Source organism: Antrostomus carolinensis, unplaced genomic scaffold (genome assembly GCF_000700745.2).
Source record: "Antrostomus carolinensis isolate BGI_N321 unplaced genomic scaffold, ASM70074v2 scaffold505, whole genome shotgun sequence".
NCBI lineage: Eukaryota > Metazoa > Chordata > Aves > Caprimulgiformes > Caprimulgidae > Antrostomus > Antrostomus carolinensis.
The window spans coordinates 1-52,649 of NW_010316849.1; the positions used below are offsets into that span (position 1 = coordinate 1).

General features: G+C 37.1%; 1 protein-coding gene across 1 annotated transcript; it reads left to right on the plus strand.

Moving 5' to 3' along the window:
• Positions 1 to 14,575: 14,575 nt before the first annotated feature.
• LOC104525254 (activating signal cointegrator 1 complex subunit 3-like) lies at positions 14,576 to 45,175 on the plus strand (the record flags this gene model as incomplete). Its single annotated transcript, XM_010168357.1, has 7 exons — positions 14,576 to 14,719; positions 15,440 to 15,590; positions 16,188 to 16,771; positions 40,603 to 40,723; positions 43,405 to 43,612; positions 44,352 to 44,493; positions 45,050 to 45,175. Coding segments are annotated over exons 1-7 (1,422 nt in total), but the record flags the coding sequence as incomplete, so codon positions are not given.
• Positions 45,176 to 52,649: the final 7,474 nt, after the last annotated feature.

Genomic DNA, 52,649 nt, shown 5'->3' on the forward strand with positions numbered 1-52,649 from the left:
CCCAACATTCTGTGATTCTGTGATTCTTTATGCTCACCTCGCTGAGGAATTTGATCGCCACTGTTTGCACAGAGCAGTGCGAGTATGTTCTTGTACTGAGCTTAGGAGCTAACTTCCATCATATCTGTAGTGCTTTAGATTTGTGGCTAAAACAGTGTTGATCACACACCAGTGTTTGGGCTTTTGGCTGTTGCTGAGTGGTGTTTGCATGGCATTGACACTTTCTTTTTTTCCACCCTGCTGCCCAGCAAGTAGCTGGGGGGGGGCAAGAGGGTGGGGACACAGCTGAGACAGCTGACTTGAACTGGCCAAAGGGATAGTCCATACTGTGTGTTGTCATGCTCAGAAATAAAAACTGAGGTAGAGGAAGAAGAAAGGGGGCTTTTTGCTGTGATAGTTTAACTTAGCTGGCAGCCAAACAAGACACAGCCTTGCTGCCCACCCCCTTCCCCCCCTAGCCAGGGAATCGGGGAAAGAATTGGAGGGTAAAGGTGGGGAGACTTGTAGGTTGAGATAAGAACAATTTAGAGTAAAAATAAAATTAAAATAATAAAGAGTAATAATGATGACAACTATATATATATATATATATATATATGAGCACTGCAGAGCACAGTTGCTCACCACCCGCTGATAACCATACTGGAGGAGAGAAAAGGAACCCTGAAACCAAAATCGCAATCCTGGAAAAGTGAGCCCGAGCGATTCCTGAGAGAATCCCCCCTTTCCTGTCAGCCCTGGTTAATACACTAAACATGACGTAATATGATATGGAATATCTTACTGGCATATCCAACTGTCAGTTCTGGGTTTTACTAACTGCTGCACTTTTCTTCTCCACTCCCCTCTCTGCTTGGAAACTGCACAAGCACAGCGTCCTTGTAGTTATCAACATTGTTCTCATAACAGTCCTCACTGAAACCAAAGCACAGTGCTTTCGAGCTGCTAAGAACAAAATTAACCCTATCCTAGCAAAAACCAGGACATGAGCTTCCAAGGTGTCTGTTGTTCAGAGATCGGTGGGGCATTGGTTAGACTGTGGGATGCGGTGAGCGATTGCCTGTCCTTCACTTGTGGGTTTTTTTAGCTTTTCTTCCTCTATCACACTGTTTATATTTCAACCCATAAGTTTCCTTACTTTTGTTCTTCCTATTTTCTTCCTTGTCTCACAGTGGTGGGGAGTGAGCAAGTGGCTGTGTGGGTGTCTGGCTGCTGGCCAGGGTCAACGTACCCCAACACTTTGCGCAGACACCTGAAGACGTGGTTGAAGGAAGAAGTAGGAGTGCACTGTGGTTCTGTGGTAACAGCGCTCATTGAATTAACTAGCGGTGTGAAAGATCCCTATGCCCTCTGTTCCTTGAGATTATTCTAGTCACTTGGTACAGAATATTCTTTTTGAAATTGTACACAACTTTGTATAGTTTATTGAAAATACATTAGGCTAGGGAGAAACCAAAAAAGACTTAATTAGACTGTAGTGGCTATGCTGGGCTGTTTGGGTATTTATCAGTTTGTCCTCACTGAAAGGGCAGTGGGTGTTTTCTTAGTTTTATTCAGTACATTAATGCATGGAGTGGAATTCAGTTTCCAGCCTCTAGCTGAGCACATCCCTCAGATGCAAATTAAAACTTGTGGATTTTTTCTGGCTTCCTGAATCTGGCTGATACTAGAGAAGAACATCTTATAACAGGGAGGTGAAGAATGTTTTACGTAACTGATGTTTTAGTAAGGGAAAAGTTGCTAACTCTCCTCTTTCATTGTACACTGAGTTTAGGATTATAGCTTAGGGATATGGATTTGTGTTGGTTTTGGCTGGGATGTAGTTAATTTTCATCATAGTAGCTAGATACAGGGCTATGCTTTGGATTTGTGGTGGAAACAGTGTTGATAATGCAGAGATGTTTTTGTTATTGCTGAGCAGCGCTTACACCGAGTCAAGGCCTTTTCTGCTTCTCACACCACCCCACCAGCGAGGAGGCTGGGGGTGCGTCCTTCTCGATGCCCAACACGGGGCTTGAAGGGTTTGAGATAATGGCAGATTTGATTGGAATGTGCTCAATCAAATTTATAGCTGTTACTGCTGTTTAGCCAGTAATAGGCAGGCTCCTGTGCTTGCCATGACGCTTTCTTGCTTTGCTGTAAATTAAAGTCTTGTGGACCTTGTTTCCTTTTCCTTTATGTCAACCAATAATAGTAATATTATGCTCTGATTTTTGTTCTCCTCCCCATTTTTCTCATGGAATAAGGACACATTTTGATGTTTATAAGCTTTGTGAAAAGATGGTTAGGGATCTCCTCATTGTAGGAAACCATACAGGTGTCTTTCTCAAAGTATCCTCTTGCATGTATTGCCAACACTAGGCAGTCAGCCCAGGACGGGTGAGCAGCAGCTGTTAGTTTTGGTTCTAGTTTGCACACATTGTATTATTACAGGAATGCAGCACTATTTTTTTTTTTCCCTTTAGGTTCTAATTCTAAACTGTAATAATAATAATTGGGAAGCTGCCATTTGCTGGTCATCAAATAGCTGGTGTGCTGTTTGAAGTGCCTATGTGGCATGTTACCTCTGAAGAGAAGACAAAGGACTCTTGTCTCTAATAGTATTACTTCATGGGAATATGTGTCTATTCAATAGTTGAGCATTGTTCAAATGTATTTGTAATTATCTTTTCCTCTTGGTAGAAGGGCCTACCTGAAAAGGAGGTATGCATGTTTTCAGGCTATGGGGGTATAGTTAAAAAAGTGCTCCTTGCATTTTTTCATAAATTTTTAGGCTGAAGTTTTGGGCAGTTTTTCCCTATCAATGTTAAAGAACAGATTAGGATGATTTATATTTCAGCCAAATCAAAAGTGGACAGTTGTCTGCCTTGGGACAGCTTCTGATATTTCTGTTGCAACCTTGTGTTTCTTTACAACTCTCTTTGCAGCTGTGGTGGGTTGACCCTGGCTGGACACCAGGTTCCCACCAAAGCAGCTCTGTCACTCACCTCCTCAGCTGGACAGGGGAGAGAAAATATAACGAAGGGCTTGTGGGTCAAGATAAGGACAGGGAGAGATCACTCACCAATTATAGTCGTGGGCAAAACAGACTTGACTTGGGGAAAACAGATTAATTTAATTTATTGCTAGTCAAATCAGAGTGGGATAATGAGAAATTAAAAAAAAAAAAATCTTAAAACACCTTCCCCCAGCCCCTCCCCTCTTCCCAGGTCTAACTTTACTCCAGAGTTCTCTACCCCTTCCCCTGCAGCAGTACAGGGGGATGGGAGTTACAGTCAGTTCATCACATGTTGTTTCTGCCGCTCCTTCCTCCCCAGGGGGAGGAATCCTCACACTCTTTACCAGCTTCCGGAAGGAGTCCCCTCCAGCATGAGTCCTTCCCATGAACAACAGTTCTTCATGAACTGTTTCAGCATGGGTCCTTCCCATGGTGTTCAGTCTTTCAGAAAGGGACTGCTCCAGCGTGAGTCCATTCCATGGGGTCACAAGTCCTGCCAGCAAACCTGCTCCAGCATGGGCTCTTTCTCTCCATGGGTCCACAGGTCCTGCCAGGAGCCTGCTTCAGCACCAGCTTCCCATGGCGTCACAGCCTCCTTTGGGCACATCCACCTGTTCTGGCGTGGGGTCCTCCACAGGCTGCAAGGGGATATTTGCCCCACTGTGGACTTCCATGGGCTGCAGGGGGACAGCCTGCCTCTGGTCTTCACCATGGGCTGCAGGTTTATATCTGCTCCGTCACCTGGAGCACTTCTTTCCCCTCCTTCACTGACCTTGGTGTCTGCAGAGTTGTTTCTCTCACATATTCTCACTCCTTTCTTTGGCTGCACTTGCACCATTTTTAGGTTTTCCCCCCTTTCTTAAATATGTTACCTGAGAGGCACTATCACTGATGGGCTCAGCCTTGGCCAGTGGTGGGTCCATCTTGGAGCTGGCTGGCATTGACTCTTGTCAGACATGGGGGAAGCTTCTGACAGCTTCTTACAGAACCCCCTGGCCCGTAGCCTTCTCACTACCAAAACCTTTCCACCCAAACCCAGTACAGCAGGGGAGGACATAGTATTACTTCTGGGCAGTAGGAGGAAGGTCTGAAGAGGGAGGTGCCCCAAAAGGTACCTGGAAACTGGGGTAGTTTGGACTGTACTTTCAACTCTTCCTCAGCTTGAAAAGCTTGTCTTGTTAGGTTGATGTTTTGGGAACCTGTATGCATCTTCCCTGCACTTCACCATTTGACCACGTTATGTCAGGCAGTGAGCTCTGTGTTGAATGTGGCTCTGTTTGCTCTTCTGATAGGAAAAAAAAACGTTCACTTTTTTAACCCCTGAGCTGAACTGAACCTTCAGTATGCCATGACATGGATCCAATAAGAGAGGGCTGCTAGACTGTGAAAAGGGTTAATTCATGTAGACATACCTTTGGAGAAGTATTTAAATAAGCTGACAGAGACCTTTAGGAGGAATGTTGGAAAGACTGAGGGGTAGTATAGTGCTAACAAATAAATAGTTGTCTTATGGAAGACGGTCATTGGCAGAGATGAACAGTAAGTCATCTGACTTAAAAGACTAACTAGAAATCACTTTGAAAGAGAAGTCACATCAGGATTTCTTGTTAAGTGTTTTATGCAGAAAGCGGGAATAAGCTATCTGGTAATTGACACCCCCTCAAAATGCCAAAGCATGGTCAGAAGACAAAATTGGTAGAATTTCTGTTTTGTGTGGTGTAGATCTGTGTTTTGTGTGTTGCCTTACAGTTTGGAGATCTGGGAAAAGTGATCTTGGCTGTTTTGTGTTCCTGGAGAGTTTTGTTAAAAAGCATGAAGTTCTGTGTATTCTTAAATAATTCTGTTTCTCAGGAAATTAGGAGTTACTGGGGACTGAGATTCTTTGGTAGTTTGGTACCACCACATTGGTAAGAAAAGCTGATGGAGACTTCTAGGAATAATGTTAGAAAGATTGAGGAGTAGCAGTGCTAAAATCTACTCAAACTTACCAAAGTTTAAATATGTGTATTTAATGTATTGATATAGGACTAAAATGCAGCAGCCTAGTAAATAATATTGAGGGGATGCTTATCTGTGACATTTTATTAGAGTCCTCTTAATATACTCAGAATTAAAAAACTTTTGAGAGAGATGGATTTTGGATACAATGCACAGCTTTCAGCTCCCAATTGCTGTGTGTTATTGGGAAGATATTTACTATGTCTTTGCAATGGAGTGTGCACAGCATCATAATGTCCTGATGAGAGTTTGCACTGATGTGGCTCAGAAGGCTTGCCCTACTTAAATTATCTAAATTTTCTTGAGGTCGTGGAAGTTATTAACTATAGAGTTTTCCTCAAACTCTGTCATGACTTTCTGACTCCTTCCTGACTGAAAAACTTTGGCAGGTTTCAAACAAGATGCTGAATGGTAGAAAAAGCATAAGGACATTTTTTAGAAAATATTACAAACATTATTATGAAAATTAAATTAATGCAATAAACCCAAGTGTTGGTAAATATAGCAGACACTTAAAGTTACACAATACACTTGCATTATTTTGATGAAATTGGTGCATTTGTGTGGACAATGGCAACTGGTTATTCTTATTTCTATGTAATGGGTCATTTTCTACATACTTCTGTATTTTTTTATTGTAACTGTTGATAAAAATTCTGACTCTCATGAAATTTGCTAGAAATAGGGTGAGCTTATTTATAGCTGATAGTTTTGGGAACTTTTCATTTGATGATAGCCAAATTTGGCCAGAACCCTTGTTTCTTTCAAAGGGCAGGTCCATATTTTTAATACATGACAATTACATTAGGTTTTTTGTATGTTACTACAAGTATTGTAGAATCTACAGCTTCTGTCTTAAGTGGTCTAAAACTCTTCCTATTTCAGTTCTGAAAAATAATTCTGTAGTTTATTTTTAAGTACTTTCAGATTTTTTGTTTCAGATTGCCAGCTTTACCTGTATTATTACGAGTTTTATTGATGAAATCGCTGAACACAAAAATATTTAATATTTTCTTTAAGTGAGGAATCTTGCTTCAGTGCTTTCATAGAACAGTTGTTCTTTAAGAGTAAATGTGAATCTTGGCCTCGGCTGTATTGTGCTTATACAGCCACTGTGTGTTGTCTGCTAGATGCAATGATTTTATTGACTGTAACTAATTACTAAAAAAGCTCTCAAGGAGGACTCTTGATGTTTGGTAAGACATTAATTCAGAGCTGTCATCCTGTCTTTCCAGATGACATAAATGTTGACAGTGACTTTTCTGTGAAGAAAAGAGTTAATTTTACACCATGCTGAATAAAGCATGAGTTTTATAATTCACTACTGATTACATTGATGACATCCACTGCTTTACTTACAAGTCAGTACAATTCTTGGACACGGTTTTTGATGATGAGTTCAGCAGAGTATAAAATAGTAATGACATAAATTACCAGAGACAGTGTTATTTAACCAGTTAATGAGTCCTTGATTCTGATTTTGGCAGTGCTAATAGCAACATAAGTCACCCAGTGAGTATTAACAATTTCAAAAAGACATTCTCCCATGGTTAACTTGGCTGTTATCAAATTAATCTTTCAAAGTCTGTAAGAGTGTTGCCAGTGATATAGCTGGACTTATCCATATAGACAGAAGACTTCATTTTCTTTTATTTCAGATCAGTTTGTAAAAATTGCTTGTGATACCATACATACCCGTGCAACAGTGTGGTTGACCAGAGGTGCTATAGTGTTTGCTGCTTTGGGATCCTAAAGCTACTGATACTGCCTCCCTCCCATATTTATACAGGGCTGTGGCCACGCAGTCCCAAGGTCTGGGAGGAGGCTTTGTGCTTCAGGGACACTTACATTAGATGTTACAGAATCACAGAATCAGTTCTGCTGATTGCTTCTTATGAACCTAGTAGTCTTAAAATTAATGGCAATTGATATATAACAGATGGTTATATGCCTCTTAAAAACTATTTTCTAGACTTTGCCATAATACTTTTTTATTTTGCCCCTACTCTGTTTCAAAAACTTCCCCTAAGTTATTTTGGGAATCTTACAGGATGGGTTATTGAGACGTAAGAGTAAGAGAGCACTTGTACAACCTCTCCTTTGTAACTTGAGTAGTAGTGTACAGGGAGTCTTGAGGACTAGTGTGCCTGGCTTAGTCTTTTGTTTTATTGCATTCGACATCCTTCTGAAATGCTAAAATAGGTTGTGTTTTTTCTCAAAAGGGATGGATTGTGCTTCCTTTTAAAGCATTTGGGGAAGATGCTTCAGATTTAGACTGATTCATTTCTAGCCTTGAAGGTCTATTGAAAACATATTTTGACGGAAAGAAGTTAATTATGAAGGATAATAATGGTATTGAGTGGATAACAAGCATCCAGTTATTTAGAACTGGGAAATAATACAGTATTTGGGGTGTTTGTTTAGTTCTCTGCAAATCTGGTAAGTGATTCAGGTACTTGAACACGCACCTGTTGCCAGTTTAAAAACCTCACAGAATCACACCTTGTATCCAGCTACTGTTTCAGAGGATGTGGACGTTTCACAGGTCCTGTGGCATATCTGCTGGTCCGTGCAAATGTATTTGATATTATAAAGGTTCCACTACATGCTATGCTTAGGGACTAAATCCCACTCAGATGCCTGCCATAAGGGAAGCTTGAATCATCCTGTGTGATTCAGGCACAGGTCTGAAAAATATTCTGTTTCTTGAGCACAGTTTTCAATCTGTCTCACTGATAATGAACAGCAGCTGTCTCCATATGGCATCTTTACTGTTTCTGTAGCATCTACTGAAAGTTTATTACTTACGAAGGCTGTGCTGCCATTCAGCGAGACCTGGACACTCTGGAGAGCTGGACAGAAAGGAACCTGCTGAGGCTCAATAAGAGCAAGTGTAGAGTCCTTCACCTGGGGAGGAATAACCACATGCACGAGTACAGGTTAGGGGCTGACCTGCTACAGAGGAGCACTGAGGAAAAGGACCTAGGTGTGCTGGTGGACAGCAGATGGCCATGAGCCAGCACTGTGCCCTTGTGGCCAGGAAGGCCTGCAGTATCCTGGGGTGCATTAAAAAGAGCGTGGCCAGCAGGTCGAGGGAGGTTCTCCTCCCCCTCTACTCTGCGCTGATGAGGCCACATCTGGAGTACTGTGTCCAGTTCTGGGCTCCTCAGTTCAAGAGGGACAGGGATCTTCTGGAGAGAGTCCAGCGGAGGTCCGCAAAGATGATTAGGGGCCTGGAGCATCTCCTACATGAGGAAAGGCTGAGAGAGCTGGGACTCTTCAGCCTGGAGAAGACTGAGAGGGGATCTTATCAATGTCTATAAATACCTGAAGTGCTGGGACGAAATGGATGGGACCAGGCTTTTTCAGTAGCACCCTGTGACAGGACAAGGGGCTGTGGGCAAAAACTGGGACACTGGAAGTTCCACACAAACTTAAGGAAAAACTTCTTTACTGTGAGGGTGTCAGAGCACTGGAACAGGCTGCCCAGAGAGGTTGTGGAGTCTCCATCTCTGGAGATGTTCAAAACCCACCTGGATGCTTTTCTGTGAAACCTGCTGTAGGGAACCTGCTTCGATGGGGGGGCTGGACTAGGTGATCTCCTGAGGTCCCTTCCAACCCCTACCATTCTGTGATTCTGTGAATGAATTTACATTTGTCCCCTCTCTTAAGCAAACTCATCCTAGTCAAGCTTGATTTGAAATATATATATAAAATTAGTTAGTTATTTCCTTCTATGGAGAATTCCAAAGCAGAATTAACTAAATTATTACTAAGATGTACCTACCATGAACAGTATGACTTAGGTATCCTAATTGTAGTACTTGGATACACAGTTAAATAATGTTATCTGATAAATAAATGTCTCCTTTTGATCTTACTCATTTTATGCTGCTGAAGCAGCTGGAAGGTGAAGTAGAATTTCTTTCCTCCTGGTAGTCCCTTGAAGAGTCCTTCGGACTTTGTTTTCTTCTGTGTACCAAACATAAGAAAAAATTCTTAAAAGAAAATAAAAAGCAGAACTTGATCTTAGTTGTACACCGAGCTCATGAGCCAAGTGTAATTCATCTTGTCTTTTGAAAGCTAATTATTCAATTAACTTTACTTGCTTCCTGAGCTTTGGCTATCCCAACAGTAAGCTTCTATTATATGCATTGGCATTTCAGTTAAAGATATTTTGTATTATCCAGAAGTGAATTTCTTACTTTAGCTTTATTACTAAAAAAAAGGTTAATAAAAATAAGTAAAGTAATATTGTTGCCCTGTCAAAGTAGAGGTCAAATTTATTAACTTCAGTGGTATTAATCTATGGGATGTTAGTAATTCCAAAAAGATGTTTGGATTTTCACCTTATATCATAGTTGTCTGTGTCTGGGCAGAGCTGTGTGTTTTGCATGAGAGATGTACCTGACTGCACACTGAAGCTGTTACTGTTCTTGATAATTCCTCGCGTTAATCTGCCTTGGTTGTATAAAGGTGCTCACACAGGTTTGTAGGGAGAGTATTTAACAAATCTTTATAGAAGAGCTGTGGTGTGATGATTTTTAGCTCTTGCCCAGTTTTTTGTTGTTGTTGTTTGCTGAAGAATTTTGGCACGTAGATGCATCCATTCTATCCCTTTATGTAATGTAAAGTCAGTTCAGCCTCCCAGATCAATTTTGCTTATGTTTTGAAGTATTATGGAAGACCACCTTCTGATGTGGCCTAATGTACCTGTAAAATGTTCTCCTGGGAGAAGACAAGGGGATGGACGACCAAGAAACAACTCCCTGGCATGATTTAGTACAGGTGCTAGAATGGGAAATCTTGTTTTGGGAAGCTTTTCTTGAGGCCTCCCTCAGACCTTATATGGTCTTCGATACAGTAATAAACTGTGGGAAGTACAATTAAGCCCCGGTTGCGGCAAGGTTACTTGTTATTACAGGTTGTGTAGTGTTTAAAGGTTTGACTTGATCTGTGCAGAATATTGTTTTTTAAAGCAGACTGTGCACATCAGAGAAATACTGATTCTTTCTATACTTGCCCTCCCATCAGAGCTCAGAAGAAAGATAAAAGCTTTTCTTATTGGTTTTCTGCTACAGTAAGCCTATTATGCTTGCTGATTAGTACTTGTACTAATTTTCATTCACAGGTAGTTGCTCAGTTGTACTTCTGTGCTGTAACCTCAAGTTTTTTATTCTGTTAATATTTTATTGTGAATCTTTAGCAACTGTTATAAGCAATTCTTTTACCTCATAAAGCTGAGCTGCAAAGAACCTGGCAATGCCATCTCTGTGGCTGGTAGTTAGCATTGGAGGCTCTATCCTTGTGTGTCCTTGTAGACTCAAACTTGGGCTGCTCTTCACTACAGGAATGTAATATAAAGTCTTTCTTACTACCATCTGAACGAGTGCTTTAGCATGATTTTATTACAGCAGTTATGCAATTATATTTTATATATGTATTATTACAGCAGTTATTTTTGCTGCAGTGCATCCCATGTCTGCTTAGCTGTCCTTGGTGAGATGCAACATGCCTTACTTAGCTGCTGTCATTACCTCAAAGGTGTTTTCTTTCTCTCACTTACCTGTTGTTTTTCATCCTCCCTTTCCTTCTTTTGGATATGTACATCCATATTTACCTTTCATACAGCTCCTTCTTTTTCTTTAGTGACAAACTTTTCTGAAATGGGGTAAGATGAACCCCCTGAGATTGTTTTCAACCTCTGTTGATGGCATGGTGTGAAAGAGAGAGGCATAGAGAGCCCCCTGTTAAGCTAAAGCAAAACCAAACACCCATCCCCATTAATTTTTTATTTGTGGCTCGTGCTTAGTGTTTAAATGAACATACACATTATGTATGTTGAAGCTGGAGATTTACTTGTAGTATATCTCCACATTCAGGGCAAGTCTTTAAGTTTCTGTTGCTTGGGATACAGTTTGTCTCTCGCTGCAGGGAAAGAAAAAGTTAAGGTAATTGGGTGTAAAAATGCAGACATTTCTCTGTCTAACAATTGAATTTCTTATGTTCTTGGAAAAGAAAGATGAGTTATTCTGAATAAAAGGGGTTTTTTTAAATGGCAGGTTGTTGGGGTTTTTTTGTTCTTTTGGGTTTTTTAAGAAATGACACCTATGCTTAATAATGATCTCAAAGTACATCTAAAATGAACACATTATTGGGCCAAGCCACATGTTTGCTGCCTTCACACCGGAGCAGTATTGGGCACAATCAAAGGAAACGCCTCTCCAGCTGACGCAAGCAGGAGCAGAGTTGGGCAGCTGGCGTTTAATCCTGTGTGCATGGCTAAGATAGTGAGAGAGAGAGAATCTGGAAAGGGTTAATACTGTATTGAATGCATGGCTTGCAATTCCATTGTTTGGTTTTTAGTGGTTTTTTTCTTTGTTTAGTGACTTAGATAATTAAAATGCTGAAATTGTCTCTAATATGAATGATGGCACACGCAGGCACTGTTGTGCCTCCTCATTATACTGAAGCATTTGTTTGAATTCTGGTGTTCACTGAGATGAATGCTGTGTATCAGGCAGCCACTATTTCTTCCTGAGTACATATTCCTTAATCTTGACATCTCGCTTTCAAAGATTAACCAGGAATTGACTGGAGATAAGCAATATTCGACCCAGACAAAAAAAGATATTGCCTCTCATCTTCACAAGGCTTTAGGAAGGTGGATATTGCTCTTTCTGCTTTACAGACAGAAGCTTAGTGGAAGGTTAAGGCTTTCTTAAAAGAGGAAGTCGGAGATAGTGCTAGAAATCATCAAACTTCAGTTCCTTTTCCTAAAAAACATTAGCAGAATGGGCCCAAATTCTCCTTACTTAATGGAAGGTGAGGGGGGAATAGATACTTTTACCATGTAAAGTTGCACTGATCTTAAGGTTGAATTCCCATTTCACTTGTCCCTCTCAAACATATAAGATGCTGCCTATTCTCACACCTCTTTCTTGAGGGAGAATGGGCAGAAGAATGGCAAAAGTCCACATGTGGGCCATAGTAAATAGGATTTAATCGCTGCTGTCTTTTGGGTCATTGCTCTAAAACCAGAAGACCTTAGCAGGATCATTTGGTAGTACAGATGTTTCAGATCAAGCTGCGGGCAAACAGATATATTTCTGTCAAATCAGAAGGAATCTGTTACCCTTGTAGCGGCTGTGGGAAGACAAGCAGTAGCTGTCTTCATGGCAGTGTGATGCAGGCAAGTATCTACATCAGCAGGCTTCATGGGAAAGCAGGTAACTAATTATTTTTTTAAACAAATATAAATTTATGCTTCATTTCATAGGGCCACAGCATTTTTGAATCTGCATTTACAGCTGGCTCTACTATGTTGCAGAATAAGAGTGTAAATTCCTAATCTTTATCTTGGTTTTCACGTTAACAATAGAGTAATTGCACCCGTCCCCTGCCTTCTAATTGATGCCTATTTTTGTTTTCTTGTGGTGCCCTGGTGAGGGTGGGTGTTACAGACCCGAAGTGAAGGGCACACAGAGTTTGCCTATAAATGAGAAGCAGAAGCCTTGGGCGGCTGCTCTGCCAAACCAGCCGCCTCCTGGACCAGCAAGTTCTGAAAGCGCGTAGGTGCGTGTGGGACACCATCTATTGCTGTGAGCTCAACTGTAGGGCTTCGGGGCTGGATTTGCCTCCTTGGCAGAGCCTGTGGTCAGGGCAGCGTGCACTTACTTGTCCTCTGGGGTTCCAGGTTTTTTAGTTTAAGAAAGTGTTAATAAGTTGATTAATAAAGGAGGAAGAAACACTCCTGTAAAACTCAATGTCCTTACAAATGGACCTGCTGGAGATGCTTTAAAATCCTTTGTGTGTGAAAAGTGAACTTTTAAAAAGTGGGCTTGAACTTCCATAAATTACTGTGCATGTTATTTCAGAAAGGACAATTAAGATAACATTGTAATTATGTTGTTATATGCTACTGTAAAGGACCATAATTCTATAGAAAAAGGTATTTGAGTGGATATATAAAATAAATAGGCAAAATGGAGTGATCTTTAATAGCTAATGGCAATGCTGTCATTGGAGCAGTACGAGAGTGATTTACTGGTTTTTTGTTGGGCTCAAACAAAAAAGGTTGGGTTAGATTCCCTCATATTTTAGACATTTTACTTCTATAATGGTGGCTATAGTATTCACAGGCTATTTTAACTAGGAGCTATGCTGGTATAAGTTACACATTATACATCCACTGAACACCTCAGAAGCTGCACTGTTGCTTGGCTCTGCTTCTAGGCTTGAATTTGAACATGTCCTCTCTATCTCCTTCACAGTTAAAGATTTTATATTTCCACATGTTGTACCTTCATCATTATAACATTTGTCTTCAAAATATCAGCTGTTGTGATAGCTTTTCTCAAAAAGCATCTTAATGTGAGGTGGGAAAATAAGCAGACCTGGCAACTCGGTGACATTTCTCTGTCTGTGACTGGAATGCTGCATCTGGGTTTGCTTTTGTGCTGTATTGCAGAGCTGATAGTGAAAATGCAAATGTGGTCATTAAATTAAGAAAAATGTTAAGCATAATTGGATTAAAGCAGGGACTTCTGTACAGTATATGACTGGAGGGGGGAAGTCATTTTATTAACTCTGTTTTAAGTTATTTAAATTCTGGATGGTCGATGATCTCAGAATGATGCAGATCATTAGGTTTGTAATGGTATCATTAATTGTTTCAAAAATAATCTAAATCTCTATCTATCTGCTACCATCAGAAACTGTAGCTGTGCGATAGAGTTCATTAAACAATTCAGCTGTGGGCACCTTTCAAATTAAGTAACTTTGAGAATAGTTTCAGTAAAAGGCTTGGAACGAGTACAAGTTCAGATGGAGAACAGCTGTGTTTTGCTGTATTGATATGAGCCTGTTTCAGAGAGGAAATAAGACTGCGCAGAAATAGACTGTAGTCCTGTGTAACTGTGTGTGTGTACGCTCCCAGTTGAGATGAAAACATCCTGCAGCGTACTTTTTTTCAATTTTCTGGTAGCCCTTTTATTCCCTTTATCTCTTATAGCAGTTCAGTGCTCTGTGTGTTGGGGGTTTTTTTGTTGTTTGTTTTTTTTTTCCCTGTCGTAATTTTCTTTGCCTGTTTTGCTGGTTAAAAATGGCTAAGCGGTTGGCAAGAAGGATGTGCCTGCATCAGCACTGGAGGCTGTTCATGACCTGAAAGCTCCCAGTGTGGGCTGATTCAGAGAAAATCTTGCCCTAGGTTGTAATCACTTACTGCTGTTGGGAGCTGAAGTTCAGTTGCATAGATTTCACTATAATACTCTTGTGTTAGTGGTGCTAAAGGAATAATTGCCACTTTTTCTCATTGCTGGTAACTTTTCTTTAGGGAGGAGAGAGAGAAGAACCCTCTGAGTGACCTTTGCATGTTACCATGTCTTGCCTACTGTCTGTGCCTTTTACCTCATGTCTATTGAATCTTTGATTATCAGTAGTTTGAGAGAGACATTTTTAACTTGTGTAATTGAAGTATCAGCCAAATTCTGCTTGCTTAACAAGGTCTTTCAAGTTTGTGATGCACATTTGTACTTACAGCATTACCAAAGCCATATTATTTGTTTTGTTCTCATCTAGGTGCTCGAACTGGGATTTAATTTCTCGTCCTATGGATCACTGAATGAGTAACAGATGGCCTTGCCTCGTCTTACAGGCGCTTTACGCTCCTTTTCAAATGTCACTAAACATGAGGATTACAGTGAAGAATTAGCTGACTTAACGGTAAAGATTTTTTCCTTTTCCAAAGTATTAGTGTGTGTATACTAAGAATTGTGTACTTAATTTGCATTCCTATTTTATAAGAGTAGGCAAGCAAGACTGGGCAGAGTGTGTATAGTTTCCTGTGCATTCCTTCATAGTGTCCTCACTCAGATTTCCTACAGCTTTGGTTTAGAAGGACATTTACAGTCATGATATGCTATATGGATAGAGTTGCATGGCTGTGTTAGTACAGCCCTGTTATTTCATCTTTCAGGAAGTTATTTAAGTTGGACTGGACTGGTATTTTTTTAGCTCCAAGCTTATGCAGAGCTGGGGAACCAAACATTTCCCTTTGAATATTAAGTTCACCTCAGACTCTTAGGTCCCCCCCCTGCACCCCACCATAAATAATTCATTCAAGCATTAGATACGTAGTGGCAACCTGTAATGTGAAATGAATTTAGAATCTTGGGAGCTGCAAATCTATTGAAGTTGCAAGAGTTTGCCTTTACAGAGAATTCTGCCTTGGAAAGAGTAGTGAGGAAGAGTGTGTGTGTGCATCCTTCTCCTTCCTTATGCACAGGAAGGAGCGTAAAGAACAGGTAATGGGGAAACTTCTTGCAGTTGTTACTGCATACGGACTGAATGTAATTGGAAAGATATTTTTTTAATCTGGTGTTTTAATTTTAAAGGAATTTTCCATGTGCTAATTTGAAAAACCCAAATATTTTTAATTTTCAGACTAAAAGATCAAAACTACATGAACAGTTGCTGAGGTCTGATCTTACTTGGAAGAAGATAATAAAGTTTGTTGATGACAATCTAGACAAAAAAGAACACCAAACTGTAAATGGTGATTTAAAAACTATATTACAAGCTGCAAAACAAATAGGTATGTTTTCATTCTCTAGTAGTCTAATAATAGACTGTTTTGTTTGTGGTTTTTTATATGTGTTTATTTGCATAATATGATATTTTGTAGATATAAATCTAAATTAATGCGTTTATTTGCTTTAATTTCTTTGGGCAGTTTCTCTAACTAACGTACATTCTTGTAGTAATTTTACAGGGAATTACTACATTTTTGTAGTAATTCCCAGCTGAGTTCTGTACATTTAGTCTGTTATGAATATTCAGATTAGGCAATGAATAAACATTGATACAAAGTGGAAATTTGTTACCTTTAAAAAGCTCATAAATATGCTATTGTGAGTTTAAGACCTCAGGCAAGTTTTTCCACTTACTTGGAAAAATAAGAAAGCATTAGTAATCCTTAATATGAATTCCTAGTAAGTAGAAGAATAATGAAGACAGATGCTTTATTATTATATACCTTTTACAATTCAGTACCTTGCGACAATTGCTACTTGTTGTTATGGTCTTCATATCTCTGTCAATAGCAAGAAATTGAATACAGTTATGTTATAGGCAAGGAAGAGAATTAGTTTGAAGTGTATAAAGTTACATTTGCTTTTGGTTTTGTTAACAGTTGGAGCTGAAAATGGACAAGAAGCAATTGAAAGCGGAGCTGTTTTTCTCTTCAAGACATTTCACAGGAAAGAATGTGTTGGCCATGATGAGACAAAGGCAATCAAGCAGATGTTTGGGCCATTTCCATCATCATCTGCTACTGCAGCTTGTAATGCCACATGTCGGATTGCTTCTCACTTCACTGAAGAACAGCTTACAGCCCTCATACAGATGGCTGAAGAGCAAAATGGTGATAACAGAGTGTTCTTCGGTAAAAATATAGTGTTTTCATTTGACATGCATGATTTGGATCACTCAGAGGAGCTGCCTGTGAATGGTGAGGCTGATGTGCAGAAAATTATAAGCTTAGATTATAACAAATTTCTGAATAACCAGCTAAATCACTTACAGAATTACTGTGATGAGAAATCTGATCTCAAGTCTTTGGACAAAGTAGACGATTCTTTTTTATGGTATGAAGTTGGAAAGTATCTGAATGAATCTCAAGGGGGTAGCCCTGGAGGGCCAACAACAGAAGACCTCTGCTGTACTTTGTACGAGATGCTTGCTTCCACCAAAAGTGGCGATGAACTTCAAAATGAGGTACAGTAGCATATTACTCATACTGTGTGTATTTGAATGTTGCACAAATATACAGTTGTTTTATATTGGATTATGCCAACATACTTTATCCAAGTGTTGTCTATGGTTTTTCTTTTTCTTTTTAGTCTTGAGAAAAATTACATGGCAGCATCTTAATGTACCAGGCAGAAGATGGATACAGTATTAATTTTATGTGAATAGTCTCCTTTCCCCCGTAACAGATAGGCTATTCTTTTTTTTTCTTTCTTTTTTTTTTTGGCGCTGTTTTCTCAGGTTCTCCATACTTTCTTTTTAAGCAGTAGCCAATGTAAGCTACCGTATAAAAGTGTGAGAACTTGCAAAGCCAAACCAGAGTTAACTTCCTTGGGCAGATTCAGTCTCCAGTTTCAGAGCCTTCCTGTTACTGGAAGGAAAGTTGCAGGACTGTGCAGCTGGTGCTACTTTAAAACTTCATCATATCACTTCTGTTTCTTTTGATAAAGAAAGGAGGAGGGTTTATCGCAAGAAGGGCAGAGAAAGCTTGTGAGAGAGTGAACAATTGTTGGGAGGCTGGAGCTGAAGGATAAGCATAGTGGTAGAAAGGGGAAAAGCATGATTAAAGACTGGTGAAGAAGCTTTAAAGGTGTGTGCAGGAGAGATGATTGGAATAATCTAGGCAAGAGAGAACTGGTTTTGAATGAGGTTGGAAAATAATTTCTGCAATTTGATAATAGCTTCTTCCTGTGCACTTTTCCGTTATTTTTTACTTTATTTTTCCTAACTTCTGCTTTACTCCCTACTTAATGCCTAATTAATTTGTAAAATGTGGAAGGAAATGCTTGAAAACTTTCACTTGAAGCAAGAAGAAATAATTTTCTTTTTATTTTGCAACTTTATGATCATAATGGATTGATAAATCAATTTGCAGAAAGTGCAAGCTGTCAGGTTTTATGTAGATCACCAATAAAGACTTATTTTCCTTTGTTTTTGGAACAAAGACTTTATGGCAAAATTTCTGTTTTCATGGCTTTACAGGAGTTTTAATTTGTTAATGTGAAAAACATTGTTTGCTCTGTCAATTTACAAATACCTTTCTGAAGATTATTTAGCAAGATAAATCCTTTTCTTTGTGTTATTAGAGAGAAAAAGGATTCTTTCTCTTGAGTATCTGAAACCTGGATCTTACTTGGGATTTTTAAGAACTCTCAGTAATTAAAAAAAAAAAAAAAAAAAAAATCTCCCCATTCTGCTCATTTCTGCCCTCATGTTGCTTTTCCTTGCAACAATCTCATTCATTGTTCATTGCACAGTATGGGGGCAGAGGAGGGGGTAAGGCTAATTTGAACCTGATCACTTTTTGTTAAAAGTGAGCTGTATTGTTTTCTCTGTAAGAGTAGTCATGCCTGGAAAGTTTCTTCTGGGTTTTGGATTTTGCCATCACTTAAGGTTTTTTTTTCTTTAATTTTTTTTATTACACCAATTTTGCTAGTGTCATCATTAAGAGCAGGTGGTGCTTTTAAACCTGAAGATAACCCATTTCTAGAACTACGTCGTAGATTTGCCATATGAGATAGTGTAACAAGTATGTGTTTGATCATGCATACCAAAAACCTTATATTAACTGAGGTGATGCATATGTGCAAAAGTCTCTATGTTGTACAAAATTCTTTTTTTCTTTATAAGCCAACAAAAAAGAACTATTGGTACGAAAGGATGATAATTCTTTTTAAGTAAAAATCCAGATCTGTAAATACATTTTGAAGTTTTAAAACAGTGACCATATTTATTCTTCTGTTTGGGATGATATCACTGCCTGTTTATTATTAAGCAAGAAAAAACGTGCTGGTGATGAGGATATTAGCAAATGGACTTCTCTAGGACAGTTTTATTTGATCCTTAAGTTTATTAAGGTACCAGATCAGATTAAGAAGAGAAGCATTTTTAGATCCTTTCAGGGGTAACATCCTCAGGTTTTTTTGTAGTATATGTATAGGCACACACATATGTATACCGTTTAGGTTTATATCTAATGAACTCTGTAACCCATCACTGTATAGCTTACATTTAAAATGGTTGACAAGATACAAGAAAGACTTTGTTCTGTGTTTTCACTATTTAAGAACATTCCACACTTCCTTTGGGACAGTTTGTCTGGCACATCACTGGTGATTCTTAATTAGAGGAAAATTGGTTCTTACGCTTGGCGTGATATGGGAGTTATAACTTATTTTCTAAGTGCTTTTCATTGGGGACATAAAGTCTAGTAAAGCTAAATGACAGCTAGTGGAGCATGCTTTTCACTGTGTGTCAGATTTTGTTGATGGGTATGAAATAATAATGATGTGGTAACAAGACAATTCTTTTTTTTTAAAAAAAAGGAAGAAAAAGCTGATGACAAACTGTATAGAGCTTTGCTCAATAACCATCATGCTTTTTAATCATTATTTTTTATTAAAACTTAGTATGCAGTGCATTCCTCAATTTGAGTACTCAGTTTCTAGTATATGATGCTTTCAGAATGAAGAGTTGAGGCATCTGAGAGCATTTTACCAATTTTGCCACCTAACCCTTCCCAGAATAATTAACAAAAAGTTGGAGGAGTTTTATCCCTCTTTGGTTAGTGTACTGTTCTCAGAGAGTGTTTCTCTTTCTTCTGTTAACGCTTGTCATAATTTATCTGCAAAATTTTTCTGCATTTTATTTGGGCGATACCTATCTCTCTCTTTTTATACTAATGCAGAGATGCATTATCCCCTTATCATAACAAAACAGGAAGAAATTTGCTATAGAGATAAAATAACTAGAGGAAAAAAAGGAAATGCAATCAGAATTCTGTTAAGATCTAGTTTATACTACATAGATTATGAAAAATTGTGCAATTTATTCATCTCAGGCCAAGGAAAGAACTTTGCCCAAATAAAATTAAGAAACATTAACATCATTCAGCATATTAGATTAGATGGTGTTTCCTGGACAAAATCATATTAAATGCTGTATAAATAACTAGAAGAACCCTAGGCTATGATGTGAAACAGCAGAACTGTTTCAAGAAAATTACATTGTAAGTAGTAGTTTGCAATATTATGTGAGTAGTACATATGTTTACTTGTCATATACTTTCCTCATACTTTATCATGTACATATAAATAAATATTATACATTTATTTACCTATAAAATAAGACACAAGAAGTTTACTGCCTAGGCTTCTTTTGTCTGCTTTATAGTTATGATATAGCTCTCTTCATTAAAAGGTAATGTATACACATACTTGAACTATAGCATATAGGGCTCCCATCAGTTAAATACAATCCAGCCGTATTGAAAACTGTCATAGTGGGAAACATTGCTCTCTGTTTAATTTCTAATTTATTATTCATCATTACTACAGAAAAAAATTAAGATACGGCTTCTTCCTTGTTGTCGTAAGCACCTGAGAACATCCAGGTGATGAAAACTATAGTAAAAGACCAAAGGGTAGTAACTTGAAGTTTGAAGGTGCTGAATCCTTCCTTCAAGGGTCAAAACCAGTCCTTTAAAATCAAAGTAGACCTGAAATCAGTAAAGTACAAGTTGTGGAATATAGATTTTATATGATGGGCAAAAAAAGAGGTGAAGAGTTGGGCAGCACCTCTTCCTCTATGTATTCCTGAATAGATCCATCCAGTAATATACTCCTCATTAGAGCCAAAAGGTTACAGCTTTATTACTGAAATTCAGTTCTTTTCATGCTTATTTCAGAATGGAAGTTAATAGGTTATTTTGTTGTTTCATTAAGTAGGATTTTTTTTTTTTTCCAGTGTGGTGTTTCTGTGTCTCTGAATGTTTGATGTAGCAACAGGCTTTTAGACAGTTTTCCCCAGGCTCTGCGATGTCGAAGTCTGTTGTCTCTTGGGCTTCTGCCTGCAACTTTTCTTCAGCTGCCTTTGTCACTGCTGGCAATATAATGATTTTTATTTTTTTCTGCTTGAGTTCATCTACATTGTTTCTGTTGCCCTATCCTAATCCCACCACAAATGTCTGCCAATATGCTGTGTTGGTTGAATCTGTAAATGCTCTTGGGATCAAGAACAAGAGGAACTTAACTAATTTGTCAATTCAACAAACTGTCTGGAAGCTCCTCTGTGTCTGCCACCAGCCTTTCTGCAAAAGTAGTACAGAGAGTAAAGGAAAGCAAAATGTGTTTAATAAACTTTCACAGAATCTGGAAGGGACCTTTTCTGTCAGTGGTATAGTATCTTAAGTTAAAAAAGACTCATTAGTAAAAGAATGTGGAAAGTTTGCCCCAACTTCTCCCCTCAAGATTGCTCCAAGTGTCTTGTTGCCTGGGTGCTTAAATGAACCCTTGTTATCTGCTTTCTAGCTTTATTCCAGGCTGGTTTGATGATCACTTTTCCTGTGCTACAGTTCTCCTCTTTTTTAAAACCAATTTAGAAAATGAGCCTCAAAGAACTGCGGTTGTAACTTTTTTCCAGATGATGCTATATCTTTGCAACACTTCCTTTCCTTTCATTTACCCTTCAGGCATTTCCTTGCCAACTTTTAATTTTTCTATTAATGCTTGTCTTCACAAACTTAACAAGTCCTCATGTGGAAAATTGCAATTTTTTAACTGAAGTCCAGATGTGAGACAATTGCTATTTATTAATTTCTAGATTGAGTGTTATACCGAGTGATCTATCATTAGCAAGCCCATGCTACGTTTATGCCATTTTCCATTTACCAGCATGTCTTTTTGATTTTTCCATAATACATCCTTTTAAATCTTCTCCAACCATATTTATATTTTTCTTATCCACAGTGTTATTGCACTTGTAGATGTGTGCTCCTTGACCTACAATTTCATGTGTCAGTCTTTGAAGATTTATGAAAGATTATCTTGCACTGAAGCTGCAAAAACAAGCTGAATTTTGTTTCTAGCTTTGATGTGATCATTTTTATATCCATACTTTCTTTTTAACCACCTTATCCTTATAGCCAAAACAAAATATATTTCTTTAACCAGAGACAAATTTCAATTTAAATTTTAAAATTGAAATTAAATAAAGTAATAGGTCAGTAATTAACACTTAATTATTAAGAATCAAAATTTCCCTTTGAAAAGGGAAATTTGTGCTACAGTAAGGGACTTAGATAGTGAAGTCTATCTAGCAAAGTTCCATTCCATGGAACTCGGAATGGACAACAGGCCTGTATACTCTCAAAGCAATAGACACTAAAATTATTCCATGATGTAGGGATATGAGCCAATAAATAAAAGGAACACATAGCAGGAGATGAGGTTTTTTGGTTTGTTTTCTTTTTCCTCTGTAGTCATCTTTTAACAAGTCTTCCCAATTTACCTAGTCAAATCTAGTAGCATCACCACCTTCTGGAAACATATATGGTTCCTTATAAGTAGGAAATTCGCATATAAAATTCTTATTAAATTATGGTTGCAGTTAAATGAGGAAAGAAATGTATTCACAAATTATAAAATCTTACCTCAGTTAGGCAAACTTGGATTTCAATGTGTTTTCTTGATATTTGAAAACTGAGTTGTATTTCTAAAACTTTGTATCCTTCAGCCTGCAGCGATAACTCATTTTTTTTTAGAATTTCTTTGTCTAAACCAAAACACAATGGACAGTTGGCAACAGAAGCAGTAGCCTCACACTGCAGCATGCAAGTCACAAAGCACGTCATTCATGGTAAACCAGGACTTGTCAGTATTGTTAATTCTGATCAGAATGGAAACTGTAGAGCACAGCAGTCAACAGATAATTTGGTTTTTTTTCCTTAACTCTTCAATTACAGTTGGATTTTTGGTTGGTTTTTTTTTTTTTTTTACTTTTCCCCCAGAAGGCTTCTTATCATCTATCTCATGGATACTATAGAAAGATGCGTATTTTTTTTTATAACATAGAAAGCTGCTGTGTTTTGTTGTTGGATTTTTTAAAATATTGGTTGCTGAATTAATTTCTCATATCCATATTAATATCGGGTAATATGTTACTCTATGAACTGATGGGTTGATAAAGGAGATAAGACATCTTAAATTTTCCTGAATAATGTTCACAGTTGTGTTTGGATTTTTTGAGGGGAAAACCCCATTTGGTTTTTTACAGTGCTACAAGGAAAGAATATTTTGCGAGGCTGGGTAGATATTGTCATCATATATCCCAATTATCTTTCAAAAAGCCCCACAGTTCTTGGATTACCATCGCTTACTTTAACTGATGATGTCCCTTCTTGTTTGAACAAAGCTTCCTCCCCGCCACCCCACCTGAAGTTGTAAAAGTTATAATTAAAAAATGGTGATACTGCTTTTCATGTGATAGTCTGATCATAGCAAAAGGTGTAACTTTGATCAGTACTCACCTCTTATTCTGGAAATACATATCGTCAACTAAATTTCTTTTAACTCTGTTGTTAACACTGTTTTATTGATAGGTGTACTTGTTTCATTTTGCTTATAAAACGGAGAGGAAGGAAAACAGCACAGAGCAAAAGCTGTGAAAACTATCTGAAGTTAGTATTTAAATGTTAGATTTTCCTAATTAACATCACACCCATGCATTCTATTGCTCTACTTTGAGCAGTAGGATGAACAAATAAAATCTGAAAGGTGTAGAGTAGTCTCCTGTATGGGCATACTGGACTGAGTCCAGCGAAGGGCCACAGAGATGCTGAAGGGACTGGAACATCTAACGTACAAGAAGAGACTGAGAGAGCTGTGGTGGTTCAGCCTGAGGAAGGAGGGCTCAGGGGAATCTGATCTGGGCAGATCTGATGGTGAGGGAGTGAAAAAGATGGAGCCAGACTGCTGTTGGTGACATCCAATGACAAGATTAGAGGCAATGGGCATAAACTGAAATTATGATATATTCCATGTAAATTTTAAAAAATTTTGTCACTGTGAGGGTGGTCAACATGAGCAGTTTGTTCAAAAGGTTGTGGAGTCTCCAGCTCTGCAGACTAGACAATCTCTAGAGGTTCCTTCCAACCTCAACCGTTCTGTGATTCTGTCATTTCAATTGAATATATAGAAGTAACTGGAGAAAATTCTTCTGTTATATTCTCTTCTCCCAGGCAACCAACAATAGGACAAGGGGGCATGGGCTCAAGCTCTGCCAGGGGAGGTTTAGGTTAGATGTTAGGAAGAAATTCTTTACAGAAAGGGTAATCAGGCACTGGAACGGCCTACCCAGAGAGGTGGTGGATTCACCATCCCTGGAGGTTTTTAAAAAGAGATTGGACGTGGCCCTTAGTGCCATGATATAGTAATTGGAGTTGGATCAGGGGTTGGACTTGATGATCTTGGAGGTCTTTTCCAACCCAGTCTATTCTATGATTCTATGATTCTATGATTTACTCCTAATTCTGTATTAACTGAAGTCTTCATTTTTCCTGATTGATTTCTTGCATTAAAATCAAGCACAAACAATCCCTTACCCTAATATATTCTTTTTTAAAGTTAAAAAGCTTCTTATTTTGTAACAAGAACCTTGTTAGTAGAATCTCATAATAAATAAGTGGAGTGGGCCTCTAAAGTACTTTTTAACCTTATGTGTAACTTAATTAGTGAATTACAGTATACGGGAAATAAATAGTCCTTGTGTTGCAAGTAATTTCAGTTAGGTTTTGATTTCAAATGTGTTAAATTGGTCTCCTAAATTAAGTATCTATAAGTAATGGACATTTGTTGTTCCGAGTAATAATTTTGTTTCCTGCATTAAACAGGAATCTGTAATGGTCATTATTCTCAAGGTAAAATACATACAGTCTTAATTTACATGACCAAATTTCTAATACCCTTTAAAAGCCTAACATTATTTATGTGAACATTTAAATTTTTTTTCAAGTGTAAGCTAAGACAAATGTAACATTGTGGAAAGACATTGAAATACAGTTCAACAGGAAAGAGTGTACTTTAGAGCTTATAATGCAAATCATCTACAAAAGGATTTTTGATTTCCTACAGGTTGCACACACTTGCTCACTACTTCATAGATCGTAGAATGGTTTGGGTAGGAAGGGACCTTAAAGATCATCTAGTTCTAAGCCCCCTGCCATGAGCAGGGACGCTTTTCACTAGACCATGTTGCTCAGAGACTCATCCAACCTGGTCTTGAACACTTCCAGGGAGGGGGCATCCACAGCTTCTCTAGGCAACCTGTTCCAGTGTCTGATCACCCTCACAGTAAAGAATTTCTTCCTAATATCTGATCTAAATCTACCCTCTTCCAGTTTATAGCCATCACCCCTTGTTCTATCACTACCTGCCCTTGTAAAAAGTCCCTCCCCAGCCTTCCTATAGGCCCCTCCAGGTACTGGAAGGCCGCTAGAAGGTCTGGACTTCAGGTAAGCAAGTGGAAGAGCATGCACAGCACTGTACAAAATCACATTACTTCAAAATAAGACTAAGCAAGTGTGTGTAGATTTTGTTTCCCACTAAGCGATGTAGTGTGCTGCAGCATGCACACACTGCAGACACTCTTCTCTGTATTTACTTACTTCTTGCTCATTGCTTTCAAGAGTAGTCAGAACTCGTGTTACATTTTACAAATAAAAACTAGCTATTATTATCAAAAAATTTGATGACCTGAGGAAAATTTAATGGTTATTTCTAAACTGAATTCAGTTTGAATAATTCTTAGGTCTGTGTTGAGAGTGATTCCCTGAGGAGTCTGAATATGTAATTTATATTAAGAGCTCTGAACTTTTCATAGTTCACATTATAATACTGACTGTGAAAAGTGCTTTGACATTTCATTTTTTGCAGACTTGCGTGGTGCTCAGGTGCTAGTTTTGAGATCATTCTTCTGACCTACTGTGCAGCCTCCAAGAGAGATGCTTTAGAAAAGCAGGCTACGTTATCTGGGCACAGTGCAATCAGCTCTGGCTCAATATTTGGCTAATACTTTTGCTTGGCTTAGAGAGCAAGTGGAGCTTGTTTGCATATGCTGCACAGCCATTCCCGAGTTACAAGCTGACCTTCTCAATCAGAAAAGTGCAGTGTGCAGGTGTGAAAGTAGACGCATACTTTTCTTTCCTTAAGCAAAATGTGACATGAAGCGTCAGCTTTTTGTTGCTTTGTAGAATACCAGATATTTGACTTTGCAAATGCAAACTCCCATGAATATCAAACATGAATGTTCTGCTATTGGAAATTCAGTTTTACTTGCCATCAGTCTAATTGTTTGTGCTTCAGTGCTCCCAGAAGGTTCTCTGTTCCTTGTCAAAGCCAAAGTTTGGCTTTTCTATATAAGCTCTTGCTGCTCTTCTCTTCAGGCACAGGACTCCCAGCTGCAGCTTTTCTAACTTGTCTGAAGCAGAACCAAAGGTGCTTTGAGTGCCCCAGCACAAAGCTGCTGTTTTCCCTGAACAGTTTTCCTCAAGCATCAAGTTTTCATCATTATTTGGTGGAGAAAGACAACTTTGGTGTCAAAATGCAATTTGGCAGAACTTGAGGCCAATAGAAGTAGTTTTAGTAGGTAAAATGGAAAATTGGAAAATGTAGTGGGAAACCCTATTTGAAATATAATAAATAGTATGAGTACTGAGACGTAAGTAAACAGTACAGCTTGTTAATGAATGAGAAAATTAAATTGGCCAGAAACTGAAATCAGTGTTGAAATGGCTGATGTGATTGTCCAAAGTGAAAGAAAGAAGAAAATTTAATATATTTTGAAATAATAATTAAACAGTGTGTAAGTGCAGAGTCAAAACCTCTAGGATAAAATACAAGCATCGTTAGAATCAGTTGGAGATTCGTCCTTGGTTTCCAAAGGGTTTTATTTTTAATACTTGTTTTAGTCTGTACATATGTTTTTAAGTTTTTACAGAGGTCATTTCTGAACTGTGTATATGTATAGCTGGTATTTTATATGCTAGCAAAATAACATAATTATAAAACAGGATTACATAACATGTATCTCTACATGGCTTGGGAAATTTTTGTGACTTAGAAGAGCTTCAATGTTATGTTGCTATTGCATTTTTATGAGACTTTCCCACAGAGGAACTGGATATCTGGTTACACACTCACTGGTTAACTACTCTTTACTGATTTTAACTAGTTTAATCCGAAGAGTTTTACACTGTTAATAAATAGTCTTGAACAACTGATATAAGCACATGTAGTAATAACTACGTAAAACATTTGGCAAAAACTGAATGCTCGTGTGAGCAGAGGGTAGTCATACTGCAACTTTTTTTGTTCAAAATGGAAAATAGAGTTGGATTACTTTATGGGCTTTTTGTCATAAAAACATTTACTAAACAGCTTGTTTTAGGGCACAACCTATTTTTTAATGAGGTATCATATTTATTCCTTAGTTATTTATCATAAGAGAGAAGAGATGTTGTGAAACAGCTTTTAAAAATGCATTAACAAAGGAGAAATCTTGGATATTTGATCTTCAAACTGATTGGTTTTGGATTATATTTCTGTTGTGCTGCAGAAGTTCTCCAGACCTCTAAACTTAGCATGCTAATGCCATGCTGGAGCTAGGCATGAACTCTGCAGAAAAGCAACAAAAGCATTCTGTGATTTAGCATCTTGTATTACTCTGTTAAATACAGTATAAATGTAGTATATTATGTAAATAGTTATATATTGCTAGCTTTTATTACCGAGCAATGTTTATTGAAGCCCTAAGTTTGTGGAGATTAGGTTTGTGGAAGCTACATATAAGAATAACAAAAAATCATGTTGCTTTCTTTTGTTATGTAGAAGTCATTATTAAACCTTTCCTTGTTAATGTTAAGTTCATTAAAGAACAAAACTATGGAAGTTAATTGAGTGAAGGGATTTGCAAGTGGAATTTTGGAATAAGAAGTCTACTGACTCTCCTTACTCAGAGTAATAAAATTAAATGTTAAATATCCTGACATGCTAGTTAAATTGGCATTCTTTAAAAAAGTGCATATTGTGCAATTTTTAAAATTTAAATATCTATAGGTATGTAGATATTTAAATTTAAAAATAAAAAAAAGCCACAACCAGGAAATGTTGTTTTGACTGAAAATATTTCAAAAATATAAACATCTGTATGTTTATATCCCATTGTAAAGACCTTAAAGACCTTCAATGTAAGCACTGCCAGATACTTTCAGTGTTACAACTACATTTTGTAGTTGACCTTAAGTGGAGAATGTGTTAATATAGACTGCCAGTTGATAGGGAAAACAGTTTCAGAAGATGACTTCATCATTACTATATATAGGAGGTGCTAAAAAATAATTGGGAAAGGGTTCACAGGAGGTCCATCATATAGAAAGTAGCATATGAAATAAAGCATGAAAAATCTGAAGAAATGAAATACGAAAAAAATTGCCAGTCTGGCCTGATGTGAAGGAATAGCAGTAGTATAAACATATTTAGTGTGGGAGTGATGCTTCAATGGACTGTGGCTTGCAGGAAAAGGCACACAGAAAGAGGGAAAGAATAGCAGTAGACTAGCAGCATAAAACAAACATTTTGTAAATATTGGCTACTCTTCTTAGTGAGGAAAAATCTCACTGAGATTTTTGGTTAACGTTCATATTCTAGGTAAGTTTGTGTCTAGTGCTAAGCATAGCTTTTGCAGTAACTGAGCAATTTTCAGTGTTGAAAGAAATGTGCATGAGTATCAACTCAGAATTGTTGCATACAGAGCAGTTGTCTACTTCTTGTGAGATGTTCTTCAGGATGCTGTAAGTTACCTAATTGCTCCATTTTGGACATGGAAATTCAGTTGCCTGTAAGGACTTTACACAGACACTGAGAATCATGAGTAGATTATTATTATTTCAATAAATACTCAATATCCATTTTTATATAGGGCATAGCTAGACTACCAGTGCTCTTTAGTAATAGAAATTGCTGTAGATTGTGTTGGTCTGTCCCTGTACCTGTTACATACTTTCTGCTATTGGTACTGTTTTTTCATTATTACTGAATCACTGTTCTTTTGGTATCTTTTTTTGTAATATTGAACAAGTGATAGGTAAAATGTTATTTAAAAACTGTATAAGGCACTTCAAAAGTTATAAAGTGACAGAAGGAAATGGAAGTACTTACCTGATTTCCAGAAATGTTCATCTTTTTCTCCTGGAGAACTCTTCAACCAACCTTAGTAGTGATTTTTTGCTAATCTAGTAGTGATCATTAAGTTAGCTGTAAGTTTAGGAAACCAATCTAGAGTCCTTGTCTGAATGTTTACTAATGGGTATGAATGCCAAGCTTCAGTATCATAATTTAGAGGTTTGTTATAAAACATGGAAGAGCAACATCTAGTACTTTTTCCAAGTATCTAGGACATAATAAAGAACAGGAAGTGCTCATAGCCGGAGTAATTTGTTAGTAGTTCACATTCCTCCTACTTTCTATTCTGTCATTATTTGCTTATGTTCTCCCTGAAGTGACTCCAAAATTTCATCTTCAAACCTTTCTGAATTCTGTATGACTCCTTTTTTGTCTTTGGACAATTTCTAAGACTTTTGCCAGGGAACTTTCCTGAGAACAGACTGAATTTCTGTTGCCATTGTATTACTTTCATGTAACTGTTTACTAAAAGTTAGTTTGTTAGGTTTGTCTCTGAATAGTCATCACACACAAGTTTACTATAGGAATTGTTTGCATAGTAGAAAATAAACAAAATTCAAGCTTAGAAATTATTTCTCAGATAAAATCAATAAAGAAGTGATGTAGCTCTTGTGAGGCTCCTTTGAGAGAACAGTTCAAAAAGCTACTGTTTAACATCCATTTTGACTTAAAACCAGCTAATATAAGTGTTCATTGGTATACATATGTGACCCCACATGAAAACTTTGGATATTATACTATGTTGATGTAACTTAGTCTACATTTTTCTTAATGTATCGTGAAATTATGTTAGCTTTTAGTTTGGGGTATGTGTGTAACTTTGCATCACAGATATTTTCATGTCAAAGCAACTTGTCTCATAAAACATGTTTGGTTTTAAGTGTCAAAGTAGCTCTTCCTTTTGTTCAGTAAAAGGACTTTCTAGCCCTAACAAATTAACATATCACAAAGCTTATTCCCCATTACCTAGTTCATGAAAGCAGTACCCATTATGGGAAAGTACAGGCATATGTGGATCATCCCTGTGGTGTTTTATCTTTATCTTATCATCAAAGCTTCTAACTTGGCATGAGACTGGCTTTTCAAGCTTGTATTCTTCTCTTTGTAATTTTATTAAAATTACTAAGAATTTTATATTCAGACAATGCAAAGCTTGGGTCTCACTATTCTTGACCATGGAGCTTACCTGCTCCCCTTTCATATAGAGAAAATAATCCAGGTTTTTTTTATCCAGTTTTCTCCTTTTCTAGTTGTGGCCTTCTGTTTTTTAAATCAGAATCAGAAGTATACAGCTCTGTTGATGTCCAAGGACTGTTGAAACCCCAAGGATGATAGGAAACTTTGTCTTTTTGTGAAAACAGAGCCATGCTGTCTCCCTTCATAAGATACCAAATTGAATGGCATTTCAGTGCTGGTTTTTGAGGGTAGAACTTAAGAAATGATGAAAGAGCCACAGCGAGAGCCAAGAGATACTAGGCTTCATCCTGGTGCTAAGAGCTGGTCCCTCTCCTTCCTGCCAGTAACTTTTCCTCTTTCCTGGCAACTCTTTTACTTCAATTTTGTACTGAGAGAAAGCTTGTTTTATCTTTGAGGTGGTATGAGGCTTGGCCTATTCATGATAACTTTTGTATCAGCTTAAATATATCTTTAAACTTAATGAGATCTTTTTCTAGAGCAAGCCAGTCTCTAGCTGATATAACTTTTTGCTTTTTATTTTTTTGATGCTGAGAAATTCTTTTCACCTCCACATGGAGACATAAGGAACTGCAAGTTCTGCAAGAAATGCAGTCAGATGGCACCTGAAAGATTAAGGCTCACTTATTAACTAGACACAAAATTACTTTCCTCCAAATCATTTTATGAAAGATAGGAAGGGGGGAAACACCACAAAAAACCCCAAACCCACAGCAAAGATGGGAAGTGGGGAAATACCACAAAAACCCCCAAACCCACAGCTGCTTGAGCTGCAGAAGTCACAGGACTGGCTTGCTTGTGGCTGTCAGTGTTGTGTGGTTTCCAATACTCCATGTCTGCTGCAGTGTGAGAGCTGTGGCTTTGCTGGGCGAAGAAGAGTTTGTGCTGGTGCTGTACTGGTGGGCTCACTGGTGCGTGCCGACCCCGCTGCGCTCGTGCCGCAGCCATGCGGAGGATAAGAGCAGGAGGCACACAGAGCAGTCATTTGGATCAGTCTCCTCCACTGGCCCCTTCATATCTCCGAAAATTTCTGTCTCTGTCAAATTTGGAAGTTACTGTAGAGGCTTAAGACTTGTTTGTTAAGTTCATGAGCTGGGAAGTGCACCGAGTGCTTTGGTAGGCTTTGTTCCATTGGAAAGCTAGGCAAAAAATTCATCTTTCTTTAGCTGCAACCTTTTCTTCTTTTTTCTACACACACCTAAAATAATACGGAAGGGTATGTTTCACAGAAAAACTTGTCTCGTTTCGTTCTCACCCATTTGGGTGTCTGGCAACCCCAGGTGCTGGAGCACGCAGCCTGGGGCTGGTCAACATGAGCGAAGGGGCGTGTGAGGCCTTTTAAAGGCCTGTTTCCCTGGGGACACCTGCTGGGCCTGGCAGCCTTTCGCAGAGACCTTAATCACTGTCCTAATTGGGATAAAACTAGCTTTACATATTAGAGTCCCTTGCTACTCTTCATCAGCCACCTCCGTTAAGTAACGTTAGTGAACTGCCTGGCTTTCCAGCATTTTCTTGTACGTTGTCACTATGCTTTAGGATAGCAGAAGTGTTGGACTAGAGGCGAACGGCTCTGTACTCCACCAAGTCCCTCTCTGAAACAGTCAGGTTTGGGAATTGCTGTTCTTTTTAGAATGTCTGAAGGTTTTTGTCTTCTGCAGAAAAGAATTCTGTGCCAACCACCGCCATATTACAAGTATCTGAAATCATCAGCCCTAAAAAAATTGGTTTGGGTATTTGATTCTGATACAGAAACTTCCTCTATAAATGTATGTTTCCTGCTGGATAGAGTCAGAATTTCTTACCCCTGTATCTACTTTGCTGTTTGTTCTCACTACAGAATAAAATAGGCATCTGCTGTCTCCTATTCAAGTTATGCTGTCTTAGGTTTTTTAATATTTTTTTTTTTCTTCGGGTGAATTTGGATTTGTATTACTGCAGTAGTGACGCAGGCATCTGCCTGATACCTCTGCAAATACTCAGTAATTCCAAGTTTGCCTGCTCCCTATGCTTAGAAAAATGGCAAGTGCAGCAATTAGCTAATCTTAGGATTATTTTTTTCTTCAAAAAAAAAAGCTTATCCCAGAATACTTCTGAAGATAAATACTAGTTTAAGAAATCGTGTAACAGCAAGTATTTTTACACTTAAATTGGTCTTCAGGGCTTCCTTTTCAAAAGGCACATCGGTAGTCTGCTGTTTGTAGCTAGGTTTGACATTATTTCTAATTACCAAAGTCTTTAGGCTAAATAAGCTGGTGGAATTTGCCTTGTAGTAATATGTTTGAAATTTTCAAAACCAGTGCATCTGTAGAAGTTTCTAATTAGTCAGTGTTAAAACATTGATGATGGTGGTGATATCTCCAGTCTACTTATTTTCACTTTAAAATATTAAGAAAAATTAATAACATGCTTTGTGTTTTTTGTGGTTGTCTTTTTGTGAAGTACAATAATCAGTTTTAGTACAGATGCACACAAAGAGCTGGAAAAAGCTTTCAAGCAAATATTTTAAAATTATGCTCTGACAGATTATGCTATTTTTTAAATAAGAAGAAGAATAAAGAGATATCTGTAATCAAAACTGATAGGAAAATAAATAGATAAGACAACTGGTTTAGGCCTATTAAGCAATATTTGCACATCCTTTTAATCTGATAATGTATTTTTGAGTCTTGTTATAAGAAAAATAATTACCTTAATATTTTTTCCTTGTAACTGATCAATTTCAGAGTTTTAACTTTAGATTTCAGTTTGATTTAAAATTAGTCTTGACTGGTACCTATAGGCTGAGTCTTCAAAGAAAATAATTTTAATGTATTAATACTAATTTTGGTATTCTTCTTGCTGTGATTCATTTATTTCTACTAGTGTGTAGTTGAAGTAAAATTGCATGGTGATCTGTGGATACAGAAATACAGAAATAGAGTGTATGCCGATGGGCTGAGGAGAGATGGTAGTAAAAAAGATAATTGGCTGTGTCTTTATTTGCACATTAAACATTTACAACCTGACTAAAAATGTGTCCTGTGCTGAAGACCGGATTTCCAGCATTTCTTACTGCACTGCAAATGTAGTAATGAGAAAAGCAATCAAAAGTTGAATGTTGAATAAGAATTTGTCATTAATCTTTATGCAAATATCTTTCCCAAAGACAATGTTATATGAAAACTTTTCCATCAACTTCCTTGCTCAGCCTTCTTCTATCTTATGAGTAAAATTGCAAGTTTATTGGGAGAATTCCTAGATTTTTGCTGATTTTCTTTGATCTGCCTGTTTCTCACTTTGTATTTAGTTCATTATTTTCTTCCAGTTGCTGACTAAAAGTAAAATCCAAAAATTCAAAGCGAACTGCTTTCACAAACAGACCCTTAAGACCTCACTGATGACAAGTAGTAACTTCTCATTCATCCTCATGAAGCTGGCACCTGATTCCACTGGAGACTGCCTGAGAGTTAGGTTCTCCTTGTCCCATGAAAATGCCTGCCCGTGAGCATGTCGTTCTGTCCTATCTGGTCCAAATGATTACTGAGGTTGCAATATGAGAATCCTCCAGCCCCTGAACCAAGGAATAGCGATCAGAAATGCATTTTGCATGCACGTATTTTATCAGCAACTCACCTCCAAAGTGCTTTAAGTGCTTGGCCACTGTGAGACAGGTGCAGTTAAGCTGAGCTTGCTAAGACTTTTTGCAAGTCTCCTAGGTGGAAATGGTTCCTAAGATTGGAAGATCATTTCTGTATAAGTGGACTTAATATGCTGGGCTGCATATTCAACAATGTCAGACTTGACAAAGTAAAGGCAGATCTGAGAGCTGAATGACTTTCTCACACACCTAATACCTGTTTTTAATAGCAATGGTAAGAAATTATGGTTTGTCTGACTTGTCTTGTTTTAATCAACCTGTAAGCAACATAAAAACTCTTTTTAAACCAAGTGTTCTTCTGTAATCTGTAGATGTAAGAGGTAGCGTTAGTTTTTATTTTTCAGTAGCATGGTAATAAATAGGAGTCAGTGTATATATTACATCCATGAAGTTTTTGTTGAATTTTCTTATGCAAAAAAACCCCCTCTATCTTCAATTTCTTTGTTTCTGTTACTAAAACTTTTGAACAATAGCTAATATGAATTTTTCTGTCTGGTACTCTTTGGGAAGTATGTCCGGAGAGGTTTTGCAGTAAGCCTGTAACCCAAGAAAAATGTCATATTTTCCCTATAATTTTTGAAATGAAGCGATCATTTAGGCTACTTAAGAGCCACTAGAACAGAAGAAACTTGAGAATGTGCTATGGAGATGATTCTTCCACAGCTGTTTGAAAACTGTGCCTTGTAAAGCAAAATCATCTGCAAACAAGCCACTAGGTGAAGGTGTAGCAATAAGTTGTGCAGGTCTTACTCTGTAATCTAGACAACCTGTTAGTTTATGAAGATAGAGAGGTACAGAGGACAAGTACTGGTTGACTGACTTTGGTTTACTGTTTCATTTATTGCTGCAGAGCAGTATTTGGTACGAAGAGTCAAAGAAGGTACAAGAACCATTCCTAATCTATTTTTGTATGCACTGGAGAAACAAAGTATTTTCTGAGATTTATAGGATCCTTTCCCACCTCATAGAAGATGCAGAAATCGAGAATATGCCCTTGTGATGGCAGATAGTTTATAATGTCAGACTAATGCTTACAGTTCTGAACTTCATATTTGAGGTCACACTAAGGACCTCCAAGGCTCCTTGTAAATTCTGCTTATAGAATAGAGAAGTGAACATTAGCTATTTAACATTCAGAGTAAAATCTTGTTTCAGTCTTGAACAGTGAGTTCAACGATAAAGATGTACTTGTAATGGCTGAGCCTTACTTGAAAAAATATACTATGTCATGCATCTCACGGGGGTTCAGCTTCTTGCTTGTTACCAGCTCTGGCAGATAAACTGCTGTCTATCTGTGAGATTGCTGTCCTTGTCTCCTTGCTTTTTCCATAAAACTAGTATATATTCCGCAGAAATCATTAGCATGGGGACCCTGCCTCACCTTCCTAATGCAATATGACATGTCTCGTCCCTTGGTTCCTAGACTGATTACTCATTACACTTCCTTCCCGCTATTACGGCTATGCACATAAAATGAAATGTAAAAATAATCCAAACAAATCTGAATGACCATATATCATGCTCATCTATGTCTTTATGGTCACTGAGTAGTAGCTGAAGTCATCTGGGACCTTTGTTATTGAAGGCAGTCAGGGTTGCCTTTTGGGCACAGTCTGTTACTGACTTCACGGATCGTAATAGTTTGGCTGGCATTCAAGAAGCCGCTGACTGACACACAGCCTCTCCAACTGTTGCCTGCTCTCTAGTTTATCTCGTTATAACTTAATAAAAAGGCAGCTATGAACATTCACCAGATTCCTTTGCCTGCTCTCAGGATCTTGGCCATTGCCTTTTCAGGCCAGATTATGTACTAATGTATCAAATCTGAAATGCTAGCACCTACACTGGATACAGAATTATGCTCTTGTGCCACTTTCTGTGTCAGAACCCTCGCAGATTTTTGGAAACAAGATTGCACAGATATTTATCCCTACCAGGCTGTCCTGAAAGAGTCATAATCTGGTTAACTATTAGTCTGAGAAACTTTTTTTAAATTTTTTTATTACAGGCAGTGTTACATTGTTTAATGTTTTTCCATCAGCCATGTGAAGTCATTAACAGCATTCAAATTACAGGCTCAAGTCCCACTAACACGCATCTGCCATTCAAACATGCACCATCCTTATTTCCAACACAGATTTCCCTATTGTCCCCTTTTTGGATTGAACACTTGAGATGAGTGGCAGAACCTCAATATTTTAGAAATAAGTATGATACTAGAGAGGTGTTGAAAATATTTCCAAGAACTTCCTGTTACTCCGGTAGTTTCTTCATTAAAAGCTACCATCAGGCTGTCATCAATATGGTCCTCAGCCTTCCTGTCCTACGATTCATTGCTTCTAGTTGGCATTTGAATGCTAGAAATTTTGTCCCATGGATTGTTGGATTGGATATGTCTCTGTTAACTGCTGGGTTTGATTAATGGAAAGCATTTAATTTGGAATGAAACGTGATAATTAGCCTCTTAAGCTACGTTAATTGCTAGGAGTGCATCACACTTTCTTGATTTGACATTTCTTCTCTAGAAGAGAAAGCAAAATGTTTAGCAGCAAAACATATCCAAAATTATTTTCTCCACAGCATAAAACCTCTGAAGTTCTCCTTTTCTGTAGTGAATATTAGGAATTTACATGCAGCTTACATTAGATATTTGTTGAAAGGAGCAATGCAGGTCATTGGGGGTTAGTGCTTCATCACATGCAGAGGTTTTGAGTAGATGGGATTGACAACTTGTCTCATAATTTTCTTAAGCTTTCCATTTTACATAAATTGTTACCTTTTTTTTCTTTCACTACTGTTTATAGAGTTTGGGTTTTTTTATGTACACATTGTATGGAGCAGTAGTGCAAGCACCCTAATCATGAGGAAACTTGTTCTGTGCATTAAAAAATGACATAGCCTCTCGTGACAAGTAATACATTTGTTTTCTGTAAATCAACATGCAAAGCAACTTTAATAAGCTGGAATCACTTCAGCATTGTGCCTCCAGCTGAACATCCAGGCATGAGACTGAACTGTGACAGTCAGGACCACATCAGCATTTAGTAAGTACTAGAGGGTGTTGTGGATTTTGCTCTTTTACAGCTGGTTCAACCACTCCAGCCTATGTTGATAACTTCAATTTATACCATAAAAAAATAAAACCACTATAGTAAAGATATGTCCTGGCAAAAGAAGGCTGCTTTATTTATTGATCAGATGTTTTCTGTGCCTTAGGGCTCAATTTCTCCTAGTAGGCATAAGGCAGTTCAACTCAGCTCCTAATTTTCTCTTTCCTGCTCTTTGATTTATACAGTCAACCTGTCACTATAAAGTGTAAGTGCTTGCCAGTGTAAGAGTAATAGCAGTAGTGAGGTGGATACTTTGTACAAACTTTGGCCCAGGATTATTTGGAAAGTGTGACTATTAATATTAAAAACACAATGCTTACAGTGGAAAGGTTGTTTGTTTTGGGTTTGGTTTGTTTTGCCCTTTTTTTTTTTTTTTTTTTTTTTAAGAAAGCACATTCTGTGCTATTTCTGAAGATGTCAGACTCAGCATTCACTTCACTGAAGTTGGATCCCAGCAAGTCGTGTTTTCTCTCCAACTCCTGTGATTTTCATGAGTTACCGTAGGGTGCGGTTGCTGATTATATCTTTAATGGTGTCTATTGTTATAGAAGTTCAGGTTATTGTTTCATTTGTTGATTACTTTGAAAATTAGGCATAAAAAATCCAACAAGTGTCAGAGGTTTTCTGAAGTGGTAGAAAGCTTTGTGAATGGACCCTGACAATGTTTTTGGAAGTGTAAACAAATGAAAGGATAAAGAGTTGCCCCTTGAAACAGCAGCATTCTGTGGTAGTTCTTAATACCTTAATTAGGAAGCAGTGGATTACTCATGTAATATGAACAAATCTGATTATTAATAACACACTGGTCTTGTAAGTCCTCAAGTTTAGTTATTCCTACTCTTTGCAGTCTTTCTACCATTATCACTACTTCTGCCATCAGTGGTAGATGGTGACAGATCTTACTCTTTAACTTACTCTCCCTCTCTCGGCACTTCTAGTTCTGTCTTGTTTTAGCTCTCAGTGGTTGTTTTCCATCCGTGGTCTCTGGCAGGCTTCTAGTGGGTGTGGGAGACATCCTGTCAATAAGAACAGGTCTTTGCTGCTGGTCTTCTGTATTCTGTAGCTTTTCCCTCTCAGTCTTGAACAGTGAGCTCAGCCTGGTTTAGCTGTTTAAAATGTTCTGAAAGCCTCCTTCCTTTTCAGACAGTGGCAAGATTACTTAGGTGATACAGACAGTTCTCAAACTGCTGGTAGCAACTCTGTCCATCAATCAAGAAGGCAAAATGGAGTGACTTTTGCCACTGAGTGTTGCAGAGTCTGTCATGTGTAATACTGTATGGGTTCAGTTCTCTCTGACTGACTGGTGGGCTATCTGGTGGGATATGGAGTTTCTCCTTGGTACTGTTCTCTGGAGCCTCTAGCTCACTGGGGATGGAGTAAGTGATGCTGTTTTTACTTCCTGACCTCCAGCCGTGAAGTAGAATGCATCACGTAACATTACTGCTTCTTTGTATGACTCTGCTGTTCTAATTGGTTGAAATGTTTTGATATAGATGGCTTTTGTTTCGGAATATATTGGGAAAACAGGAGTGGAAAAACAGCTTCCTGTTCCAAAAAATGTCATAATCTATTTTCCCATGAAAACTCATCTTTTCTGACTGATGCTTCTCTAGCTTGTTCTGAACAGCTTCCAGTGACAGAGATGCTTTGGAGTCCTGTGCAGAGCTGAAGGTCTACACTGGATATTTTAGGACTAATGTGTTGTTTGCCTGCTGGGGGTGATGGGGTGGTGGTGTGTGTTTGTTTTGGTTTTAGGTGGCAATATTCCAAGTCTGAATATGTTTACATTGTGTCTGCTACCTTGATGAGAAGCTAGTGTTTTAAGCCCAGATCTTGGTTGAATTGAAAGCATTTCCCTTCCCTGTCTTGCTGGTATTCCACAGTCAACAAGATGTTAGAAAAATTGAGACAAGCTTTTATTCAGTTCTGTATACAATTTATTTCAAATACGCTTCTTTTCTTGTTGCTTTTGTAATTATTTTTCCCTCCCTGCCTTAAGCATATACCCTTGGAAGATACCTACTCCTTAAGTTTACCAGTAGTAATTTGCCACTTTCTTTTGAAATACAAAACTAAGGGCATCTTATATCTTTAGATAATATTAGTTAAACTGTGGCAGTAAAGTGACAGTGAATAGCTATGCAAAAGACAAGAGCTAATGATCGTTATTAGTGAAAGCTGGATAAAAAGAAATCCATCATAGCTTGAGATCTTTGACAGCAGAATTGACGGATAGCCAGCAGTTACCTGGCTTGTATTTCTGTAGTTTGTTCCTTATATCAGAGTATGGAAGGACAGAGTATAGACAAACTTTCTATTTGTCCACATTTATTGCTTTTTCTTTTTTTTTAGACTGCTTCTCCAATTTGCCATCATTGGTTACTCTAATGAAAGAACTACAAGACTTAATACATTTAATAACTGTTATTAACTCTACCATCACTGTACTAATTTGCACAAACCTTACGTTTTTCATAGAAACCGTGAGGGCCAGGAGTAACACTTTTTTTTTTCTTTTTTTCTTTTTTTTTTATAATGACAGCTTATATTATGAAGTATAGATTGGCCTGAAAAAAGGGATCATTGATCTGATGCCCTTGGCACTGTTCAAAATTTTGCAAATGTATGGTGAGGCAGCATAAAGTTATTTTGAGGTGTTCCCAGAGGGCAGTAGTCACAGACAGCCACAGAAAAACTCACTGTTAAGGAACTGGCAAATTAAATGCAGGGCAGTAAGAGACCCCTCTCTCCTTTTCATAGTTAGAACAGAAATACTGGAATCCTACAGTGCTGAAGTCTTACTCTTTCATAGAACATCACATCAAAGTACATCAGAACTTTTATTCTTACCTTATACTTGAAGTTGTATGAATAATATTAGCAGCAAACTTAGAGAGCACTAAGGAGAAACTGTTCTGTTTTCCTTTTTGGAAATTGAAAAAATGGAGATAAAATGTTTTTAAAAGTGTTAAAAATCAAGAATGAGTTCTGAGTAACTTAATGCTCTACTATAATGCTTTGATTTTTGACAAAATAATTATAGATAAGATGGACAGGGAAGTGCTTTTGATGTTTTGGGTGGGTTGTTTTTTTTTTTTTTCCATTAAAAACAGTATTACATGGAAAAGGGAACTTTAAATAGGGAACTGTGTTTATCTGACCTGCTAAAAGAGAATCAAAATAGTGGGGGCCAAAATAGTGTTTCTTGGTATGGAGTTCTGTTCTGGTGTCAACACATGATTGCTTTCATCATGTGTTTGAATTGCACACGCTCACATACGCAGTATATTGTATGTGCAAGTAGTACAGACTGAAGTCAGTACTAATGTTGTCTTTTGCTTATTAAAATTCTTGCTGTACTCCTGTGGGTTTGCAGGTTTTTTTGGTAGGATGTGACAGTGAAAATGCAGTAGGCTGTATCTCTTGTTCAGTGGAATGGGAATAACTTCCTATTTATCTGACTTTTATGAGGAAGCATTGGTTCTCTTGATTTATTTTTATCTGCTTCAATTGTGGAGGTATAAATTTGCAGCATATTTTATGTAAATAAGCATAAAGACACACAAAGTTTAGTTTTGAGAAGAGTTAAATTTTACGCAAGAATCCCCAAGAGAAATGGAGTTTTACTTAATAAACAAAATTCTTAGATTTTAAATATTTCCAACTGAAAACTTTCTGTAATTTTCCATTTTCATAATCAAGAATCTGGCTGAATATTGGCAATGACACCTTTTGGGTTGAATTACTTGGAGTTGAAGTTCATGGATTTGATTAAATATCGTAGTCTTATTTATAAATTTGCATTCATTTGGACAATTACTTATAACTTTGTTTTCTTTGTAGTTATTTGAACTGCTAGGTCCTGAAGGTTTTGAACTCATAGAGAAACTCCTACAGAACAGATCTCTGATTCTGGAAAAATCTTTAACTTGTTCAAATGATAACAGGTTCCAGACTCTGCAAGGTAAGTGACTACAATTGTTTTTATTCCAAACCAGATAAAAAGTAGTTTTCTAACTGTTCAGTTATATTTCAAACAACAGTACCATCTATGTGTATTTAAAAAGCAAGCCAAAAAAAAAAAAAAAAGAGGGAGAGTATATTTATATGGACTTACAGAAATCATGGTCTGCTTATACAGAATAAACAAATAGATATTGTGTATATTTACTTACTTTTCAACTGCCTATGGGCATGTGTAATTTTTAAAGGTATTAACTGTTGCACTGTATCTGTTTTAATGGATTATTCTGGAAATAAGTTGATCTTTGGTTATTCCTCATCTGCTTTCCTGCTTACTCTCTGCTTCTGTACAATCATCAAATGTAGGTCAGTAAAAGCACAGTAACAACCACTTCTGAAAAAAGATGATGTGAAGCTTAAGCATGGATAAGTGAGAGGAAAAAAAGGGGTTCAGGTTTTATACTGTCTTTTTTGTGTTTATAAGATGAGATGCCTGCACAAAGTAACTATTTTAAAATCTGTTTTACAAATTGCTGTTTAAAAACAAGTCTTCTCGCTTTCTCCTATAACAAAAATAAACCTGATTGTGAGTAGGTTGTGACTTGGGATAAAACTTAGGTGGACATAGGACCATGGAGCCCATTGCATGTTCACAGCATAAAGAGTTAGAAATATATGAATAAAGCTGTTAATGGTGGACTTATGTATCCTCACAATAATTTTGAAATGCAAATAAACTCTTTTTAATATGTTTATCTTAAATTAAATGTTATATAGGCAAGTGTTTAGAAGTTTACCTCTTACTGTGCTGCTGGTTAGTCTGAACTTGTGAGAACAACTGTTAGTTTAATTTCTTTTTGATTTCAGAGTGGGATGTCTTGCTATCAGTATAGCAACGTTTTGTGTCTTGGTGTTTTTTCTCCTTCTGAAATAATCAAATAATAAAAAAATTAAAATACATTCAGTAGAAACTGAACTAGTACAGTTTTTCTCCCTTGTGCAGGTTTTAGCTACACAAATACTTTCTTCTCACTTAGCAAAAGTAGTATTTTGGAAGCTTTTGTAAATTTATTCTTCATTATGCCATCAGTAAAATGTATCACAGGAATTTCTGCTAGAATGTGGAGGAAGAATATTTTCAGTGTTGAGCTTTGGAGACAATAGAAAAGCATTACTGATTGTATGCTTTTTTCACTGATGAGAGAACCCTTCTTTCACTGTGGTAAAAAAGTCAATTATATTTGAATATCTTCTCTGAGACTGAAGATGCTCTGCCTCAAGTTCCGTTTATTAATTTTTGTACAGCTTTTTTCTTTTAAGTTGATCAAAATGGTATTTCTAATGGGGATTGAAGTTTTATCTTTCCAGAGTTGCATTTGAGGAAGGGAATAATTTGTGTCTGCAGAAATTTAGTCAACTTTGAATAATTTGTGTATTGAGAAAATAAGCACAAGTCAAGGATCTGTACGTGTACTGCATTTTTGTAGCATGCTGTATTATTTGATTGTGTCTTATGTAATTTATTTCAACAGCAGTGAAGGTGATTGTTGTGCTTATCAGACAAATCAAGTAACAGTTCTTTGCCCTGCTGTGTTCAGTATGAATTAAATTTAGTTAGGAAATTGCATCCATTGTTGTCCCCTTTTAATACAAGAGAGAGAGAGTTAAAGCTACAGGCATGATGGTATTAATGTGGACATTTTGACAGTTTATTAGATTTTTTTTTTTTCCAATGCTATTTAACAGGTTATAGTCACCTTATCCAGTATGCTGTGAGAGGTAGGAGTTTCACTGTTACTGTAGGTGAAAACTTAAGTGGCACAAATTGTTCAAAACATCAGTCAAGTGGGTTTATTTGATAAAATGTTTTCAGCTTCAGAATTTAACTGCAAAAGTACATATGAAACATAATTTAATTAAGCATATAATATTTAGTGAAACTGACATAAACTAATAATCTATTTGCAGAATTTTGAAAATAGAAGTTTAAAAACACTGATATAGTTAAAAACAAAACAAAAAATATCTCCACTCCATAAAAAAAATAGTTATGTCTTTGGTTTTGACCAATAATGGCCTTGGAAAGTTGAATGTGATTGTGGTTTTTCAGGTTCTCTGCTCCCCTAGATTAATTACTTACTGTAATTGTTCTGTGGTTCTGATTCTTCTTGATCACATCCTGCTGCTTTCCACATAAAGGAAAGGAATCCTTGTGGTTGTATAGAATAGGGTTTCTTTTCTCACTTGTACAGGACAATTGTATTGTGAATATGCTTTCAATACAATCATGTTATCTAGTAAATATACACAAATTGTTTTGTGAAGAGGCTGTTTAAAAATAAAAACAAGCCTGTTTAATCTGTTTTCACCCTAGCCAATCCTCTTGCTTTAGGATGAAGAATTTTTGTTTGCTTAACAATGGTAACTTTACCTTTGGGACATCAGCTAGTACTTCTTTTTGATTTCTTGAGACCAACTGCTGCATGGTTGTCTAAGTAAAGCTAAATTACCTTTAAATGCATACACACCACTGCCCCACCCTTCCCTCCCAAAAAAAGCCCCAAACAAACCAAAAACCAAAACAAACCCAAACCTCAAAAACCAAACCTTTAGAAGAGAACTGGGGAAAACAAAGATGAAATCTCATACTTATGGAGATGCATACCTGTTATCATATTGCAGAACAATGCAAGAAGTTTATAGGAGAAAATGCTAAGCCAAATTATGGTTGTCAAGTTACAATTCAGTCTGAACAAGAAAAGCAGTTAATGAAACAATATCGTCGGGAAGAAAAGCGAAATGCCAGAAAAGAAAAACAAGCTGGGGAAGATGGAGAAGTTTCCGGAGAAGGACTAACGTGCTTTGATCCCAAAGAGCTGCGGCTGCAAAGGTAATAAATACCAAAAGTTGAGAAATGGCTTCTGTTGTAATTGCTACTTCAACATATCATAACAGTTTATTTTCTTTTAGTTTGCTTTGGTGATTAGGTGATTCTGACTTCAAGTCACGTTTTGTTACAAGTGTAGAATTTTTTTTTTGTTATGGAAACCTAATTTTCAGGGAAAGAAAGTGGTGATCTGCTTAATGAGATTCTTCTTGATCTCATCTATGTGGGCTGGAAATGCAGATTAGAGGGGTAGGCAATCTTTCTTTGTTCTTGTACACACGCTATTTGCTTAGATTTAGTACAGACATAAATCTTATCAGAACTATCTTTTTTTCCTCTCAAGATTAATGGATACTGTTTTCCATGTTGTCAGCTAAAAGTAGTGGGAGGAGTAGGGGAGGGAAAGGATAAGAAGCAAATAAGCTGTTGTATTCATATAGAGAAAAATACAGTACAACTGGTACTTAACTGTGAATGTGTATTGCTTAAAAAGAGGCAAAATTGCATTTAGGAAAGCCTTGAACTTACTGGCTTGCACTTCTGAGTTTTATCTAAACAGTGTGTTACAAGGACTTGGTTTAACTGATGCCAGAGAATAACACTGTAAAATTCCTTTGTTAATTATTTTTTTTTTTTCCTTAAATTTCCACAACTTCTCCTCTGACTTTAATATCTCACATTCAGTTTTTGTGATGGCTGCCTAAAATGGGCAGAAGTATTGCAGTTATTTTTCTGCTTACAGAGAACTAGCACTTCTGAATGCTCGAAGTATGCCAGTCCTAAGTAGACAGAGAGAGATGGACTTCGAAAAAATTCATTATCCACATGTTTATGATTCCCGAGCAGAAGCTATGAAAACATCAGCATTCATTGGGGGTGCGAAGGTAAGTGTTGGGTGCGTGACCCTTCTTGAACAGGACATCTTTCCCAGTGAATAATGTGCAGCAGGGTTCCCTTTGAGATTCTCCTCCTTACCAGAGTCCAATATTTGAAGCAGTGCTTCTTTGCAGAGGGTTTTAAACACTTTCATATATTCTGGTTTTTATGTTGACTCTAAAAGAAATAATCTCATTCTCAACTTTTTTTTTTTTTTCTAGGGTCACTGAAATCATTAAAATACTATTTTTCTGTCTTTTGGAAACCATTGAATTGACTTAAACAAAATGAATGCTTTATGAAATTCTAGATTTAATGGCCTTTGAAATGTAATAAACTGGAGTTACCTTATTTGTTATTTTGGGGCCACTTTCTGAGTTGTAAAACCAATTATTTTCCATTTTGGGGGCTCAGTGCTATCTATAAATTGAATTGGTGAGAATTGCTTTTATTTTGGATTCATTTTTTGAAGGCAGGTGATAAACCATTATTTAAAGTGGGTTATACATAATGACACTTTCTGTTTTCATACTTCCAATTAATTTTCCTGTAACACTGTTTTAGGTGTTCTTACCAGAGACAGTTCAGAGAGAAAACAATAAAATATACGAAGAGGTGAAGATTCCCCATAGTGAACCAATGCCTATTGGTATTGAAGAGAAGATTGTTTATATTAAAGACTTGGATGAGGTGAGTAAACCACTTCAAAGATATTAAATTAGTTTTTACTTCATATTACAAAAATCTAACTGAAAAAGTTTAGCAATTGATACTGTGATTTGTGGTGTATAAATGCAGACAGTTAATTTCTTCGCTACTAATTTTGAGAATATTTGTTGAGGAATGTAGTTCAGTGATACAACCCATCTCATGATGACTCAGATTCAAGAAATTCCTGCGGTAAACTACTTGTTCACGAGTTGCAGTTCTCAATTCCTTTGGCATTACGTGTTCAACTGTTTCTGCTTTTGAGCTGTGATCTGGATCACGAAGACGAAAAAGAAAAGATTATGACAATTCTGTTCTCTTTCTGGAGACTACATGGGGAAGTGAGCCCAGGCTTCTGACTTGTGCAGATTGGCTTGTGACTTCTTTTGCTTTCTCTATTTTGCAGTCTGTGAGGCTGGTCTTACTGTACAATGCATCTGTGAGGTTATTGAGTTATAGCGTAACAGACTGCAAAAGCATCTGGAATAGTGTTTTTTTTTAAGCAGAAGGCGACCAATCATTATTAGCAAAACTTTCATAATAGAAAATAGAGGGCAGAGGGGAAAAATGTAAGTAAACCGAACATGAACATTTTAACTTTTATTGATTTAAACTGGTGCAAAAGCTGAGGTAAGGCAACTAAATTTGTTGTTAGTATTTATAGTCTAGAACTTGCAGTACTCCATCACGAGTACCTGCTCCTCATATATAACTCCTTGTTATATATGTCAAATCTGTTGATGAATTGGAAGATTTGCTATTGAATTCAACATGGACATAAAGAGCAAGCTGTATATGCATATGAAGAAGGCTTTATGTTTCTTAGTTCTTCAGCAGCATGCAACATGGAAAAAAGTTTCCAACATTTTTCCCTGTGGAAAAACAGGATATGATAATATAAATCTAATATGGTTACTCAGAGCATTTTATTGGGGTTCTGAGTGAAGATTATGTCTTACATAAAGGTTAACTTCTTTAAACCGAAGAAAATTTTATTTTAGAATCTGAATCTATTCTTTTTTGTTTGGGTGACAGTACCTAATGTCATGTTTATGAAGTGACTGACAGCTTAACTAGATAGAAAAGTTAAGCCACTGCAGCTGTAAAATGTGACATTTTATATGGCAGTTTTCAGCATGACAGTATTTGCAATTAAATGTCTTTCTACTAAGCTAAATGATACCTACTAATCTGTAAACTTTTTGCAAGAAGTACCAATATTTCAAGAAACAATAACTTATTTCAGAAAAAATATAGTTCAGACAGAAAAATAAATATCTAAAATAAGAGGTTTATGGATTTTTACACATAAAAATAATTAAAATAAATATTTCAGAATGCATCAGTTATACAGATTTCACAAATAATTTGTCTCCTTTGTAGGTCGTGTATCATCAAGAGGTATACTTTTCAGTTTTACAGTGAAATTCTGAAATAGAAACAATTCTATTCAGAACTTCGCTTTTCTATATGTTTAAAGAACATCAAATAGGAGTTTCAACAGCAGATACGATTTTGACTGTTTGAATAGTTATGTGTTTAATTCCTGCCCCCAACTTTGATATCTGTTTGCAACAAAAGATGAAAAATTTATGAATGGTTTGTCCAGCTGCAGGACTTGTCAGACTCCCATTTCCATGAGTGAAACTCATAGATTTGAATCTTGTTGAATAGCACCTTTTTCTCAGTGAGGTAGAAGAGGCTGAAATTGCCAGTGTGTGCATTGTTTAAGATACACCTGGTCAAGGTGTAAGGATATTGGTTAGGGCAAAATTTCTTTTGTTTTCTCTGTATGGCTGTTACAGATCATAAAATCTTAGTTGGTGCTTAAAATTCTAGCTAAAAAATTCCAGTCAATTTAGAGGGCAAGAAGTTTTTCTGTCAATGTGGTTTATTCATTTTTGGTGAACTAGTGTAAGCAAAAACAGCAAAATAAATTTTTTTAGCTTTATCCCTAGCATATATAGGTGCTTATAAGATGGCTCTCTTGTATCTCTGTATAAATATGTTTGCAAGATTATCTAAAATATAATCAAGTAGGTAAGAAGGAGAGGTGACAGTAAGTGTAACTGTAGGTAGTTCCTAGCAGCACCTAATGACATCTTGAGGAAGTTGAGAGTTTTTCTACTATTGACTGTAATGAGGTGCCATTAGTAGTAGGGTTTTGATATAAGACATTGAGTTGGTCTAAACATATAGATTGAAGTACTTATTCTGTTTAACGAGTCAATATACATGCAACCCATAATAAAAAAGAGCTCAGAACAACCAAACGGTCTATTGTCACTGTTACAAGGGTATTTATCACACATTTCTCCAAGCACCTGTAGTTTTCTGGAGACATTCTGATGGTTTTAAAAATTATAAATGTTCTTCTTCCTTTGAGTTTATTTGTTTAGTTTTCATCTGTTCTCCATTTATCCAGTCTCATTTCTGCTGCACTTTGGTAAGTTTCTTGCCTTGCCAAGAGCCAGCTCTGGCTGTTTCCCTGCCTCGGGTACTAACACTTGTTAGACCCAGTACTCAAAGAAACAAATACTTTAAGTTTTCTCAGGTGTTTTTCTTTGTAAAATTGTCTTCTTACACCCAGAAAATAAATAACTTTTCTACTTCCCAAGAACAGTTTTGCTGACTTATTTTCAGGCTTAAGCTTTTAAGTTCTCATCTGCCACAGAGCTAGATTAATTAATCTAATGTATTCATTAGATTAATGAAGGAGGAAGAGGTGGGGCAGGTTGGAGCCCCTGGTGCTCAGCGCAGTTGGGTATGGGAGTCCTCCTCGTGCTCTTAAAGCTGTGGGGTGTCATCCTGCTGGGGAGAGGCATAAACTGTTGGTAACCCCTCTGGATCTACTTTGTCTACACAATAACGATAAGAGACTGTGATTCCCTTCATCTGCTGTATACATTCTTGGTAATGATAGACTCTCTTCTGAAAGATCCAGCTTTCTTTTGCTTGCTGCCACAAGCTGTGACCAGATGACAGAAGTTTGCACTACAGAAGACTTTGACCTTTCCGTCTAAACACGTACCCTCTTTGAAACTTGAGGGACATCTGTGGGACATACAGGTCATTTTTTCAGGTGTAGAGTACAGCAATTTTTGTACAATTAGAAAATTTCCTGGGCCTTCTTCACTTGGTAACTACCTTGCCCAAGTGTGGAGAGGGCAGGTAGTCAGAAGAAGTACTGTATAGCCGACTTTCCAGTTTATTATGTTGTAGAGGGAAATGTGCTTCTATTTAGGTTTGATTTATGGAAAGTTTTTTAATGACTGGTGTAGATTTCTTTTTAAGGTAAAGAAATTTATATACCATTGGTAAGTTAAAGAATCCTACACCTTGATCTGAAAATTTCCAGTGTTACCTTCGCTCATTCAAGGTTAAAAACCTGAACTGCATCAATTTGTCCAAAGGAATGAAAGTAAGATAAACCTCACTATGAAATATGGCCAATAAGAGGAAGCATGAGAAGAATAGTAGCAATACAAAATAAAAATAGTTCTTCACTGATGCTTTGTGTTAGGTATGTTGGCAAGAGTGGGTCTGGAAATGTGCAAAGACAGACCAAGAAGCTGTGCTATATAGTTATGTGAGTGCAAAGTATTTTTAGAAAATATAGCTGGTAGTAGTGTAAGTATTCAAATAATCAGCAGAGGTGGCAGTCAGTGGTGGTGCAGAGACTAAGGACAAAAAAATCTTAGTTATTCAACTTAATATTCACATTACCTAGCAGGTGAAAATTCTGTTACTGGGTTAGTAGTTTGCATTTGTCTCACCTGTCTTTTAACAGACAAAGGAGCTCTATGAGAGACTCTGTAAGGTATAGTCATAACATAATGCTGGTAATGAAACTAAATGGTCAAAAAAGTTTAATTTACCTTTAATTTCCCTTTTAAAAGACGGAAGGCAAGAGTTAGTCTAAATGGGCTAGATTGTATTCTTTCAAAAAAATGTTTCACTTTCAACTGAACATTAATGTGAGAATTTTTGAAGTGTCATAGGAGTTTCTTTTCTATTTAGTCTGTATGTTTTAATTTGCACAAAAGTAATTTTAAGGACTCTATTTCTCATCAGTTAAGTGATTTTGATCACATTGTCAGCAATTTGGGTGGAATATTTCACCGTGTAACACGCGTTTTGCAGAATACACTATTAAATTTAATCGTCAAAGCTCTTAAGGTCAGAACTGAGTTCATGAGAAGGAGTTCATTTATATTTTGAACTCTTAAATAAAAGTTAAACTTGTGGATCATGTAAGCTGAGGTAATCTTTCATTTTAATCTTTTTAATATTAGTGCTGATTACATTTTTCTCATTTTCTGAAGGTGACATAAACATAGGTTGAGAAGAGATGAGAAAAATGTGTTCCTCTAAGAATTAATTCTGATAAACCACATTTTACCCACATTGTAAACATGTATAGACTCACTTTTTTATTTGTTTCTTTTGTACAAATATAAGGCAAAATGACAAAACTTCTGTGAACCAACACCAAAGGGAGAAGCAATGCCTTAAACTAGCACAGGTATTAACAGGAGGTTCTTATTTATAGGATTGGCGGTGTAATTAGGATATATCTTCCACTGCACTCCAGAATGAAGAAAGAACACATTTTAGCTAGGTTTAGTGGTATATTATTTGAAATCTTATGGCCAGTATTTTCAAAGTAAGTATTTAGTGTAGCTAGAGCCTCTTTGCAAAGGATCAGAGCTTTTCTAGAGAGTTTAACTTAATGATTAGTTAAATTATTCTATAGGCAGATTTTCTTAAAGTGTCGTGGAATCAGTGCCTGGAAGAATCCAGGTGCTAAGATGAAACTCATGACACAAACTGACAGAAATCCAAATTTTTTTAGCTGCCATTTCTACCTGATTCCATTATGCACTGCAAATACAGGTGGCCAACCTTTCACAATTAAGCAGCCATAAAAGCATAACATAGCACCTGTCATGAACTGCTGGCATTAGCGCTCTCCTACTGCTTTGTTCCTTTTTCTGCTTTGTCACCCCTACCTTTCTACATGATGATCTGAACTGCTTCACCTCCTGCCACAGTCTAACTCCACCTGGGTCGTCTCATATTCTTTATTTCCTACCCCTGTTGAGTTGGGAGCAGGAGCTAGTGGTTTGCACAGAGGGTGCTGTGCTGCTGCTCGGGAGCATCTCTGACGTTCAATGGCAGAAGGGTGTGCTGCATCTCACAGAAGGAGTTGTAAAGATGAAGGGTTCTTGCCTTGCTGCAAGGCAGCAAATCCCACCCCCAGCTTGATTTGTAGGTAATTATTCTTCTTGGTATTTATTATTATTTGGAGAGCGATGTTTTACCCGCAGTACAAGCATATGTGGTTTGTAAGTAGCTAGCTGGTCACACCAGTTTAATCTGAAGTATTATGGTGCTATTACTTGTGAAAGTGGCATGCTAGCTAGATTGTTTCAATAACAAGAATTTAAAAAATTGAAGTAACTGCAAGCTTAAATTTATTAGCTTTGGCTTCTTGACATGCAGCTTGACCGTTCCTGAATTATTTTTTTGTACTTACTATAAAGGTGCTTTTGTGCCAGCCTTTTTGCCAAATAAATGTACCTTTAAAGTCATAAACTCGGGTCAGGAAAAGTTCCTCTTCCAGACTGTGAAAACAGTTTTTATCTGACAAATTGCTGTTGGTGAAAAATGACTTCAGCTTTTTACCTAAAGTGGGTGTTCAGGATAGGATTTATTTCTTTGTTTCATGTTCTTTCCATTTCCTTTTACTAGAACTACTTAATGGTCTAAATAAGAAATTTTTTTTTCAGCATTATGTGAAGGAATTATTACAAAATCAATATTCCCTTTTTTCCTGTAATGTTTTCTTGGCTTTAGAGTTGTACAAAGGTTGTCTACTGAATAGAAGTATGGATGTTTTTGCATAAATTTAAGTTGTCACATCCAGAATGTTGGACTGTTTATTCCAAAGTTGATTTTAGTGTATGTTTCAGTTGCTTATTTTCCAAACGGCAATTGGCAGTTGGACTAAATTGAATAGTTTTTTAAAATATTTTTTAATTTTATTGAAATCATGTCATTTATCCAATGAAGTATACTAGAAAATTGTTTACAAGTTCCATAACCATTAGTCCCAAATTAAGACCAGGGAAAAAAACAAACAAACAAACATGTAGGTGTTTTGCTAACCCAGTTGACAGGGTTAGCAAAAAGAACAGAGACACCAATTTGAAAACAAAAACAAACTTATTTTACTTTAGTTCGAAGCAGGGAGGGAAAAAAAAATAAAAAGAATAAGCAAAGTGCAAAGATAAACAGGGTAATGCACCTAATCATTACTCCACAGGTTAACTATAGTGATTAAGAAAGATACATCACATCATAGTTGCCAAATACTTTACCATCACCCAGATCCGTGCTTCAGCTGGGGAGCCCCTGTCACAGCGAAGGGCTGGAGAACTTTTCCTGGTAATTGGGAAGTCCTACGCAGTGCATCCACTTGTAGGTGAAGTCTCCATCTTCGCTGCGAGAGGATCCTGCTTTTATACAGTCTAACACATTACGTAGGGAGAAAGGCACGGTAGCATCTGCTGGGTTGGCTTCACTTCACTCAGGCGCATCTCAGATCTGGCCGGGATCCGAGGCGCATCCGGGAAGCTCCTGTTTTGGTAGAATGCATCTGGCTTTGAACTGTAAGAGGAAAAGTCTCACGGTCGTATTTCATGCTGATGTGATACAGGTTGGGAAAAGTCTCATGGTCATATTCATGCTGATGTGATACAGGTTGGGAAGTTCACTCAAAAGTCAACTCTGGTTTTCCAATGTTTAGATATCACTATATGATTTCCTAAATGTTAAATAGTTCTTTTCCTTTTAGCAGTAGAAAATTTCTTCCCATTGTGTTAAATCTCTGAAAATTATTTTGAAAAACATTATTACTTTATTGATATAGCCTTTAGTACTACAAATGATACCGTAGCATTTTTTCTGGATTCATAAAACCTTTCTGTTAGTTTAAATACTAATATTCTTTTGCCAGTAAGATGCTCTTTTTGTGTTCAACAGAATCGATGATTTTAATGCATTCCAGCTTATTAACCTGATTTATTTTGGGTAACACCTTTAAAACAAACCATATTTAAATAATTTAAAAAGAGAAAGAGACTTGATATAGTAATTGAAATACATGTACACTGCAGTGACAGCAAGGCTTTATGAATGTTGTAGTACAACTTTGAATTAATTCCAGAGTGAAATGTGAAAGCCTGAATTCCTTGATTATCGTGGCACATGGATGTCTCAGCTCCAGCACAGCAGAGTTGTTAGGAGCAAAGCTTGGGAGAATAAGGGATTATGGCTGCCTCCAATACCCATGAGTTTGAGAAGTTGCAAATTAATGCCAAAGGGGAAGTAAGGAATGAAGTAGATAGATAATAGAATAAATATGTAATCAAGAACTACTTTACAGACGGAC